General features: G+C 43.0%; 4 protein-coding genes across 4 annotated transcripts in view; 3 read left to right on the top strand and 1 right to left on the bottom strand.

Moving 5' to 3' along the window:
* LOC144713494 (alpha/beta-Hydrolases superfamily protein) overlaps positions 1-1,024 on the top strand; it is a 3,706-nt gene extending 2,682 nt beyond the window's left edge. Inside the window, exon 4 of the mRNA XM_078588090.1 lies at positions 425-1,024. Within this exon, the coding sequence (XP_078444216.1) occupies positions 425-881 (457 nt within the window). The 3' untranslated portion in view covers positions 882-1,024. The remainder of the gene's footprint in view (positions 1-424) is intronic.
* A 22,136-nt stretch (positions 1,025-23,160) lies between these two features.
* On the top strand, positions 23,161-24,242 carry LOC144713434 (zinc-finger homeodomain protein 10-like). Its single transcript, XM_078587983.1, has one exon. The coding sequence runs from the start codon at positions 23,298-23,300 to the stop codon at positions 24,099-24,101; it is 804 nt and encodes a 267-aa protein (XP_078444109.1). The 5' UTR covers positions 23,161-23,297; the 3' UTR covers positions 24,102-24,242.
* Positions 24,243-29,230: 4,988 nt separating this feature from the next.
* LOC144713433 (transcription factor MYB96-like) lies at positions 29,231-31,532 on the bottom strand. Its single transcript, XM_078587982.1, has 3 exons — positions 31,206-31,532; positions 30,167-30,296; positions 29,231-30,072 (listed from the first exon to the last, which is right to left on the bottom strand). The coding sequence occupies exons 1-3, from the start codon at positions 31,336-31,338 to the stop codon at positions 29,439-29,441; spliced, it is 897 nt and encodes a 298-aa protein (XP_078444108.1). The 5' UTR covers positions 31,339-31,532; the 3' UTR covers positions 29,231-29,438.
* A 16,624-nt stretch (positions 31,533-48,156) lies between these two features.
* LOC144713673 (putative arabinosyltransferase ARAD1) lies at positions 48,157-50,266 on the top strand. Its single transcript, XM_078588329.1, has 2 exons — positions 48,157-48,948; positions 49,193-50,266. The coding sequence occupies exons 1-2, from the start codon at positions 48,163-48,165 to the stop codon at positions 49,832-49,834; spliced, it is 1,428 nt and encodes a 475-aa protein (XP_078444455.1). The 5' UTR covers positions 48,157-48,162; the 3' UTR covers positions 49,835-50,266.
* The last annotated feature ends 297 nt before the right edge of the window (positions 50,267-50,563 follow it).

The following is a 50,563-nucleotide window of genomic DNA, read 5'->3' as shown; positions in this document are numbered from 1 at the left end:
ACTCTCCTAGATCCATCTCTCTCTCTCATTCATCCAACTAAGGCCATGTTTTTTAAGATCCAAATGTATCTCTTATCCGACTAAACCCATCCCTCTGCAAGATCTCAATTTTTTCTTTGAATAATCGACCCATCTTGCCCCCAAGATCCCATCTCGCTTCTCCCACTGAAGCCATAATTCTCTTCAGACTCAACCCATCCTTCCCCAAAATGTGATCTTTTCTCTCTTCTAGATCCCATCTCCCATCCTTTTTTCCTCCAGACTCGATCCATCCTTCTCCCATATGATCCCATAACTTCTCCTCTGATGCAGCCCATTTTTCTCTGGCTGGACCCATCTCTCTTCGAGATCCCATCTCTGTCTCCAACTTGTCTTATGTCGCAGACTAAGCTCGAAACAATCAGGGAAGCTGCTGAACTTGCAGGTACGGGTTTCTGCGGGGGACGCTGCGAGCACCGGCGGTTGGGTGGATGATGTACAGCATGTTGGTGAGCAACGAGAAGGCAATCCAGTCGCAGTACACGTCTCATGTCTACGCCAATGCCAGGAACGTAACACCGGAGGTGGTGCAAAGCCGGTTTGAGCTCACCAAGCGCGAGGGGGCGCGCTTCGTGCCAGCCGCATTCCTCACTGGTGAGCTCGACCCGGTGGGCTCGCGCGATGAGTTTGTCGCCTTGTTCAAGGATTTGCAGGTGCCTGTGCTGGTGGTGGGCGCGGCGGGGGCGCCGAAGAGATCGAAGGCGGAGATGGATGCACTGAGAGGGGCCAGTGGGGTCACCAAGTTTGTTGAAGTACCAGGAGCTCTTCTACCCCATGAGGAGTACCCACAAGCTGTTGCTGAGGAGCTCTTCCAGTTCTTGGAGGAGGCCTTCTCTACCTGAGGTGCCAGCCTTTCAAACGTCCTCTCTCTCTCTCAAGACATATCTCTAACACTTGCACACACATACCCATTGTCTATGATGAGCTGGATATTTCCACTAGATGATGAATAATTGGGGGGGATATATACAAATGCTTTCACTCATGCTCTTCCAGTATTGACATTATTGACACTATTGACATTAGTGATCACTACTGTTACCGAAATTCAAATCCGAAAGCTTACCACATTCTTCTAAAGAATATAAAGACTGGTACCTTGATCAAAGCCTGATAGTATCCCATACTCTTTCCAACAATCAAGAGGAATTTTTCCAGAATTAAAATCTGAAAACTTCCCATATTATTTGCAAAAGAGATCCAGGCATAACATTGAACAAATCTGATAATGTCCCACACACTTTGCAAGAATAACCCACCATACAGTATGGAGAAAAAGAGAAAACGGAAACAAGGATTTGCCTTATATATTCTTCACATCAAGGTTCTTGTATTGCAGCAAAAAAACTGAACTTTAGCAAAGATACAACACAAGAAACACTCGGACGTTTGCATCAAATTACATCTGCCTTTTTTATAGATGCACAACGTTGAAACACTGTCTGATCTGCTTTAGTGCTAACAAACTGTTAAGACTCAAACCTTAACATATAAGAGTCACCGTGAATATTAGGATGGACCTCACATATGTGAAGCATGCATAATTTTTTTACCCTTTCTGATCTAGCTTGAGTTAATCTATCCTTGGCTCTCCCTTTTCCCCTCCATGGTGCAGATCCAGCTTGGGGATCTTATTGTTAGTTAGTGGTTAAGAGATTACCAAAGAAAGAGAAAAGATAGTCTAAAATTTGATTCATTTTATTCTCAAAATGCTAAACTAGTTGAACCTATATTTTGATTCCTAAGTGATAAGGTGGAGGGTAAGGATGTATCACATATTTTTAACCAGGTTCAGGATGAAACTCCATTTAATCCTGTCCCTTTAAGACACGTTCCCTGATCCTTGCCAACCACCTAAATTTCAGGCTAGGCTCCTATGTTCTCAGCACTATAAACATGGACTTTTCTCAAACACCCTTGGTAACCTGTCAATGTTGATCAAAATGGTCTCTACACCATCTCGCAGTCTCCTTAGCTCCAACAATGCCCATGGGTTTGAGATCTGGTTCAAGTCTATATGCATGTGGCTCGGTTTTGATACCTCCTGATGTCGGATGTCGTCGACGGCGTCGTCCGACGGGTAAAATCACTAAGTGAATGTAACTACGTGATGCGAATGAACCTAGGTGGATGTACGTGCAGGACCTGCCTCGTGGAATTCGCCAAACTCTGAGCTCTGAAATGGGTGACCGGTGACGGTGACGGTGACCTTCTAACCCTCGTCGGAGAGACGATGGTGACTACTGCGCCAAATGGAATATTTCCGTAGGGGCTCGCACGTAACGGATGGGCTTGGCCTGTACCTTGGAAGATGCTTGCAAGTAGTTTTCCTCGAAAATAATTCTCTCTCACCTAAACTAGCCCGAGCACGGTGGAGTGCAGTCGAAAATATACTGGAAGACGTAATGTAACAGATGAGTAAGGGAACGACGTACCTCGTCGGTGGCGTCACTCGTTGTCTGGGCCTTTGTCGGTGCGAGTGCTAGTGCGGGTAGATGCGGTGAGAGTGTTTCGGAGATACAAGCAAGTAAGAGGAATGATGTCAGAGTAGGATTCAACTTTGCTCAGCCAGAGACAACGAATACGTCGTCTCAGTGGTAGCCGATTATGGAAGCGAGGATGAGGAGAGAACGGGAGCCGCGATGGGCAAGCCTAGCCCCCATTGTTCTTGGCGGAATGATCTTGGGATATGGTGGTGATGGAGGGCTCAAATGCTCTTGGACGTGGCCTCAGTCATCCCTCTCCCTCCTTGATGTGATCGGGATGACGTAACGACGCCGACAGAGAAAGAACTTGGCTCGTCAACAAGAAGGAGGAGATCCGACGTGCCGAGGACTGCATGGATACATCTAGAGGCTGCACACATGAGCAGCTCAACTCGGCTCACTCCGGGATCCAAGAAATCACGGATCTGATCCGTGGAAAGGTACTTGTTTCAATGATTTTGTTGATGGCGTTCGATTCGTTCAAGTCTTCCGTTGCGAATCATTTTCATTTATTCATCCATCTCAAGGCCTCTAGAACCCAACAGTGGTATCAAAGCCAGGTTCTGCCTTGATTTGGATGAAGAACGACATCAAAATCGTCCAAAACGAAGTACAAAAAGATGTTTTTTGCATTATTTTGGTTCATTCCCGTTGGGACGCCCCTCTCGTTCCGTTCTGTGCTCTCTAGAGCTTGAACGGGACTCGTGACCTCCCCATGGCGGAACGGGGCCTCGTTCTGCTTGAACGGGGCCTTTACAGTTAGAACGGGCCCCATTCAGCGGAAGGGGGCCACCGCAGAGCGGAACGGGCCACCACCGCAGGGCGGAACGGGGTCCCGTTTGACTTGAACGGGGCCTCCTCCTCAAGGCAGAACGGGACCCCGTTCGGCCTGAACGGGGACCGTCTTATAGCAGCAGGCCACATCGGCTCACCAGCAGGCCAGACCGGGTCTGACCTGCCCAATACCAGCCACCGGATGGTGGGGCCGCCTGTGGATGAACGGGTGCCACCTAGCTCGAGCCAAGTCAAGGATTAGATCCACTATTGGCGGGCCCCACATTTTAAAATAGGGCACAGGTGGCGGGCGACAGCTAGGCTGTCCGCTCGCGGGGCTCGCGCCACATAGGGCTCCGGCCTACGTGGCAGACGCCAGCTAGGCTGGCTGCCCGCGAGGCTCGTGCTACCTAGGCGCACGTCTAGGGTGGCGGATGGCAACTAAGCTGGCGGTGGGGCTCGTGCCACCTAGGCGCCCATCATGCGTGGCGGGCACCAGATAGGCTGGGCGCCCGTGGGGCCAATGCCACCTAGGCGCCTGTCCCGCGTGGCGGGCGTCAAATAGGCTAGGCGCCCATGGGGCCCGTGCCACCTAGGTAGCCGTCCTGTGTGGCGAGCGCCCAAGTAGCCTAGGTGCTAGCGTGACCCATGCCACCTAGGCGCCCGTCCCGCGTGGCGCACCAACTAGGATGGCTGGCCAACGGGGCTCGCGCTTGGTGGGAAACAAAAAAATGTTTTAGGGATGGTCCAAACCGTGCGAGCGAATCCCGCTCGTGCGGTTGTGCGATGAACCGCACGCGATATTCGCACAGTGCACCGCACATCGCGCAGGGGTCGGTGCGGTGCGGATTTTCACAGTTGTGCTAATTTTTTTAGTCCGTCCTCCCTCCTCCCAAATAGCCTGGGCGCTAGCATGACCCGTGCCACCTAGGCGCCGGTCCTGCGTGGTGCGCCAGCTAGGATGGCCGGCCAACGAGACCCACGCTTGGTGGGAAACAAAAACTTGTTTTAGGGATGATCCAAACCGTGCGAGTGAATCCCGCTCATGCGGTTGTGCAGTGTGTTGTGCAATGAACCGCTCACGATATTAGCACACTGCACCGCACACTGCACCGCACACCGCGCAGGGGTCGGTGCGGTGCGAATTTTCACAGTTGTGCTAATTTTTTTAGTCCGTCCCCCCCCCCCCCCTCCCCGCTGCGGTCCTCTGCTGAGTCCGCCGCTGCTCCCCTTACTGAGTCGTCTGCCCGCCCGTCTCCACTACCCGCTGGTCGGCCGCTCCTGTGAGTCCTCTCCTCTCCAGTCTCCACTACTGCACCGCTCCCTTGAGCCCGCACCCCCTCCGGCCGTCCCCGCTGCCCCGCCCCCCCTTCTAGCCCGCGTTTCCTCTGGCTGTCCGCGCCGCCCCCCCCCCCCTCTCGCCTGCGCCCTCCCCGCCCCCCCCCCCGCCCGCCCCCCCCCCTCCCTGCACTCTCGCCGCCCGCCCCCCCCTCTAGCCCCCCCCCTTCCCCCCCTGCCCCCCGCCGCCCCCTCTCTCTAGCCCTCCTCCGACCACCCCGCCCCTCTAGCCCGCGCCTCCGCCGCCCCCGCCTCCTCCCCAACCCTCGCCTCCGCCGCGCCCTCTCCAGCCCTCCTCCGCCCACCCCCCACGCCCCCCCCTCTTCGCCCTCCACCCCCCCAGCCGCGTCATAGTAATTTTAATTATTAATTATTAATTATATTAATAATTAAACATAGTAATTTACCAATTATACTAAGAATTAAACAAAATTTTTTTATTTTCCAAATCACATTAAAAAAACCCTTAATAATTCCTTCAAAATGTGCGAATTTAGTGTGCTGTGGGGTGCGCTTTTCTGCACAAAAGCGCACCGCACACCGCACAAGCCATTTTGTGCGTGCCAAAATTTGCACACTCGATGCGAATTTTCGCACCGCACCGCACGGCCAACTCTAATTTGTTTTTGTTTTAAAATAGGGCTGCACCCTCTGGGATTCGAACCCATGTCTCTGGTTTGAGAAAGAGAGATCAATAACCATTGGGCTGTGGTTATTTTGATGAAATAGAGTATAGTTTCACTATATGTATTCCGTAAAATGGGGAACATTTAATTCACCTCAAATAATTTAGAAATAAATTATTTTAGCCATGAAATAAATTCCAAAATATTTTGGAAAATTCAGGAAATTATATTATTGATTCCTTGACAAGAAAACAAATTTAAATGTTAAATTGTAATGTCAAATAAATCAAAATACAAATTGGATAGGTTGATTTCCCTTTATTTGAGTGGAATAATTTAAAAGTTAACTTATTTAATGTCAAATAAATTCCAGAAAATTCAGGAATAATATGTATTTGATTTTATTCATCAAAATAAATGAAAAGTTAATTTATTTGATGTGAATAAAATGATGTGGCATAATGAAGCCACTGGCACATCTTAGACATGACTCACACACTTTTGTTACCAATCATTTTAGGAGCAATATCACTTTGAGATAATGGTAAGAATCATCCACTAGAATTATTCCCTTTCTATCTATGCCAAAGCAATCAAATTGTTTCTTAAAATAAATGGAACAACTATTGTTCTCAATAGTTAGGGAATATCCAGATCTGTTCATAACAGATGTGATGTTCCTCTTCATGACAGGAACATGACTATCTTCCAAAGATACCATATCTACAATGTGAAAATTGAGGTTCACTATCCAAATAGTGATCATCGTAACCTTTACGATACTTCATAGATTCAACTTCATGTTTCATTTTCCTCAACTTTCTTCCACATTTTAAGCAGTTAAAACATCCATATGTTTTAACTTGCTTTGAGCAATCTTAACGAGTTACTAGGTATAGTTCCTCTTCTAGTGACCTTTTAGACCATGGTATAAATATTTGTTGCTGCTTATATCCTTGTGTGATAGGGACACCTTAACGTGCTTTGTTCCTTTGTCCTTCTCAAGAACATGGAGCACCTTCCAATTGGTCATACCAAATGAGGTGTCTTGAGATGTTAAATCTAAAGGTTCACCTTTGACATTTTAAGCAAGTTAAGTTCGAGTCATGAAGGAATTGAATGACAAGATCGATAACAAATTGAACGGAGAACCATTCTCCAAATAGATATCAGTCTCTTGTCATTTCAATCATCTTCAGCATATCCTCATATGTAGAAGATCCCTCGTCCATGTGAGCCTTGAATTGACTCTTGGATAGCATATCCAAATAACTATCATATAGTGTCATATGGCCTTAGGTTCTTTGTCTTCATGCTACCTCAATAGCTAACGCTCATTGACGGTGCTTTAACATTGAACCATGTCAAAGTGAACTCTTCACTTCAACCTTTTACTCGTATCCCATCACCGTCATCGACATTGTTTGTAAGGACATAAACTAGCCTTTTAGACTTGAAGACTCTCACCAACTCCATGAGCACATCATAATTATCGACTTGTCAATGAGTTGCATCAAACATGCAATCTAATGGGCTACTTGACGATGAGTGTTTATCGGAGATTAGGTCAATGAAAGACCTATAAAGTTTTAGCAGATGTTCTATTCATCAATAAGGGCTCCCACTAAAATTTATCAATCCATACAACCCTCACGCGTATGGAAGTGGAGAAACCAACATTCTCATAGTGGGGATCAGAATCTCAAGACACATACTACGACGTGGAGTATACCTCCACCAATCATAATACATATCATTGAGCACCCATCTCATGGGACTTTCAACCAATTGCAATATCCAATCATAGTTTGGTCCCCAACGCTCATGCGGCCTGGAGTATACCCCCACAACCACTGAGTTTGGTCTAAGCAATATCTTCATTACTTGACAGAAATAGATTTGCGTGTAATCCTGGATTATACCCACCAAACTACATGGTTCCTCTACACTGGCCTTGTGTCATACACTAGTACTTAGTCCCACCTCCCGAATAAGTGAGCCTGGAGTTGACTCCACCAACCCAACTTAAAGGGATTTGGATCCTAAGACTATAATGAAGGAGGGCCATGCTTGAGTTCGTCACTCTCGCGCTACAGCTCAAAGTTTACTTTTTGAGGGATTTTAGGTTTGGTCTCAACTATCACTAGAAGCACTATGTGACATATCATATCACATGTGTCCTCATTTAGGGCATATGAATTATACATATATGTGGTGTATGGTATAAGGATGTGAATGTATCTTGACAAGAACTATGTGAAGAAAGCTCATCTTTATGAGCATATGTAATATTGTCAAAAGGTAGAGAATTTAAGATGCATGTGATGCATAGTTAGCGCATTTGATTTTGAATCATATGCTAGATGCTAACCATACCTTTTGGTTAAAGTACCCATGCCTCCAAAATAGGGAATGCCCAACCGATATCCGTCCGTCATCCAGTATCGGACAAGTGATATCCGATATTCGGGAAAAAATGGGACGGTGCCAGATATCAGATATCGCATATCGTCTGATATCTGTCTCTGAGGCTTAGACGGATGTCGATACCAGATACCGTAGCTAAAGGGACGAGACAGATACCGGATATCGGATATCGGAAACCGATATCCGGCTATTTTTTTTCTCAGTCCACCACGATCCCATATGGGAAAATTCTAATGTCTTTGGTAGTTTATATTTGCTGCAGAAGTTTAATTTGTGAAACTCATTGTCGCTGCGACAGATGCTACGTACTGAAAAATTAGATACGTCCTTTTCCAGTGTTGTTGTCATATGTCGAAATTTGTACGTCTAAAATGCAACATTTATGTGGACCTTTATAAATGTTAGACCGAAATTGGTATTTGGTATATTCTTAATAGATAGTAGAAATAGTAACTATGAGGAATAATAAATCTGAATTTATTGATAATAAGGGGGGAGAGTAAGATATTAGTGGGATGGGTTTTGAATAATAATTCTGACGGTTAAATAATAAGGGGACAGCTTAAGATATTAATGGAATGTGTTTTTTTATACTTAAAATTAAGGTTAGAACGAAATTAATACAATTTAATTTTAAGAAAATAAAACTGCATAATGTAATTAATATTTTTAATAGATAATAGAAATGGTTAGTAAGATGAGTAATAAATCTGACGGTTTAATAATAAGGGGATAGTGAAAGATATTAGATTATTAGTAAAGTGGGTTATTTTAGACTGAAAACTAATGTTTTAACGAAATTAATACACTGTAATATTGTGAAAATAAAATTACATAATATAATTAATAATATTAGTAGATAATAGAAGTACTCAGTAAGAGGAATAATAAATATGAGGGTTTAATAATAATGGTAGAGTGTAAGATATTAGTGGAATGGTTATTTTAGACTTACAGCTAATTTTTGAACGAATTTAAAATAATGTAATTTTAAGGAAATAAAATTACATACTATAATAATAAATGGGAGGGTTTAATAATAATTACAATAGATGGTAAGACAAGTGATAAATCTGACGGTTTAATAATAATGGGAGACTGTATAATATTTGTAGACATAGAATTAGTTTTTAACAATTTTAATATAATGTATTTATAAGAAAATAAAATTACATAATATAATTAATACCTTTAATAGATACCTAAAATAGTTAGTAAGACGAGTAATAAAACTGATGGTGTAATAATAAAAACTGAATATTTATTAAACTGAATGTGTAAGAACCAATATATATAGTAATAAAAAAGTGCACATTTGAACTAAGTACGACATGTGTTTGACTAGGTGGGAATTTTTAATTTGGTGAAAGTCAACATATTTTCATGAGAGTGTTGCAGAACTCAATAGGAAAATATAAACTTTTATATACGTGAACAATTCTTAATGTTTAACAAAAATCACTACATATTAAGGCCATCATTGCAAAGTCCTAAACAAAGGAGGCCATGTCAAAAACACGCTCTTCCCCTAGTCATCATAGCACTGCTCTGTCAGAGGTTTGTAGTGACTTGGTCATCACCTGCGTAGCAAAGTTAAGATTTAAAAAACAATGGTTATGTAAAAAATGGGAAATATGTAGTTCATGAACTTGATGTGTACCTCTAGCACATGCGACCACACCATCTTGCTCATCATCGCCATTCAAATCCAGCTCAATGTCAGTGTACCATCATTTGTTGTCCGCGCGGAGCCAACACTTCACAGTGATAAGTGTTTCGATGCTTATTGGTGACAGACGTGATCTCTTGTATGTTACAATAGCAGTTCCCATCGAGAACATGCGCTCGGCAGGAACACTTGTCGCGCATACGGACAACAACTCCCTTGTAATTGCTGCAAGTAAGGGGAAGTGCTTCGCCCCTGTGTTGGCCCACCAAGACAGTGGAGTGAACACTCCCTCATTAGGCACGACCTCCACAAGGTACTGGTTGAACTCGTCCCATGCCGTCCTCACTGACCCAGGTGTGGGTTGGACTTTCTGCATAATGTGCTATAGCCAAGAGTCCAACTCATTACCTCTTGAGTGCCCATCATTTGCGTGCCCTATCGGTCCATGCCTCGGCGGGTCACAAGGTAACAAGGAGCGTACATATGCGATGGTTGCGTCCCAGATGCCTGGACGGAGCATTGATCCTTTGTGGAATGGATCCATCAATGCCGCGGCAGTGATTGCCTCATTCGCCCACAATATCTCCGCATACTGTGCAAGCTTGTAATGCATCGCTTTTTACATGCTTGCGCCATGTTTGAACGATCCCCTTCGTGGAAGCGGCATAAGCATGTGAAAAAAGTGCCATCTTTGATTTGCTGAACCACTTCCTCCATGTGTTCTTTCAGGCCGTCTATGAGATATAGTACATCACATATCGCCGGCATCACTATCTTACAAACATGATATGTGGAAACATCGAACCGTCCAAGGATGCGACAGAATTCTTTCACCAACTCCCGCTCGTCCTTCGATATCTTTGTTGCCTTTCCCTTTTGGACAAAGCCTTTGACACTTCATCAATAACATCACGCTTCTTCACTGCAGCGGCCAACATATTGTAAGTGCTACTCCATCGCGTCGGACAGTCTAAGATGACCATGTTAGAGTCCTCACTTCAGGGTCATCTTCACATGCCTGTTTGAAATGTTCCCTCCACGGCATAGAGCTTCGAATACTGCGAACTAGCACAAGTGGCACCTTTACAACTGCATCACCCAAACATAACGGCCGGCGTGCTCCGTCATTCTCGTCAGACAGAGAAAATATATCTCCAAGTTCATTCTCCTGGTCGCTGTCATACTGGTATGATGTTCTCGTCACATCGCCTTCTTTGGGTTCCACAACTTGGGCCAAAGGAATGCTGAAGCTTTTTATTGCCGCTTGCACGACAATGTTCAAGATGTGGGCCACACATGGGACATGCCTTTGGGCGCTAAATGTTGAGTTCACGCTTTTCATCTTCCTCGCCATCAAAGCCAAAATCCTTTTATTTGCCGCTGCGTTGTCAGTAGTCACGGCATACACCTGCATAAAAATCAGTTACGTGTAAAGTCACATGGTAAACTAATATAATAAGCTGGACCCTGAATGCTGACCTTTGGCCACAGACAGAATTCTTCTAGGGCCTAGATAACGATGGACGCCATGTTATCCCCATCGTGCTTGCCGACGATTTCTCGAATGGCGAGTACCCGCTCTTGGTACACCCATTTATCATCCACCCAATGGACGGTGATGCCTAACAGTCTAGCACTGTTCTCGGCAGTCCAGGCGTCTACGGTGAGGGACACTCGGTCCACGTTCTCCCATAGCTTCTTCACTTCTTGTTTCATGAGTCCATGCATTTGGATGGTCCATTGCTTAATGACCTTCGCACTGGGAGGATCTAAGTCGAGAAGTGTTGCGTAACGCCACATCTCCTTGAAGGCGACATTCTGGACTATGCTCCATGGTGAATCTGTCATGCATATAAACTATGCAATGACATTCTTTGTCTCGTCTGGCGTATGCCCTCTCACCGGCCCTCGTCGGCTTGGCTCTCTTTGTTGCTTACTTTTTAAATTATCGATGATACGAGGCTGCTCTACGTGAAGCGAAGGATGGCAAGATTTGAAGTGTCTCCAGAAGACATTGGTCCTTTCGTCCGCCAGCCGCTTTATCACTTTTCTCTTATTGTGCATGTTAATCTCCCGGGACAATAAGCATGCATAATATCCATCACCAATATGTTCGAAGTAGTCAATTATGACTGATCGGTTCTGATGCAAGCTAAGAGGGGGGGGGGTGTATTAGCTTATCTACTTTTAATTTGCCTAAATTACTTTTAAAATTCCTTGGATTGTCGCTCACCTTCTTTCTCTCGAACACAAGATTTACTTGGTTCCTCGATCCGCTAGTGATCGAGTCAATCCAAGGCCCCCCCCTTCGAGTCCTAATTAGGACTCAGGATAACCTTACTAAGGATCCTCCCTTGTAAGGCACCCCAACCCAACTCACCGAGTTGCCTCTGCAGAGGAGTCTTCCGATGGTACGTCACGTCCTTGGGTGCACGAGCTTCACCCCTGAATCGCCTTCGGGTAGACCGTCACAAGCTCTTCCTCGTACGTCCACTTCCCTCGTCACCGTCACATCCTTGGCGCCACCAACGTCACCTCCCTGCCTTCTCGATCTTCAACACCTGTTCAGATTAGTGGAAGAAACGATATACCGCTCCCCGTGATTGATTAAAGGTCAATCACCGCTCTCAATGATGTATGAATGATCAAATGCACTAAGATTCAAAATGTGATATCAAGATTAATTCTGAAAATCTGTCTCAAAAGTACTTTCAAGATCAATAAATCAATTCCTCTTAATCACTTTCAAAAATAATATCAATCCCTTCACTATCCTTCACAAAATCTCATAAAAATCACCACTAACTCAATGATTGTGGAGGAAACTATTACCCTATTCAGTAAATGAATGAGTGATGAAAATGAAAAACTTCCCTTGAGAGTAGAGAAGCACAAGCACACTGATTGCAGGGGAAGAACTTCTCAAGAGGGAGCACTTTCTTCTTCAAAGAGGAGCTCAAGAGAGATGGTTTTCCCAATCGGATGCCTCAACCCTTGCTCTGAAGGGGTATTTATTTTGCTAGAGGGGTAGATTGTAATTTTCTGAGAATTTCAAAAAAAATTCGAGCTCAAAAAGAGCTGTAATTAATTTTTTATGATTTTTCAAAGTTTTATAGAAAGTTTCCTTAATTAAAAAATTAATTATAGTAATTAGTGCTAATTAAAGTAGTTAGGTTTAATATCGGAAAAAATATGATTTTTAGAAATAACAAATGAATTTTGGAAAGTCAACCGTCGGACCCGACCTTTGGAATAAATCGAATTTCCTAATTCGATTTATCGGGTCCAAAGTAAGTTAAATATAGAAATTTTATTTCTATATTAAAGTGCACACGTGGCGCACTGGTAAAGCGCCACGTTGCCGGGGCGGAGGTCGCGGGTTCAACTCCCGCCCGCCCCATTTTTTTTCCTTTTTATTTAAACTTTCTACTACGGTCCCGACCGCGGACTTAACTGGTTAAGTCCGCCTGTCGGGTCCGCAACTAAGGCTAATGGGCTCCGCCCATTTAGGCCTTATTGGGCCCTTTGTAACCCAAAATAAATAAAAAAATGATTAAAAACCATTTCTCATTCAATAAAAATTCTTTTAATTTATTTATTTTTTGACTTTTTAAAATATTTTTTAAAATATAAATCAATGTTTTAAAGACACTTTAAAACCTAAAACGCCCTTTATATTATTTAAAACATTTTTAAAACATTTAAAAACATTTTGAGAATATTTAAAGAGCATTTTTAATTATACAGAAGATTTTAACAACTTTTATTAAAAATTATATTAATAGCTCTTAATATTTTAAAACACTTTTTTTGTTTTTTTTTAAAGCATTCAAAAACCTTTAAAAACCTTTAAATTCAAAGAACTTATTAATTTATAAAGTCATGATTACTATTGTAATTTAATGTACATTAAAACACAAAAACCTCAACAGGTTCGAATGAGGGTTACTTTCTACGGCACGGGAAGTTCCCGTCTCCTTCAGTTATGGACCGATACATCTTGATCCAGATCTGTCTTGGGATGGGTACTGCCTTCGGGAGGGTTCATGGTTCTAAAGTCATAATTTGTTAAGTAATGGACACAATGAAGTCTACATAAAGTAATGATAATGATAAAGTAACTGACACAATGAAGATAACGTCAACACATGATTGGGAGATGAGAGAGTGGGAGTTGGAGATGGAGATTTTGAGAGAATGGGAGAAGAGAGAGCGAGAGATGGAGAATTTAAGAGAATAGAAGAAGAGAGAGTGAGAGATGGAGATTTTGAGAAAATGGGAGAAGAGAGAGCGCGAGTTGGAGAATTCATGGGATTGGGAGAGGAGAGATTGAAATATGGAAAATTTAAAAGAGTAGGGAGAAGAGAGAGTGAGAATTACAGATTTTGGTAGAATGGGAGAAGAGAGAGCGACAGTTGGAGAATTTAAGAGAATAGGAGAGGAGAGAGTGAGAGATGGAGATTTTGAGAGAATGGGAGAAGAGAGAGCGCGAGTTGGAGAATTTAAGGGATTGGGAGAGGAGAGATTGAAATATGGAAAATTTAAAAGAGTAGGGAGAAGAGAGAGTGAGAATTACAGATTTTGGGAGAATGGGAGAAGAGAGAGTGACAGATGGAGATTATGAGAGAATGGGAGAAGAGAGAGTGGGAGTTTGAGATTTTGAGAGAATGGGAGAAGAGAGAGTGGGAGTTGGAGAATTTAAGAGATTGGGAGAGGAGAGAGTGAAATCTGTAGAATTTAAAAGAATAGGGAGAAGAAAGAGTGAGAATTACAGATTTTGGGAGAATGGGAGAAGAGAGAGTGACAGATGGAGATTATGAGAGAATGGGAGAAGAGAGAGTGGGAGTTGGAGATTTTGAGAGATTGGGAGAAGAGAGAGTGAGAGTTGGAGAATTTAAGACAATAGGAGGAGAGAGAGTGAGAGATGGAGATTTTGAGAGAATGGAAGAAGAGAGAGTGAGAGATGGAGAATTTGAGAGATTGGGAGAAGAGAGAGAGAGAGAATTGGAGAAGAGAGTTAGAGGGAAAAAGTGATTGAATTAAGAGATGAGAAGAGAGACTGCGATGTAGAGAATTTGAGACTTGAGAGGGAGATTAAAGAATAATAGAGATATGGAGAATTATAGAGTAAGAGAGGTAGAGAGAAGAGAGGTGATGGCGCAGCACCGCCGGACGTCATCGAGCCAGCATGCGAAGAGCCACCGTCCTCATCGAGCCCGCCACCGACACGTGACCAGCCGAAACGACGAGCCGCCGTAGCGACGGGCAACGCCAAGTTCAAATACTCGGCATGATGCACGCGCCACTTCATCTTCGGAGCAGCCCACTTTTCCCTTTGTTTTCTTTTCTTACCTTTACTTTCTTTATCTTCGTCATCGTCGTCTCCTTAGTTGTCGTGTAGTGAGGGGAAGAGCCCATATGAAGACATCTTCCCCTCCCATGGGCCTGACAAGCCATTTTCCTTTTAGTTTTCCCTTTTTCATTTCTCTCTTGTTTGTTGTTCTAAGGAGGCCCATCTTCACCCATTATATTAGGGGGGGTTGGGCGTCCAAAGACACACTCTTTGAATTGGAAGTTATTTTAACATGGAAGTTGAAGAGTCAAATTGGGGGAGGAAGGAAGAAGAAGAAAGGAAGAAGAAGAAGGAAGAAGAAGAAGAAGAAGAAGAAGAAGAAGAGGAAGAAGGAGAAGGAGAAGGAGGAGAAGGAAGAAGAAGAAAGAGGAGAAAGAAGGAGAGAAAGAAGATCGGCCGCCCGCCGCCGGTCACGCCGCCGCCCACATTCCCTTCGCCGCCGCTGCCGGTCACGCCGCCTCCCCAGGAGCCGCCTCTGCCGCCCGCTCGATCGCCGGTTCGCCCTCCAGCCGGAGCACGCGCTCCGACCACCGCAGGAAAGCAGAACCCGGCGCCGTCGCGCCGCGACACTGCCTGCAGCGTGACCCGCGCCTGGCCGCCGGCGCCGCCGCTGCCGCTGCGCCCGCCACGCGCGCGCTGCCAGTGATGCCTGCGCACGCGCGACCGAGCGCGGTCTTGTCGATGACCGCGCCCGCCGAGCGGCGCCCACCGCACGCCGAGCTCTTGCATGCGTCGGCCCTGCGCACCGCGCCATCTGCTGCGCCTGCAGTCGCCGCCCGCCGCACCCTCTGCCGCTACTGCCCGCCAGGGACGCCCACCCCTTCACCGATCCGCCCCGCTCCCACCGACTCCTACTATCTTTGGATTCCCTGCTGACTGGAGAATTCCGTCACCAGCGCGACAAAGGTACTCCTTACCCTGCTCTTGTACGTCTCTTACTTTCTTCAGTGCCTTTCGTATTGCCTCCTCCGCACTTGGGTTAGATTGGTGAGAGTGAGACAGGTTGAGAAAACGACGAACATTGCACGAGAGTCTTACCTGTCCGGTACGAGTCGGGGCCTCCCGACGCGTGTGAGCATTTCAGCGGGGTATCCCCATTTGGCGACGTACTCGCCCTTGACATTCTCGGGCAAGGTTCAGGAGGCCCATACGACCTCACTCAAGGCGACCCGTCAATTCTCTGGAACGGCACCTACCGCTCGTCGGCGCATGCACGTACAATAGTAGGACTTTCATACATACATCATCGTCATTATATCTGTTCACTCACATCCATCGGACGACGTCGGTCGATGCCGTCCGATTAGTCCTCGATACGACACCAAGCCTGTACCCTCGGTGACGACCAGACGACGTCTTGACGACGTCCGGCATCAAGAGGATACATTTTGAGATGGAGAATTAGAGACTTGGGAGAAGAAAAGTTGAGACTTGAGAAGAACAGGTTAATCTCATGTATTGCAAGTAACAATTAACCTAATCCTAAGGAAAAAATGACAGCTATGAAGTATGAACTATGAAGATCACGATTAATTCAAATTCATTTCAAGTGAAAGATAAGAAGACATACTGTTGTAGTCGCCGCTGTTCACCGTGTGCCCTCCGCCGCTGCTATCTGTCACCGTCGTCCGCCTCTGCCGTCGCTATCCGTCATCGCCGTCTGCCTATGCCGTCCATCGTCCGCCGTCACCTGCTTCATCTCAGGTCCGTACTGTATATTTTTGATTCAAAAGTTTGAATCGAAAATATACTATGGACCTAATAAAATAGGTTAAATCTGATGTGGATATTGGCTTTCGATACCCACATCCGATATCCGGTACCATCATCTATCCCCTTGAGACGGAGATGGATGCCGACCTCAGGACGGATATCGGTATCGGATATCGTTACTACAGCAACCGATATCCGGATATCGAAAAAAAGAGATGCCGGAAATCGCCTTTCTGGCATCCGATTCAGCATCCGTCCCGATACCGACATCCGGTACCGGTATCGGGACGGGCGAACCCTACTCCAAACTTATGAAGTGGTGAACATCGATGATTTGTTGTAGTTAATACATAGGATGTATGTTTCTACATACCTGAAAGAGTATAAAACTTTTCAATGTGATCGAAGAGAATAATACTTGACTATGGAGTTCACATAGTTCATGAATGAAGATGTTAACTATCTCAACTTAGTCATCCACTTATGAGATGAATGATTCATCAAAAGCATAGATTTACACTGTGTTGGACATAGCGGAGTCCATGACGAGAAACTTAATACTTCTAGTGAACCTACGTGTACATGCACTCATTGCAGTTGCATGAATGTTGAACTTGTTACCCATTTAATCTGTGAATTCTATTCCATACGAGTTGTGGAAAGTGAATGAAGCCCAACATTATGAACATGAAGTGTATCCCACAAGATGAGGCTTGACTCAGATAATATGAAGTTGAGGACTATGAAATATGGATTTTATGGATATCCAAATTGGAAATTTTGGATACTACTTTTACCATCCTAAGGAACAAACGTGTTTTGTTGGCTAAGGATTGTCTTTTTGGAAGACACATATCTTCTACGAGAAGATAGTGGGAGCAAACGTAGTCTCGAAAGGAATTCTTGATCCATAAATATCATAACCTCATTGGATGAGGAGTTAGACCTAAACTTGTTCAGAATTATACCGAAGAGGTTCATATGTTTGGTAGAAGTGACTAAATAACTCGATTATAATGTTGGACAATGTGATTTTGAGTTAATGACAAAACACTCTATCTAAGAGATGGTGATCTCTAACATATGAAGAGGCTATTCTAACTCTTGGAATGAGAGAGAACATATGGATTCTGGAATTTTTTCCACACATCTCAACCAAGTTTTGAACTTGGCTGACACTCTAAAGGGTATTGTACCCATTATGAGTAAGTAATCTTTTGATAATGATTAGGTGCTAATGGAAACTTGAAAATTTTCAAAGGAAAAACTCATGGAGTAAGGGTTCATACTAGCTACCATGATACAGTCCACCAGAATCATTCTCGCCATAGATGCACACTATGATTACGGAATCAAGAAAGGGATGAAGGTGCATATGATACAACCTAAAATTATACATCCAAGTGTGCAAGCTACCAAAATCCAATTATGGATTGAAACATGCATTCTGAAGTAAGAATATGAGTTTTGATAGAGTCATCAAATCTCATGTCTTCATTGAGAATGAAGAACAAGCCATGCAAGTATACCTGACGACCAGTGGGAGCACAAATACAATCATAATTATCACATCTTTAAGTAGAGTACATTCTACTGATTGAGAATGATCTAGGAATGTTATACTCGATGAAAGAATGACTGTCAAATATCTTCTCCATGAAGGGATTTTGGAGAAGTAACCCATGTATTGAGAATACAGATCTATAGAGATAGGTAAAAATGGTTATCGGTATTCTCCAAATACATAAACATAGATATCATCACCAAAGGATTTTTGGGATGGGGAACTCTGAGAGAGGTTCATTGTGTCACGATAATGAGATTAATCATGCACATCATTCTGTGTGGAATGCCTAAAGTGGCTTAAGCTCTAATAGTTATGCACCCTAAAACAATATGATATGTGTTCTGGATGTCTTGAGAAGACAAAAGGAAATGTTGAGTTCATGGAGAAGATGCGTTGAAACTCGAGGGCTGCATAAAATTGAGTTTTCAATGAGATTCAAATGATAGAAAGTCTACATTTGAAGGTATACTTCATTGTATGAAAGTATAGCCTATTGGAAAGTTTCCAAGTAGGTCAACTTAAAACTTGACAACAAGAGTGGAATACGCCCCAATAGTGGAAGTCTCCAAAGAGGAAAGAGTGATTGAAATGTACATCACTAACCAAGGATTAAAATTTGATCATGAAGCCCTATTCCGTTGTTGTGTGACACCAGCAATGCTATTGCACAAGTGAAATAGTCTAGGCCTCATCTGAAGTTAGAAAACTTCTTAGGACTCATAACTTGATTAGAAAGATCAACTTTGGTAGGAGATTACAAAATGGAAGTGTTCCATTGACCAACACTATAGCAGATCCATAGACAGAGCCATTAGCTCAATGTATTTTGAGTATCACTCGTATACAAAGGGTTTGTGCACTAAGAGTAATTGGCTTTTGTCCAAGTGGGAGGTTGATGAAAATATATGTGGCCGGCAAGCCAATCACACATTCCACATCTCGTTCCATATTCATTAATAGAACATATTCATTATAGTGCACATGTGATGCGTATAATGAAGTCCATGAATACATGATCAGACTTAGTGAATTATGATGAGATCGTAATACGGAGATCACTAGTGTTTTAAGCATGTGTTCTAAACATTCCTATTCAAAGGATACGCGAGAAGGACATCGAAGTATCCGGATAGAATAGCACTATCTAGCCTCACTCATATGATGAATATGGCCGGTCCCGTAGCCATTAGTGTGGCGACACTAAGGATAGATAGTGGGTGCTCTTTAGTGGAAAGAGTTCACTGAATTGATCTGTACGAATCCCTGAATGGTATTATACCGAACTGTCAAACAGGTTGATTCACGTCACGGTTGTGTAAGTGGTCCTTAGACGTCAGACACCAAAGACGTCTTGTGGACGGACGGTTGTACTTTGGCTATGGCCAACGAGTCTCTAATCATGAGATTCTAAACGGTCTTAGTTCGGGTGCATCAAGAAGTACACGAAGGCGATTGAGTGTTCAAGATGGGATCATCCACCCTCGGTATAAGAGGTGACAGCTCAAGGAAGATGATACGATGAAGTCCTTGGCCAAGGCAGTGAAATATCGAAGAAGAGTTCTCCGATGATTTTCGAATGCATTAGTACTAACTCGGATGATCGATTAGGGTTTGACATTTGACCATACCCTAAGTCATCCAAGGAGCGTCAAGTGGATGAGGGATTATACATACACGGTAACCGATGACGAACAGGTTCCACGAGTGAGCCGATACACACTCCTTTGTATCTTCTAGGACACAAGATGTAGCTTGGCACCCCACGTGTCGGAGTCTCGACCTATCGATTGGGTTAAATCGATCCGACATTAATTAATCTATATGATGATATAGTTAATTAATTTGGAAGGCCAATAAAGGTTATTGGGCCGATGGAGTCGTTAACTAGACTGATACATGGGCCTAGAAGGTCACACGCAAATGGTCTTTTGGACGTCGGAAGATATACTTAAGTTTTGGGGGTTTTATGAAAAATACCCACTTAGTATAAATAGGGGAAGGCTCTGAACGAAATTCAGCCGGGCCAGAATTGTTCAGGGGCCTTTCCCCTTCTTCTCCCTTCTCCCCACACCCCCTCTCCCCACACCCCCTCTCCATCCCGGATGTGATCGGGACGACGTAACGACGCCGACGAAGAAAGAACGGGGCTCGTCAACGAGAAGGAGGAGATCCGACGTGTAAAGGGCTGCGTGGATATGTCTAGAGGCTGCACAGTTGAGCAGCTCGACTCGTCTCGCTCCGGGATCGAAGAAATCACAAACGAGATTTGTGCAAAGGTACATTGTTTCAATGTTTTCGTTGATGCCGTTCGATTCACAAAAAACTTCCGCTGCACATCGTTTTGTTCTATTCATCCAGATCTAGGCCTATAGAACCGAACAGTATGTTCATTCATCTACATGAGACTCATGATTAACTTGGCATATGTTTAACTGCCATTTAATCCCCACGATTCAAATGGATGAAAAGATTGAGACATCACACAAGTACATTCGCCTTTTCATGTATATGATGAGGCTAATCCTGGACATTTTATTACCCCAATTCAATCTAAAGTATAGGATTCTCTAGAGAAACCAACTGCCACTTTACCCAAGGGGAATCTCCAGTTAACTTTAGGGATTTCTTTGTGGAGATAGAATCATAGGTATAAGTGTCCTCATCCTCTTTGTTTTACTCGTTATGGATGAATTCCAAGTTACTTCCTAGGCTGAGTGAAAACTTTCTATTGAGTTATCCTTGTATGTCTTTTGATTTTTGTGAGAGAAGAAGGGATATTTATTGATGTTAGTTTGATCACGCTTGACCTTAATGTAATCAATCCTTTCATAAATCTTAAGGAGGAAGATAGTCGAGAAGATTCCATAATACTCAAATTGGTATATTTGACCAAAGTTCATCATATAAGTAGAGGGAATATATATTAGAAGGTTGTAGTGAGAATTAAGGACATGAACTCATTTACCTTTTATTAATTCCATGTTTTCCTTTAATTCGATTTTTCTATCAAGTCTTAATTTCCATCAGAAGATCCAAAACATAAGTATATTTCATCTCCATTCATCCCTATCAGTCATATCATACATATAACTCATGAACTCAAGCCAGCTTGACTTCCGTAGATATCCTAACTACCCATGTTAATATATAGTTAGGAGACCTATAAGTTGATTTAGGTAATCCTCTTACCTAAATGATACCAATGTTTAACAATATATATATATATATATATATATATATATATATATTTATATATATATATTTGACTTGTTTTAATTTACTCCATGGATTTCCTCTTTAGAAAAAATTAAAACTCCAGAGAATTATATATATTTTAGTCCAGATTATGATGGAAAAGATCAACTATAATGATAAAATCTGATGGAACATGTGGTGTATAAAAAATTAAACAATCTATAGAAACAGGCTGGAGAACTGGCGGAGGAAGAACAAATAATAAGGTAAAGCAAGGGGAGGAGCCCCCCGCCCTGGAGGAGAGGCCCTCATATGGGGAATTTTTTTAGAAGCCACCAAGGATCTAAAGACACAAGAACTGAATATTAGAAGCCACATGCTCCTCGAGTTTTGTGAATCTTTATTAATTAGGGATGAAACGAATGCTTTGGATTTTGCATTTACACTAACGATCACTGACCACGAGCAATTACAATGTCGATCTTATGTGTTCTTAATGAGATAGCTTAGAACACCAATTACCAATTATGGAAACAGTCGTACAAAAAGGACATTTTCACGGGTATCTCCCTTGGGACAGAGAGAAAGAGCGCGACAGAGGGAGGGAGAGCGAAAGGGAGGAGAGAGAGAGAGAACGAGAGGGAGGAGAGAGAGAGAGAGAAGAGAGAGAGAGACCGATAGGGCGACGGTAAAGAGAGAGAACGACAGGGAGAAGAGAGAGAGAGACCGATAGGGCGACGGTAAAGAGAGAGAACGACAGGGAGAAGAGAGAGAGAGGGAGAACGAGAGAGAAGGGGAGAACGAGAGGGAAAATAGAGAGAGAGTGAACGAGAGGGAGAAGAGAGAGAGGGGGAGAACGAGAGGGAGTAGAGAGAGAAAGAACTTGAGGGAGAAGAGGGAGAGGGGGAGAACGAGAGGGGAAAGAGAGAGAGAGAGAGAGAGAGAGAGAGAGAGAGAGAGAGAGAGAGAGAGAACGAGACGGAGAAGAGAGAGATATGGCGAGAGGGAGAGATTGCGAGAGAGAGAGAGCGAGAAAGAGATTGAGAGACAAGAAGAAGAAGAAGAAGAAGAAGAAGAAGAAGAAGAAGAAGAAGAAGAAGAATGGGCTCTCGAGGTTGGTTCGACGCATAGAGAGACAGATAGTTAGAGAGAGAGAGAGAGATAGAAAGAGAGAGATAGATAGAGAGAGGAGAGAGAGAGATAGAGATAGATAGATAGATAGAGTGAGAGAGATAGAGAGAGAGGAGAGAGAGAGAGATAGAGAGAGAGAGAGATAGATAGATAGAGAGAGAGAGGAGAGAGAGAGGAGAGAGATAGAGAGAGAGATAGATAGATAGATAGATAGATAGAGAGGAGAGAGAGGAGAGAGAGATAGATAGAGAGAGAGATAGATAGATAGATAGAGAGAGAGAGAGTAGAGAGAGATAGATAGAGGGAGAGAGAGGGGAGAGAGAGAGAGGGGAGAGAGAGAGAGAGAGAGGGGAGAGAGACAGAGAGAGAGAGAGAGAGAGAGAGAGAGAGAGAGAGAGAGAGAGAGAGAGAGAGAGAGAGAGAGAGAGAGAGAGAGAGAGAACGAGAACTATGAAGAAGATGAGAGAGAGAGAGAGAACGAGAACTATGAAAGAGCGGAGAGAGAGAGAGAGATCGAGAGAGCGTGAAACCGAGCGACAGAGACAGAGAAAGAGAGAGAAGAACAAGAAGAAGAAGAAAGAAAGAAGAGGAAGAAGAGGCCCTGGACGCTTGTTTTGACGCAGAAACAAGTGTGCGCTCTGCCTGGTGGCCGGCCGTTCGAGGGCCGAAAGCAGGCAGGCCCAATACCTCCTCCTCGCTGAACTAACACGTTAATAACTCGCTGACACCGCCCACTTGCACGGCAGCATTGGGCCCCAAACGACCCCCACTCCCAAACCCTCTAACGCCGTCAGGCACCGCCCGTCCCCCACCTCTCTCCTTTAACACCCCCCCCCTCTCCTCTCTCCTCCCATTTATCATCAATTCATCATCAAAATAAGTCGCTCTTCCACCCTCGGTTATCTCCTCCAAACAACCTCACCCGGACTTCATGAGATCCCCACCAGCAGAGCAGCAGCACAGTAGATAGATAGCTCGAATGGAGCTCCCCCAGCCGCGCCCGCCCTCCCCGGCGGAGCCCAAGCGCCGGGCGCTCCTCTCCAACGGCGGCGCGAAGAAGCCCCGCCCCGCCGCGCCCACTGCCCCCGGCGTCTACCGCGAATGCATGAAGAACCACGCCGCGGCCATGGGCGGCCACGCCCTCGACGGCTGCGGCGAGTTCATGCCCTCCCCCGCCGCCCTCCCCTCCGACCCCTCCTCCCTCACCTGCGCCGCCTGCGGCTGCCACCGCAACTTCCACCGCCGCGTCGTCCCCGCCGACCCCGTCCTCCACTTCCCACGCCTGCACCACCAGCACCACCACCCACACCAGGACCGCCTCGACGACGACGAGGAGGGCGGCGAGGCCGTCGACGACGACGAGGAGGGCCTCAGCACGCCGCCCCCCCCGCCACCGCCCCCGCAGTTCTACTCCGCGCCTCACATGCTCATGGCGCTCAGCGCCGGCGTCCCCGGCCCGAGGAAGCGCTTCCGAACCAAGTTCAGCGCCGAGCAGAAGGAGAAGATGCAGGAGCTCTCCGAGAAGCTCGGCTGGCGGATGCAGAAGCGCGACGACGCCATGGTCGAGCAGTGCTGCCGAGAGATCGGCGTCAGCCGCGGGGTTTTCAAGGTCTGGATGCACAACAACAAGCATAACTTCGTCGGCGGCCCCTCCTCCCGCCGGCCCGCCGCCGTCGCCGCCGCCGCTGCCGCCGCCGGCGAGGATAACTCCGCCGGCGATAATGGTGTTAACGGCTCCGCCGAGCTCCGCCCCTGCGCCTCCCCTTCATCGGAGGAGCCATGATTTTTCCCCATGTTGGGGTGATGACTGCGGCGGTGGGAATTCACTCGAGGAGTTACTTCGCCCACCCACTTTCTTCCTCTCTCTCTCTCTCTCTCTACTCGCAGAGGATTGTGTTAACACTGGGGTCCTTCTTGTTCTCGAGATCCGTGCCTCCTTACTCTCTCCTCTTTGTTCTTCTGCTGCTACCTCGCCGGCGACCGGCGGCTCCGCCGATGAATAACCCTGGTATTAACTCCGTCTGAAGCTTAACCCGACTTGGGAGTTGGGAAGCAACCCAAGATTCAATCTTGATCACTGGGTTTCACAGAGGATGAGCGCTTCTCTCTCCCTGACGGCGTATCTCGTTCTTTATCTTTCTAGAGGTCTCTGGTCTTTACTATGGATTCATCTCAGGAAGAGTGTTTCTCTCTCCCTAACGGCGGCATGGGCTTCTTGAAAATCTGAGCACGGCTCGAACGCGGTGCCAGGTCGCTGCAATACCCAGATATTAAATGTCATCTTATCCCGAATCATGTTAGGAGACATTTAAAGCTAAGATCCTGCCCGCTGGGGTCGACTCAGTTCATGTATTTCTCTCTCTATCTCTCTCTGTAACGGCGCAGGGGGATCTGAGTGATATCGTACCCTCATATTCGAGGGTATTTCTCTCTCTTCACTCTGTTCTTTCTCCCTAACAATTGGTGATTATCCAAAGTTCTGCATGGGCTCCTTTGATTAGGGGACATTAAAGCAGGAATCTTGATTACGGAGTTCCCCTAATGACATGTTTCTCTCTCCCTAACGCACTGTGATCCTCTGACGACACTGCAAGGTCACCTCTGAAATACCCGGTATTAATCATCATTTTGCATTTTCGTGAGCCTGATTTGAAAAGATTAAAGCTGCAATCTTAACCACTGAGTTCAGCTGAAAACGAGCTCTCTCTCTCTCTCTCTCTTCTTTTCTCTCTTATCTCCAACGGCGTGATCGTCTGACAGAGCGGCGGGGACACCCACTAACACGGTTTCTTTATTTATCATTAATACTTTAACGGGATTTTTGTCCTCATTTTAAAGAAAAACAGTGTTCAAAACTGTCGTATTTTGGAAATATGTGGTGGGGAAGATTTGCTTATGCCGTGGGGACCCACAAAAATCTTATCCTATTCCAACCCAGCCGTATCACACTTCCTCCACCCATTATTTGTATAAATTGTAAGATCAATAATTCCGTATCTTCATAAATCATCTCCCAAACGATAATCAATTTAATAGTAAAGAAAAGTCAAGCCTCAGCACTCCTCTTGTTCGAGGTTGGGGGAATGGATGGTGGGCCGGTTTACTCCATGGAATTTTCTGAGGCCCGACAAGGGCTGGTCGCTGTTAGGGATCAGAGATAGGATCGGATCAGATTAGATTCCACAAAAAATCGTGTCAATTGAACGGCCCTCAGTGCAAATACGAGAAAAATAGATATGTGGAAAGTTTTTTTTGTTTTTGTTTTGGTTTCATGCATTTTATCCATCAGACTTAACCAATCGATGGAGATGATCCAACGGTTCAATCAGTTTTAATAGGGAGTGGGCTGATGAGGGCTCGTTACGGACAGGTAGTGTTCACCCATCCTGGATAACCGTATCTAATATCAGTTGCTACAGTGCCAATATCCGTCCTTATATCGGCATCGGGGTACATATTGAGGTCTGGATGCCGTCCGATGTGCTGATATCTGATTTCAATAACCAGAAAGAAGCTAAATTGTCCATTTCCATAGATATTAAAGGCGTGCTAAAGCCTCCTACCATGTGGGTGCCATGGGCTGTGCATATGGGTCAACAGAGAGTAAATCCAACAATACACTACAATTGCTAAATAACAATGGACTTATATACATGATGTTTTTTAAGTTTTTTGATATGGGACATAATGATGTGTTGTCTCCTATATCTCAATAACTAGACATCAGATTTGGCATTCAATGTTGGAGATCCAATATTTGCCACTGATACCCGCCATCAATATCTGTCACCATCCATGGGATGGTGATATACATCCCTATATTTAGACACTTGCTTCAGTACCGAGATCTGTCCTGATATCTGATATCCGATATTTAAGATGGTGGTATCCAACCCGATATCCGATACTTGCTATAAATATTTGATATAATACCCAGATCTGTCCCAATATCTGATGTCGTTGGAATTCTTTTTATTTTTCCCCGATTTGATTTATTCATCGACTAATCAATCGTGAGAGACAATTTGTGATCCAACTGTCCAATCGGTTGGAAGGGATCTTTTTAATTTTGTTTTGGACTGATGAATTGTGAGAGACATAATTCAAATAGATATGTGATTAATCACGAACGTGCATACTGGGCCGGGTCCAGGAAGGCAGACTAAAAAGATAGGTTGAGCCCAATAACCACTTAATTTCTGCAAAAGGACTCAGAACAGGAGCAACATCTATAGTTGAACAGGAGATCTTGGACGATGATTGGACGGCCGAGATTATTTGGTGCAAATATTAAAGGTCAACGAATTGAAGACAAGTCAACGGGTGGGGCCCTAATAGTGTGCTTTCGGTCAAAGGTTGCAGTAGCTCAACGTGGCCCGGCACATGGGCTTGTCATACGCGGGTGAAATAATGAAGACACTTATTTCTCTATCTATCTATCTTCTTCTTCTTCTTCAACTGACTGACTTTCAAGAAAAAAGAATGCCATGAATTTAGAGGGAGAGAGAGAGGGGGAGAGAGGGAGAGAGAGGGAGAGAAAGAGAGGGGAGGGAGGGGAGAGAGTTAGAGAGAGGGAGGAGGAGAGAGAGGAGAGAGAGGTAGAGAGAGGAGGGGGGAGAGAGAGTTAGAGAGAGGGAGGGAGGGAGAGAGAGGTAGAGAGAGGGAGGAAGGGAGAGAGAGGTAGAGAGAGGGAGGGAGGGAGGGAGAGAGAGGGAGAGAGAGAGAGAGAGAGGGAGGGAGGGGGAGAGAGAGAGGGGGAGGGAGGGAGGGAGGGAGGGAGAGGGAGAGAGGGGGAGGGGGAGGGAGAGAGAGAGAGAGAGAGGGAGGGAGGGGGAGAGAGAAAGAGAGAGGAGAGTGAGAGAGGGGGAGCGAGGGGGAGAGAGAAAGAGAGGGAGAGTGAGAGAGGGGGAGAGAGGAGGAGCGTGGGGGAGAGAGAGAAAGAGAGGGAGAGTGGGAGAGGGGGAGAGAGGGAGGGAGTGAGAGAGAAAGAGAGGGAGAGTGGGAGAGGTGGAGAGAGGGAGGGTGGGAGGGAGAGAGAGGAGAGAGGAGAGAGGAGGAGAGAGAGGGGGAGAGAGAGGGAGAGAGAGAGGGAGAGTGAGAGCCTGTGTAGGAACATTTATCTCACTTGGGTTTTCTCTCTCACGTGAGTTACACCCAAAGGGAAGCTGTTTTTCTTTCCCTTTCCCTCTCTAGGCATCTGTTATCTCCAAGGCCTGGTGTGAGAAATAGAGAGTGAGAAAGAGGAGAAAAGCTTCCTCAGTTGATTGCTCACATGAGAGAAGTGGCTCTTAGCTGTATCTTTCTGCTTCCCCACCGCGTGAACACTTTCTTTCTTTTTCTCTCTCTCTAAACTTCTTGTTTCTCTACCGTGGGAAATAAATAAAGCAAAAGTCAGCAGTGAGCTTGCTCCAGAGAAGGGCTGGTTGCATGTGGCTCTGCAGAAGAATACATTCAATGACAACATGCATTAACTCTTCTGCCTCGGGTCCTGTACGTCGATTTCTCTCTCTAGACGAGGACAAAAGATGAATATGGTCGGCACCTGGCCGTTCGATCGCCATCGGACAGATACAAGCAGCCCAAAGATTTTTCCAGGTGGATAGAGGGTGCGACGGCGAACTTGTCAAGGGTGAACGTCTTCTCTTGCGGCCCCGGTTATCTTATCAAATGAGTTGTAAAATCCCGAATTTGATCCGGCAAGATCTTCTCTTGGCTTAATGGAATTGCACTGGAAGACACAACCGTAAGACATGTGCACATGCCTCTGGAGACTCCACTTCCCATCCCGTTAGGACTCGGGAATTCAGGAGTGTAGGACTCTATCTCTCTCCCTCTATCTCTCTCATTCCATATCTCTCTCTCTCTCACTATATCCATATCCTTCTGTCGCTCTCTCTCTCCCTCTATCTATCTCACTCCTTGGCTCTCTCCCCCTCTCCCCGTCTCTCTCACCCCACATTATCTCTCCCGCTGTCTCCCTCATTCCGTGGCTCTCTCTCATTCCATCTCTCTCTCTCCTTCTATCACTCTCACTTCATCGCTCTCTCTCTCCATCTATCTCTCTCACCACATCGCTCTCGCTCTCTCTCCCTCTATCTCTCTCACCCCATCGCTCTCTCTCTCTCTCTCTCTCTCTCCCTCTCTCTCTCTCTCACCCCATCGCTTTCTCCCTCTATCTCTCTCACCCCATCGCTCTCTCTCTCTCTCACTCCATCGCTCTCTCTCCCTCCCTCTCTCTCCCTTGCTCTTTCCCTCTTCTCTCTCCCTCCCATCTCCCTCTCTCTATCCCGCTCTGTCACTCCATTTCCCCTCTCTGTCACTCCGTTATCCCCCGCCCCCTCTCTCCCTCAGTCTCTCTCGCTCCTCTCTCTCTCAATCTCGATGACTCCATTGTTCTCTTTCTCTCTCTCCCTCCATCTCCCTTCATCTCCCTCTCCCTCTCTCAATCTATCCATATATCTACCGTTCTGTATCCATCTATCTATCAATAATAAGAAGCATATCAATCTATCTGTCTGCTTAGCATCTATATAGACCCAAGAACCATTATGTCTGCGTAGACATCTATCAAAATATCGATCAATCAACTTATTTATATATCGGTACGTATCTGATAATCTATTCATATACCAAATGACCCTTTACGTGTCCAAATATCCAAGACTCAAGACCCCTGATGCATAGTCGTCTATCAAAGTATCGATCAATCAATTTATTTATCTGTCTACCAAATTAATAACCTATTCATATACTTATGAATCTATACGTGTCCAAAAATCCTTCTATCTATCCATCTTGCATCCATCTATCCACCTGTCCTAAGCCTCATCTAATCTTCAATGAAAGCGCAACGACTGTCAGGGAAACAGTGCGCTTCTCCCCTTCCGAGGTCCATGCATGTCGCGTTAAATATGTCAAAGTAATATTCAATTAGCATAAGCAGGTTAATATACAATTGTACCCGATTCTCTCTCATACACACTCTCTGGCTTCTGATCCAGCGGCAGAACACGAAACTATCGGACTGAATCAGAGCCGCAAACCCTAACTTGACAGTCCAAGGAAGGGAGATGACGATGCCGATGGAAGAGGACGTAAGAAGGAAAACTTTGAGAACAGATCAGAACAGTTCTCCTGCCTCCATCATGGACATGTCAACGTAAGGCTCGTTCCCCTGAGCAATTCCATCGTCGAAAAGCCAACTCTCAAGGAAAGAGAGAGGCGTGGCCTTGTACTCAGGGTAAAATATGCTACCGTCCTCTTCCTCTTCCTCCTCAGGCGTGATCACCGAGTCAGATCCGAGTTCACCGCCGGCGTTGCTCGACGAGTGCTGAGTCGATTCCGAGTTTGCCGGCTTCTGTTTAGGCTTGGACCATTCTTTAAGCAGCCTGGAGATGTTCTCGGCGCTGTACGCGTAGGTGCCGTGCGAGCTCTGTAACTTGGTCTCCGTCGCACAAGCCCGATAAGAAGAGCAGGAAGAAGACGATGGGCTGGAGAGAGGGTGGAGGAATTCAGACATGAAGCTTGGGGTCTCGGCTGAGAGGGCCTCGGAAAGAGCTTGCTTGGCTAATTCTATGTCTGTCTGAAGCCTCCTCTCCCACTGTCCCTTGACGATTGCCTGCGGCGGCTGGGACTTGGAAGCAATCAGCCCGTCGGATTTAAGACTTTTTAGCTTCTTCTTCAGATGGGTGTTCCAGTGGTTCTTGATGTCGTTGTCTGTTCTCTCGGGGAGGTAGGAAGCTATCGCCGCCCATCTGCAGGCAGCGGAAAATTAAGGGTTTGTTCTCCAAAGTTTTCGGCCGAGGAAATCTAGACGGGTTCTGCAATTATCTTGGGAATTCTCGTTACCTGTTGCCGAGGAGGGCTTGGAGGTGGATGATGATCTTCTCCTCCTGGTCGCTGAAGTTTCCGCGCTTGATTCCCGGCCGGAGGTAGTTGGTCCACCGGAGTCTACAACTCTTGCTACACCTCAGCAAGCCTGATCACGGAACGGCCAATCAATTAGATAGATGATAGCTAGCGAGCTAGATATATAGATGAATGGATTAATGGGTAGATATAGAGATAGATAGATAGAGAGAGAGCTAGTGATAAGGATAGAGTTAGAGATATAGGGTGAGAAGGAAAGAGTTCGAGAGATAGATAGGGAGTGGGGGAGAGAGAGAGGAGAGAATTACAGAGATAAGGTGAGAAGGAAAGAGTTCGAGAAATAGATGGGGAGGGTAAGAGAGAGAGAGAGAGAGAGATAGAGGGAGAGAGAGAAAGAGTTCGAGAGATAGATAGGGAGTGGGGGAGAGAGAGAGGAGAGAATTACAGAGTTAAGGTGAGAAGGGAAGAGTTCGAGAAATAGATGGGGAGGTTGAGAGAGAGAGAGAGAGATAGAGGGAGAGAGGAGAGGTAGAGGGAGAGAGAGAAAGAGAGAGAGAGAGAGAGAGAGATAGACTCAGAGAGCGAGAGAGAGAGAGAGGGAGAGATAGACTCAGAGAGCGAGAGAGAGAGAGAGAGGGAGAGATAGAGGGGAAGAGAGAGAGAGAGAGGGAGAGAGAGAGGGGGAGAGAGAGAGAGAGAGAGAGAGAGAGAGAGAGGGAGAGAGAGAGGGAGAGAGAGAGAGAGAGAGAGAGAGAGAGAGAGGGAGAGATAGAGGGGAAGAGAGAGAGAGAGAGGGAGAGATAGAGGGAGAGAGAGAGAGAGAGAGAGAGAGAGAGAGAGAGAGAGAGAGAGAGAGAGAGAGAGAGAGAGAGAGAGAGAGAGAGAGAGAGAGAGAGAGAGAGAGAGAGCGAGAGAGAGAGAGAGAGAGAGAGAGAGAGAGAGAGAGAGAGAGAGAGAGAGAGAGAGAGAGAGAGAGAGAGAGAGAGAGAGAGAGAGAGAGAGAGAGAGATCAGCTCACCGGCGTTGCCAGGAACGGATCTCCAGTTCCCGGCGCCATGCTCCTGAACATAAGTAACAAGGATGATGTCCTCCTCCGGCGTCCAAGGACCTTTTTTTACTCCAACTTTGTCACAGCAAGGGGGGCGGCCCATCGCACCACACCTTCTTTGGGAAAATTTTGAGAGAAGAGACGAAGAGCGAGGGGGAAGGTCGGAGAGGGAAAGATAAAAGAGAAGGGGAAGTAAACAAGGAAGGGTGGGAGATAGGAAGATCTGCAGCGATGCCTGTGAAGAGAAAAAAAAGCGAACTCCTCGTCTTTCTCTTCCTTTGCTTCTTCTTGGTTGGACATGTGTCTGCAGAAGGGGGACTTCCTCTCGTATATATACTGAAACTTTGTAAGCTTTCTCTCTGTGAAAGACTCTGACTCGTGACATTGGGCTCCAGAGTGTGAGTTATACAGCGAGAGAGAGAGAGAGAGAGAGAGAGAGAGAGAGAGAGAGAGAGAGAGAGAGAGAGAGAGAGAGAGAGAGAGAGAGAGAGAGAGAGAGAGAGAGAGAGAGAGAGAGAGAGAGAGAGAGAGAGAGAGAGAGACAAGAAAATAGTCAAAGGCCAGCGGGGGCATTTATTCATAGCACTCCAAAGTCAGCTTGAGTTTGAGGTCAATACTCCTCTCTCTCTCTCTCACCATCTTTACTTTTACCCATAGCTTTTGCAGAACTAACCGCGTGCATTAAAGGAGATGCCTCGGTAAGTCTAAACATGATACTCATCCATATCAGGATTACTAGGGACTTTTCTAATCATTACAAAATTCTATCTTTCGCTGGTTTCCAGGATGATGATTTTTCTTTGTCACAGAAACGTCGTCCCATAAAACAGACGGCGGCAGCAGGAGGAAGACGACGAAGGAGACTACAACAGACCGCCGTTTTCCAATAAACCTGGCAAACCCCAACTTGGGCGCCTTCCGCTGGCAGACACGACGACGGTAACGTGTCTGTGATGAGGCAAAACCTTAATCACTCTCAGCTCCCCTCTCCTCGTTACCAATTATTCGAAACCTTATCTTATGCGAGTACCCTTAATTACCCTTTCTTTCACGGGCCAAACCCGTCTTCCATTAAAGTGAATCTAAATAACTTTCTTTAATTAAAGTGAAAATTTGGGATGAATACCAAATTTTCTGCACCAACCTGATCGCTGTCAAAAGCTAGCGCATATAACAAGCTTGGCAAACTATGGGGGAAAGGGACGGCGCTCTCTGCTTTGTCAGTACTTGTAGAGAGCGAGAGAGAGAGAGAGAGAGAGAGAGAGAGAGAGAGAGAGAGAAAAGAAAAAATGGGGGGACTTTGTTCATGTACACGAGAATGCATGTGTTCATTGGGATTGGGAGAAAGACGTACGAGAAAGCCTCTACACTGCGTCAATCTTGTGTACATTGAACGGCAGAGAGAGCTGCTTCCTCACCGCCATCAATAGTACCCAGCTTTAACACCCTCCGGCACCTACCTCTGTTTGCGCAAGACAGACATGTAGAGAGAGAACGAAAGCAGTGTAGAGAGAGATCGAGTGAGGGTAGAGAGAGAGTCGACGTCAGCTATGTTCAAGCCAAATGTATTAGATCTCGCTTGTTGACTTTCTGACAACACGGTTCTCCCTCTTCCATGTTCTTTAATCTGTATAATGTTTTCCCTCTGATTAATTTGGGTTATTTTGCTTAGAAATTCACCAACCGTCGTTGATTGACTAGTTCACGCTTATCTCCCTCCATACGCTGTAAAGTTGTTTTTCATCTCTGAATCGCTTTCAAATCTGATTAATGTGGATGATTTTGTTATAAAACAGTTAGACCAACCACATTCAAATGATTAATGCATGTCTATCGTTCCCAATTCACATCCAAATTTGCTTATAATTGATTTTTTAATGAAAATCCTTTTGACTTTAATGCATGGTTATCGTCTTCTAAACACTTTCGACTGCGGAACTGAGCATCGAGGAATGATCGTCGGTTTGGTTACCCAGTAAACCACGGAACATTTGGTCATCTACGCCTCATCCAATTTATAGCAGACACGTCCTGAATATAAATCCATTTATTCTGCAGACGCGTCGAGAATAGTCATATTCCAACAGAGCAGAGTCGCAAAAAACATTACGGAACTCGTACGGGAATAAATGGTCTATCGCCGCCCGAAAGACTCGGGTTCTGACCGATGTGATCAAGGGCGAAATTTCCTATCTGACCTACGTACTATTTTATTTTTCAAGCTTCAGTCTGAGGATCATCTTCAAGGGCGAAAATTTCTATTCTGACCTACGTACTATTCTATTTTTGTCGCTTCAGTCTGAAGATCATCGTCCAAGCCGCCAAGAATGCGTACGGCGTACGCTCTAACAAGTGGTCATCCGCTCCTTGAAGTCGTTTCTTCCTACAATTAACACTAAACTGTTTTCGAAAAGCTTGCGAACCATTCACTTAGAATAAGACTGATACTGACACGAAAAGCCGAAAAAGACTGAGGAGAAAAATATTACCGCAACATGTGTTAAAATAAAATCACACCATTTCTTAATTTCTCTGCTATATTCCACAGCAGTGTTTCTGGAATTTGAGGTGACCTGGTGATGAAGACGTTTCCTTGCGTCGTGAGAACATTTTTTTTAATAAAGATAACAAAAACAAACTAGCGCTAAAGTCAATCCTCAAATCCAGGCTATTTTTCTCCCGATCACATGACTAGCGAACCACGAATACGAGTCGTGGAAGGAACTGCGAGAAGTTTTCTTCAAATAATTCGTACGGAAATTTTAACTTGATTATCTTGGTGTAATAAAAAGCTTCTAGTGAATATAATTGTGGAGCCGGGTTGAAGCTGGCGCAAGAAGATGAAAGATGAACAGATTTTAGAAATTCTAGGGGAGTATGAGTTGACTCGACGTACTAGAGACGGGAAGTGCGAGAAGTTCCCTAATATAGTCTTTTCGAAATGGGTAATATCATTATCAATGAGATGATTTTATTGATCTAAGTCGAAGATAGCCTATTCTCACATCAAAGATAGCAGTGCCATGTCTGTCTCTTTACCTATCCAAAGGGGAGCAACGGCTCGGCATAGGTTTCCAAAACGGGAGGGCAGGGCCCAGCTTGGCCAAATCTTCTGTCGCTACGTTGGCCCTTCCTCTCTTCATTGGCTCCAACTCAACCATCCACTCTAGCTAAGCTCGAGAGGCCAATGTACCACAAAATCTTACACAACAAATACCGGCTCGGCCCTCATAAAGCGCCCATCAACACAAGTACGACGAGATTTTGTAATAGCTGCCCCCCCACCCATTTCACGGGGAGGGAGAGAGAGAGAGAAAGAGTGAGAGGGAGGAAGAGAGAGGGAGGAGGGAGAGAGACAGAGAGAGAGAAACAGACAGAGAGGCAGAAATAGAAAGAGAGCGAGACAGAAAGAGAAAGTGAGAAAGAGAGAGAGAAAGAAACAGAAAGAGAGAGAGAGAGAGGAAGAGAGAAACAGAAACAGAAAGAGAAAGAGAGGGAGGGGGAAAGAGAAAGACAGAAAGAGAGAGGGGAAGAGACAGAGGGAGAAGAAGAGAGAAAGATAAAGAGAGAGAAAGAAAGAGGGAGAAAGAGAGAGGAGACCGAAGGAGAGAGAGGGGGGAAGAGACAGAATGAGAAGAGAGAGAGAGAAACAGAAAGAGAGATTGGGAGAGAGTGAGAGAAAGACTGAGAGAGAAAGAGAGAGGATACCGAAGGAGAGAGAGGGGGGAAGAGACAGAAAGAGAAGAGAGAGAGAGAGAGAAACAGAAAGAGAGATTGGGAGAGAGTGAGAGAAAGACTGAGAGAGAAAGAGAGAGGATACCGAAGGAGAGAGAGGGGGGAAGAGACAGAAAGAGAAGAGAGAGAGAGAGAGAGAGAGAGAGAAACAGAAAGAGAGATTGGGAGAGAGTGAGAGAAAGACTGAGAGAGAAAGAGAGAGGATACCGAAGGAGAGAGAGGGGGGAAGAGACAGAAAGAGAAGAGAAAGAGAGAGAGAGAGAAACAGAAAGAGAGATTGGGAGAGAGCGAGAGAAAGACTGAGAGAGAGAGAGGTAAGGAGTTAGTGAAAGACAGAGAGAGAGAGAGAGAGAGAGTAAGAGAAAGATACAGAGAGAGAAAGATGGACATAGAGAGAGAGCGAGAGGGAGAGAATGTGGTCTCGGTGTGATACGCGAGACCCTCCATGGGGAGCGAGGCCACGTGAAGGGCCCCGCAATCTTTTTGCAGTAACTTCAAAAGAAAGCGCCTATCTATTTAGTAGTCGCTTCCCCATACGACAAGGATGGCTACACTTCCAGGCTGTGACCCCCCCCCTCAACCTTCCGCTTGTGCCATTTCTGTCGTCACATCCCAGTTGACTCATCAGTCTTCCTCGGTGTGCATAACTCCGCAACGCGTCGGACGGTTTTCATAAGATGTAGCGCAAGTTTCTTCTGGGAAGGTTACGTTGAGAGTTATCATTGATCCATGTACTGTATTACTAAAAAATATAACATTGGCACCATGAATATATGCAACTGTTCCTGACTGGGCTCCGGGTTTGTTTTCGAAGTCCTTGGGCCAGAGTTTTCGAAGTTAAACCACTCAACGATCCCGGAAGAGAAGGAAATAAAGGGGACCAACCCCGTTTCAGGTCGTTCTCTCGGCTACTCGTGAGATCAAAACACCAGATGTCCTCTTTGGCGGATAAAGATCAAAACCGTTTGAATTTAAGGTCAACGTAGGATACTCTCCTCGTACTTAAGTTGAATCCTGCACTCGCTCCTCTTTGTTCTGTTCTCCAACTGAACGTGCGAAGGCGAACCGTACTGTTGACATTTACTGGCACCTTGAATCACTGAGATTCAGAGGATATCTATACCCTTTTTTTAATCGTTTTTGCATTGAATCAAATTCATCGCAATCCTTATCCTCATACGCAACGGATGGATATAATTTAATGTGAAACTAGCCTTAGTGCCAATAGTCTTAGTGCTCCAAAAGTCCCCCATTTCGATCGTTAACCCTTGGAGAACTAGTGAGCCACTCAAGAGGTATTTGCCATTTCCATTTTATTTCATCCTTGGTCAACGAGATTTCATGCTCTCATTCTCACCAAGATCAATATTGGATAAAATAATATTTAATTTGCTTAAATGAAATAATTTATGGTGATCTCAAAGTTGCCATCTGATAATGTGCTGAAATACTCTGTATTTCCTTTCATTAACCATAGTGCAGATTTCAAACGCAATGTCTTTGGCATGGTGTGGAGCATAAATTGATAATAAATCCGTATTTTTGAAATTTCAAAAAAAATATAAAACTTTACTCTTCTTCATTAGGAACCCAATTTTTAATAGTCATAACTACATTTTTAGCTATGTTAAAATTACTATGATTCAGATAATTGAATAGTGTTTGCACCAAAATTTTCACACCAAATATTATATGGAATACAAGATAATCACACTTTCAGGTCTTATTTTGTTCATTGAAATAAAGTTTTATTCATTATTATTCTTGAGTGTTGTTTATAAAAAAGTTATTGAATACATGCAATGACTAAGTGAAGTATGATGAGATCATAATACATTTATCAATAGTCTTTAATTATGAAATAAATAATTCTATTTGAAGGATAATCAATATAAACACAAATATATATCAAGAGATGATTATTTAATATTCTTAGTCAAATGATCAGTATGGCTAATCTTGTGGCCTTAGTAATGGAGATAATGATAATAGATATTGGATGCTCCTCATCGAAATGGTGCATGGAATTAATCTGCAAAATACCTCAATGGTATAAAACACAGGTGTTAATTCATGTCATGTCTGTGTGAGTACTCTGTATACCCAAGACACCAAAAACACCTTTTTGATGAATGGTTGTTTTTTTAACTATGAGTTTTGATTGTCTAACTGTGGGAGTCCAATTAATGTTCGCACAAATTCAGCAAGAAGTCTACGAAGGTAACTCTGCCATTAAGATGGGAATATTTCACCCTTTGCATAAGAAGAGAATGACTCAAGAAATAATATGTTGTAAAATCTGTTGCCAAGAAAGTCAAAATGTTAGAGAAGGTGCTCTCCAATGATTTCAACTGTTAACTACAACCTACGTCATACGAGACTTTCACTCGTGTCAATAATTCAAGAATAGTTGACATACTCAGTATCTTTTATAGCATGGCATTTAGATTAGCAACCCATAACTGGAAATTCAGCCAATCTATCAGGTTAAATTGATCTTTGATTAATTAATCTATAAGTTGATAATGTTGATTAAAAAGTTTCTCATTATATATTATTAGAGCATTGCGGTTGTTAACTAAACTGATATATAAGCCTAGAGTTTCACGCCCATAGGATTTTGGGGTGTTGGAGAATATACTCTAATTTTATGGATTTTTTTGAAACGTATCAAGAGAGTATAAACATGGCAGGGCACCTCTTATTTTGGAGCATGCACAAGCTAGACTTTGGCACCCTGCCCTGTTCTCTTGCTCACTCAAAAATACTTCCTTCTGTTGAGATTACATGGCGAAGAATTATCTTTGATTTCGAACAGTCTCGTTCAAGGGAATAACCATCAAATCCAACATTCTAAAGTCACGTGGGTGCATCTAGAGGTCAAACACCTGACCATCTCAAAGAAACTCATCCAAGGAAACCAATGATAGTAGAATCTTATCTCTTTAAGGCGATATAATTAAAGGGTGATTTGATTTGGATCAATAATGATCCATTTTCAATTTAAGTTACTATGCTATGTTGAATCAAAGTTAGACCATTAATCTAGTGTATAAAATGGAACATGATAAATCATTAACCTTAAATTAATCTCATCATTATCAATGTGTTGATAAAACTAATAACCTTAGAATCATTTATGATGTAATCCAAACATTTACTGAGTCTTATTTAGTCATTTATTAGTCACATGTGCAAGTATAAATATCATTTGAGTGGATGGCCTTATATTTTGATGCTGATCAATTTTTATCATTGTTTATATTTATTTATGTTTTGGTTCTTAGATAAATTTCAATTTACACTTTTTCTGTATTTTTAATATTTATTCATCACAAATAAACTAATATATATTAATCATGTTAGTTATTATTTCACTGATAAGCCAACCTTATAATATGTCTCATCTCAAATACTTTTTCCCTTCAAAATCAATATAAAAAATCTAAATATTAAATTCACATACTTACAAATTAGTGAATATATAATGTGACAACCTTTACTGATTTTTAGATTAATGATCCATTTAATAGGTCATCCAAAAATGGAAATGTTAGGGAGATGATCTAATGTTGCAGGTGATTTTAAGGTCCTTTCAATATTTGAGTAAATAAAATATAAACTATTAAAATACTTGAGAATTTATACATATATATATATATATATTATTCCATGCTTGTTATGAATATATAGAAAAAATGTATTTGATAATCCAATTTAGAGCTAGTAATGGGAAATTCACCATAACTTTAATAACTGAAGCTCTGTTAGATAACATTGGGAAGTATATGCGGATTCTGATTTTAAAGTAATATATCTTTAAAAAAAATTAAGCATGATAGAGCCAAAATTTGATGGCACATTTGCAATAATCAGGTAAAGTCCTAAAATTATCATGTATGTAAATGGGTGGACATTTAATAAATACTTGTTATTTATTCTAGCTAGAGTAATTTTATTTCAGATCCATAACTTTGATATCCATTAATAGATATGAATTACACCCAATACTTCAAAAAGATTACCTACTTTTTATTGTTTTGAAAAATGAATACCTTGTTATTAACTATTTAATTTACCTCAGAGTTAATATGAACTTCATTCAAACCCACATTAGAGGAAATATTTTGACAAAAATCATTACTTATAAATTTTATAGTTATTAACTACTAAATATGGCTCCCATTTCAATTATTAATCTCCCTTCAAAGTGTAGTTAGTGTCTTAAATTTTAAGAATAAGAATGAAATGTGTTTATTAAAATTTAAAAACATACCCCTTTGGTCCAGATTAGATATTATCAAAGAGGAACATATAATTTTGATGAAGTTTTACCTTAATATCATTTGGAATTAATTAGTATTTTAAGAACGGTTCAGAAATAATTAAAGCCCTCTATAAAGGCCTCATGAACTGAGATTAACATAACATTTATGAAAAAAATTACAGAATTTTTTATGAACCTAAAATATTTAATCGGTTTCTAAAAATAATAATGCATCACAATATAAATCAATCTCAACTCTATGTAAAATTCCATTAGCTTTTCCAAAAAGAATGCCGAGTTTCATTTTATATCCTTTCAATTTAAATGTTACATTATACCCAATAAGAGACAACATTTAAAATATTATAACCTTCATCTACAAATTATGAATGGATCCTCAGAATTTAGGTGGAACTATTTTATGTGGGATGTTTTATATAATTTTTATAATCTTGAATTAAATCAATGTCTATGAATTGTCCAACTTAAAGTTTTGATATACGATGATCCATAAAGCTGATCATGCTGAAATTTTCACGGGAGTTTTTTACTTCTCTCCTCTATTCATATGTTTAGTTGGATCTATAAATTAAGCCTCAGATATTTGTAAAAAATCTTTGAATTCAATTCCTACTAGAGATGCAGATTCAAAGAGAGAGAGAGAGAGATGGTTTTGAAGGTCCATCAATTTTTGTTGGTGTCTTGAGTGCTTAGAGAAGGTCAGTAGAGAAGAGGAAAAAATTATGTGGATCAGGAATTGCCATGATCCCAACAGAACATAGGGCTTTAAGGTTAGTCTCTTGCATTATATTGTCTTACTGCATCACATATAATACTTAGATCAATACCACTCATCGTACATCACCATCCATCATCTATATCCTACATCCACCTACCTCCTCAGAATCTCGTTATGTGTTCTCTCCTTCATTTAAATTTCAAATCCTAGACCACTATCTTCCTCCATCTCCCTTCTCACTCATATCCGACATTGACCATTTTCTCCTTATGTCTTCACCTATCTTACTCCCTCATTTCCATTCAATCTATTCATGTTCCCCTGTCTACGTGTTCACATGTTCACTGTCACATCTTCATTAAATAATTAATACCCACCCTCTCATCTCATCATTTCATCACTACCTCGCACTCTATATGTATCCCTTCTCATCCTACTTGGATCATTATCTAGAGATAGTTAAATCTGTAATATACATTCCTTATTGAGATGACACATACTCATCCATTAGCTAGAATTATTATGTGAGTACTGATTTAAAAATTTTATAGATTGAAATCAAATAAAAAATGACATAAATTTAACCATAAACCTATACTAAGTAAATAAATATTAAGAGTTAGGTAGATATTTAATAGATAATTTATTTTAATAATATGTAAGACAAAGGATAAATCAGATTTCTGGGAATAAGAATTATAATGATATCCGGAAGGTGATCATTAAATAAACTATATCTTATTGGCGTGAAGTGGGTTTTTGATATTGGTTAGGAATTCAGAATTAAGATTGATAGAGAAAATATACATTAATTTGAAGATAGTTTCATTAACTGGATAGAGAGAGAAAGCATGTGAGAAGATAAAATGATTAGTAATAGAAATTAATATGCGTCTATTTATAATATTTTATGTTTATGGGTAGATTATAATGATAGAAATATGGTTCCTTTAAGGAGATATATTTAATAGTTATTTTTTAAAAATTTAAAAGGTAAAAATAGGAAACATACATGTAAAATACCTGATTCCCCATAACTGTTTGTGAAAATGTCTCAATGAGGCCAAAATACTAAAATCTGATGAAATCAGGTCTAAAATGAAATTGAATATGAATACTAAAGCCCAATACTTATTTTTAGAAGTTTTGTGTAAAATCAAAATGGAAAATCTATATCGTGGAAATATGTTTAGGGGAATCCCTATAAATTATAATTTAATGTAATGACTTATAACTCTACTCTATATTCCATTTTTCCTAGTCATTCGTATCCAAAAAGGATAGGTACCAAATTTGTGATGGAAATATATGTGGGCGACAAGCCAATCACACATTCCACATCTCATTCGATGTTCATTGGTAGAACATATTCATTATAGTGCACATGTGATGCCTACAATGAAGCCCATGAATACATGATCGGACATAGTGATTATGATGAGATCGTAATATGGAGATCACTAGTCTTTAAGTATGTGTTATAAACATTACTATTCAAAGGATATGCGATAAGGACATCGAAGTATCCGGATAGAATAGCACTATTTAGCCTCACTCATATGATGAGTATGGCCGGTCCCGTAGTCATTAGAGTGGAGACACTAAGGATACATAGTGGGTGCTCTTTAGTGGAAAGAGTTCACTGAATTGATCCGTACAAATCCCTGAATGGTATTGTACCAAACTGTCAATCAGGTCGATTCACGTCACAATTGTGTAAGTGGTCCTTAGACCTGAGACACCAAAGATGTCTTGTGGATGGACGGTTGTACTTAAGCTATGGCCAATGAGTTTCTAATCATGGGATTCTAAATGGTCTTAGTTCAGGTGCATCAAGAAGTACACGAAGGCGATTGAGTGGTCAAGATGGGATCGTCCACCCTCGGTATAAGAGGTGACAACTCAAGGAAGATGATGTGATGAAGTCCTTGGCCAAGGCAGTGAAATATCGAAGAAGAGTTCTTCGATGATTTTTGAATGCATCAGTACTAACTCGGATGATCGATTAGGGTTTGACAGTTGACCATACCCTAAGTCATCCAAGGAGCGTCAAGTGGATGAGGGATTATACATACACGGTAATTGATGACAAAAAGGTTCCATGAGTGAGTCGATACACACTTCTTTGTATCTTCTAGAACACGAGGTGTAGCTTGGCACCCCACGTGTTAGAGACTCGATATATCGATTGGGTTAAATCAGTCCGACTTTAATTAATCTATATGATGATATAGTTAATTAATGTGGAAGGCCAATAAAGGTTGTTGGGCTACTAGAGCTGTTAACTAGAGTGATACATGGGCCTAGAGGGTCACATGCAAATGGTTTTTTAGACGTTGGAAGAAATACTTAAGTTTTAGGGATTTTAATAAAAAATACCGACCTAGTATAAATAGGGGAAGGCTTTGAACAAACTTCACTCAGGCTAGAATTGTTTAGGGGCCTTCCCCTTCTTCTCCACTCTCCCCACACCCCCTCTCCATGCCCGATATGATCGGAATGGCGTAACGATGACAGCGGAGGTAGAACGGGGCTCGTCAAGGAGAAGGAGGAGGTTCGACATGCTGAGGATTGTGTGGCAACGTCTAGAGGCTGCACACATGAGCAGCTCGAATCGTCTCTCTCCGGGATCCAAGAAATCATGGATGCGATCCGTGGAAAGATACTTCGTTTAATGTTTTTGTTGATGGCGTTCGATTCGCAAAAGTCTTCCGCTGCGAATTATTTTATTTATTCATCCATGTCAAGGCCTCTAGAACCCAAGAGTTCCATTGACAAATTCATTATTAATAGACTTTATTTGGTTTTCGAAAATGTTAATATTCTTTTACAGAAGGTATATGATTAATGAATTTGAAGATAATTTTCCAACTCAATGTATATTCATATAAATTTATGCACTGAATTCACATCAATTTTTAAAAATGGCATTAAATGATATTGGCACTTTATCAAGTTATTATGTAGTAAGTTAAATGTTTTGGTATTATGATCTGATATTTTCTTTTAAATAAAAATATCAGTGGCATATTGAATAATTTTAATACAATTATTTAAACACAAGAATAAACTCATTGATCATCATATATAGTTTTTTATGAGACAAAAAGGATAAGTAATAATATGAATAGTCGGATGACTAAACCCTTATATAAGCATAACCAACATAAATATGACTAAAAGCTTCAAATTTATGCAAATGTCTTCAATTTTAGATAAATAAAAATATAAATTCATACTGGTGAAGTGAATTGAGATTTTAATATACAATATCCCAAAGTATGAGTTTACCGTCTAATATTATTAAAATATCAAATATTTATCTTCAAAGTATAGAGGAATAAATGAATATAAATTATGACATATTATGATTTCTTGAGCACAAAGAAGGCAAATGAATTATAATATGTATAGTTAAAACTAAATATGTTCGAAATAGATAAACACACTACCAATTTTTTTGATAAAGCAGAAGTTATATAACAATGATATTATCTATTTAATAAAAAACCAATATTTTTAACATCAAGAGATAATAGATGAACTAGAATTTAGGCTTACAAATATCGTTGAAGGCTTGTGATTTCTGCAAAAACATTAAAATGTTTCTAACAAGCATAGGGGGATCAGGGGTAGAATCCACATGGAGCAAGCACTAAATAAATTGATTTTAAATTTAAATTTATTTTTTGGCATTCTAGTATTTATTTGAAAAATTAAATCTCCTTTTATAAAATAAAATGAATGAAAAATAATTAAAAATAAAATGGATAGAAAATAACTGTCCCGAATAATCTCATTTATTCCTAATATATAAAATAGTTTTAAGAATTATAACCTAATTTTATATTAAAAATAATAATTCTAAATAAATAAATCCTCTTGTTCCACAAACTGAACCATCTTCTAACGTTCTAGCTGTGAAAGATGTCCTTTGTCACAAGACCATGTGTGAAGAATATACAGTACTCCATAAATCACACATGGTATCTTGTTCCACCACCTCCCCACTCTAAGTTAGTTGGAGCAGAAGTGGATGTATAGTAAGATATTTTGTTGTGGTCAAACTTGGGGTGTTGTTTTTTACTTGGGGTGATGTTTTAGACTTGAGTGATATTTTAAACTAGGGTGACGTCAGACTAGGGAAGTGTGAAGTAGTGGGTGGTGGACATATGGCTAAGGGTTGAGGTGGTAGTATATTAAGAGGGGAAGTCGATTATACCGTAAGTGAAGAGATGTTTGAATCTTTATGTGGTGTTAAAAATAGAGGTGGTATTGGGTTTGTCAGATAATAAATCTAAAAAACCATTCATGGAGAAAAAGGGATACACACTTTCATCCAATACTACATCTCGAGAAATAAATATTCGATGAGTGAGAAAGTTATGACATCTGTACACATGATGATGGGCGTAGAACAAACATAAACAATGATGGATATATATGTGGCCATGAAACCAATCACACAATTCATTATAGTGCATATGTGATGCTCATAATATAGTCCATGAATACATGATAAAACATAGGGAATTATGATGAGATTGTAATACCGAGATCACTAGTCTTTAAGCACATGTTCTAAATATTCCTATTTGAAGGATAATCGAGAAGGGCATCGAAGTATCTAGATAGAATACCACTATATGGCCTCACTCATATGATGAGTATGGTTGTTTTGTAGCTATTAGGGTGGAGACACCAGGGATAGATAGTGGGTGCTCCTTAGTGGAAAGAGTTCACTAAATTAATCCGTATGAATCCCTAAATGGTATTTTATCAATTTGTCAATCAGACTGATTCATGTAAAGGTTGTGTAAGTGGTCTTGGGACTTGAGACACCAAAGACGTCTTGTGGACGCACATTTTCACTTTGACTATGACTTATGAGTTTCTAATCATGGGATTCTAAATAGTCTTCGTTTGGGTGCATCAAGATGTTCATGAACAAAATTGAGTTGTCAAGATAGAGTCGTCCACCCTTAATGTAAGAGGCGATTGCTCAATAAAGACGATGAGATGAAGTCCTTGGCCAAAGCGGTGAAATATTATAGAAGAGTTCTCCAATAATTTATGAACATATTATTACTAATTCGAATGACCAATTAGGGTTTGATAGCTGACCATACCCTAAGTCATACTAGGAGCGTCAAGGGGATGAGGGACTATACATACACGATAACCAATGAAGAACATGTTCCATGATTGAGTTGATAGAGACTCCTTTGTATCTTCTAGAGCACGAGGTGTAGCTTGGCACCCCACATGTTGGAGTCTTAACTTATCAATTGGGTTAAATTGATCAAGTATTAATTAATCTATATGATGATATAATAAATTGATGTGGAAGGCTGGTAAAGGTTATTGTGCCATTGGAGTCATTAACTAGACAGATACATGGGCCTAGAGGGTCACACATCAAATTATGTTTTGGATGTCGAAGGATATACTTAAGTTTTGGGGGTTTTATGAAAAATACCCCACTTAGTAAAAATAGGAAATGGCTCTAAACAAAATTCACCCATGCTAGAATTATTTAGGGGCCTTCCCCTTCTTCCTCCCCACACGTCCTCTCCATTCTTGATGCCATCAGGATGGGGTAAAGATGATGATGGAGGGTGAATGGAGATCAGAAGGGTGACGGAGGATATTCGATGATCTGAGGATCGTGTGGATACATCTAGAGGCTGCACACTTGAGCAGCTCAACTTGTCTCAGTCTGGGATCTAAGAAATCAAGGATGTGATCTGTGTACAGGTGCTTTGTTTCAATGATTTTGTTGATGCTGCTTTGATTTGTTAAAGTCTTATGTTGCATATGATTTTGAATTCTTCATCCAGATCTACGCCTTTAGAACACAACACACAAGTTATTTTGATCAAGAGATTAACTTTTTGAGTGCCTAGGGCTTAAGATTTGGAAATACATTCGTCCAAAGGTCTTAAGAAAGGAATAGTCTGGAAGTTTTGAATTTAGTACCTCGTAAGGAGATTTGAACTATAGCTTGGCCATGGGAAGATGATTGATGAGATAAGCCACCGTTTAAGTGGCATCACACCAAAATATTTGTTGAGTGTTGAGTGACGCATCATGGAGAGTGTTGTCCCCATGAAGTGAGGATGTTTCCGTTATGCAACTCCATTCTATTGATGAACCTGGGGAAAGGATATATTATGTTGGAGGCCTTGCTTTCACAAAAGTTAATAGAGAGACCTGTATTCGCCTCCCCAGTCAGATTCAAAGGACTGAACCTTATAGTTAAATTACCTTCAAAAAAGATTTTGGAAAAGAGTAAAGGTGTCGAGGACCATGTTCTTCGTCGCTGTGGTCTCTAGAAAACTGCCTCATTGGATGAGGCTCCTTCAGACCCCGATAGAATCGGTTCTAATACCATGTTAGAAAACAAGAGTTGTCTGAATGATCAGACAACATGAAGAGAATCATGAAAGACAATGGAAATAGTTTATTGTATATCTCTAGAGTGTTATGTACACATATTTGAAAGGTTGGACGTGCCCCAATTCGTCTAAATGAGTTGGATGAATTCAAAGGTCATCCTTAGTGTCCCCCCGTCATGGAGAGACTCAATGATGATGAGGTGTGGGTGGTCTGTGCTTCCACCTTACTATGTTATGAATGTTTTTCCAGGGAATTCGTGGTCGGTGCCGTCACTGTATCAGTGTGCACCTGTGCTGTATTGGCCAGATGGTCTTTATCACAAAACAACATATGGCTGGCTTTGCTTCAACATCATCCCCACAATGAGCTTGCAGGGGCGTGTTGAAGCAACTGAGATGATTATAGCCTAGGTGATCGTTGAAGGCTCAACTGCCGCTTTTCCCCCTTTATATACTGTCGTTCGGCAGTCACAAACCCATCAATTAAGTTCGATTAAATTCCTCTTCTTACTGCATCACTCCTATCTCTATCTCTCTCATTTTCTACCTTCTGGATCTTCCTTCCTCGGTTTTTTCACCATTTTGTGGAGTGGGATAAAAGTCATATGGCCGCTGTACTTTTGTTAGAAAACAAATAGTTAACTGAACTACTTCAAAGGATGAAATTCCCTCGTCTAATGGGAAATTTTATTGATAGTCATTATCGACGCATTTTCTATCCCCCACCATCATTTCTTTCATACCACCATTTACTCAATTTGACCGGCCTCTCTTACCTTCATTGTCATTTTTAGCATCGATCATCCATGTTGTTCTTTTCACACTCCTGGAAACTCGACTCCTCAATCATGCTCCTTGCGTTTATTGCTCTCTCTCTCTCTCTCGCGTTCTCTCTCCCTCTCGTTCTCTCTTTCTCTCTCTCTCTCTCTCTCGTTCTCTCTTTCTCTCTCTCTCTCGCGTTCTCTCTTTCTCTCTCTCTCTCGCGTTCTCTCTTTCTCTCTCTCTCTCGCGTTCTCTCTTTCTCTCTCTCTCGCGTTCTCTCTTTCTCTCTCTCTCTCGCCTTCTCTCTTTCTCTCTCTCTCTCTCGCGTTCTCTTTCTCTCTCTCTCTCTCGCGTTCTCTTTCTCTCTCTCTCTCTCGCGCTCTCTCTTTCTCTCTCTCTCTCGCCTTCTCTTTCTCTCTCTCTCATTCTCTCTCTCGTGTTCTCTCTTTCTCTCTCTCTCTCTCTCTCTCTCTCTCTCTCTCTCTCTCTCTTTCTCAAGTTCTCTCTCTTTCTCAAGCTCTCTCTCTCTCTCTCTCTCTTTCTCAAGTTCTCTCTCTCTCTCTCTTTCTCAAGCTCTCTCTCTCACTCTCTCTCTTTCTCAAGTTCTCTCTCTCTCTCTCTGTCTTTCTCAAGTTTTCTCTCTCTCTCTCTCTCTTTCTCAAGTTCTCTCTTTCTCTCTCTCTCTTTCTCAAGTTCTCTCTCTCTCTCTCAAGTTCTCTCTCTCTCTCTTTCTCAAGTTCTCTCTCTCTCTCTCTCTCTCTCTCTCTCTCTCTCTCTCTTTCTCAAGTTCTCTCTCTCTCTCTCTCCCCCAAGCTCACGTCGAGGGAGGGGACAACCTGCTCAGGAAACGGCAGATGTCCCTGAATCAAGCCAACTTAGTGTATGGGGGCAGCATCTCGAAGATTATTGTAAAGAACCTATTCAAAGGTTTTCTTCTCTTCAAGGAATGCCCTCCCTCCACACACCAACAAATCTTTCGTTTTCCCATCTTTTTACCACACAAAGCCGTCCTACCTAACCCTAACTATGCCTCCTATCCTGGAAAAGAAGAGGTCCATCCTCTACCTCTGTATCCTCTCTATTTCCCTCCTCTTGTTCTCATGCTTCTCCCTACTCCTCTCGGGTAAAGCAGCCTCAGAAAACGAAACCCATCAATCCTTTCTCCCAAATTTCTCCAATAATTCAACTCCCTGCCGAGGAGAGAATTCAGGACTTCTTAGGGTCTTCATGTACGATCTCCCTCCTAAGTTCCACTTTGGGCTACTGGGCTGGAAGGGACGAGAAGGACAGACATGGCCGGACGTCGCTGCCGGCGTCTTCCCAAGCTACCCCGGCGGCCTAACTCTACAGCACAGCGCCGAGTACTGGCTCACGTTAGACCTCCTTTCGTCCCACCGGCATCCTAAAGGCGTCATCCGGGAGACAAACTCCAGCCTCGCTGACATCGTCTTCGTCCCCTTCTTCTCGTCCCTTAGCTACAACAAGCGGTCCAAGTTCTCGCAGGACCGGTCGTTGCAGGACGAGCTCGCCGAATTCGTCCTCCGCCGCGAAGAGTGGCGGCGCTCCGGCGGGCGCAACCATCTTTTCGTTGTCCAGCACCCAAACAGCATGGCCGAAGTTCGGAAGAAACTAAGTCCTGCCATGTTCGTCGTCGCCGACTTCGCCCGATACCCGCCCGACGTCACCAACCTCGCCAAAGACGTCGTCGCGCCTTATAAGCACGTCGTGCAATGCCCCCCGCTCGACGCTTCTCATCCCTTCGAAGCTCGCCCGACCTTGCTCTACTTCCATGGCGCCATCCGCAGGAAGGACGTGAGCCATCTCCCCCCCTTACATGCCCTCTCGACAGAGCTTGCCCACAGTGAAGAAACTCTTCATCGTCATCGTCAGAGTGGCGAGGATGATGATGACCTGTTCATCCCATCTCGCCATCTTGTAGTCGAAATTGACGATGAAAATTCCGTTTCGTCCCTTCAAAGAACGGGAACTAGTAATGGGTTTCCTTCCGCTTTCGGCTCATCTTTCTCAGGGCAAGAAACGTTCATTTTTTCCTCAGGGGGGAGCCGTGAGAGAGCAGCTGAGCCGCGTTCTAAAGGGAGAAGACGGAGTGCAGTTTGCGTACGGGACGTCGAAAGGAGCGGGGAGAAGGCTCGCTGGAAAGGGGATGATGTCGTCCAAGTTCTGCCTTCACGTCGCCGGGGATACGCCGTCGTCGGGACGGTTGTTCGACGCGATAGCCTGCCGCTGCGTCCCCGTCGTCGTCAGCGACGGGATCGAGTTACCGTTCGAGGACGAAGTAGACTACAGCGAGTTCTGCATCTTCGTCCCGGCCAAGGACGCAGTGAAGAGGGGACTGCTTTTAGGAATTCTGAGAGGACTGGGGAAGGAGGAGTGGACGAGGATGTGGGAGGGGGCGAAACGGGTGGCGGGGATGTTCGAGTACCAGTTTCCTTCCCGGACGGATGACGCCGTGCAGATGATCTGGAAGGGGGTGGGCAGGAAGATGCCCTCCGTGAAGTTGGGCATGCACCGCGCGCGCAGGTTAAGTTGGAGCTCGGAGGAGACGTGGGCTCGTTCTCTGGAGAGGAGCGGAGTTGAAGGCGTTGGGCAAGAGCTTCTCAGGGCCACCGTAGAGGAAGAAGAAGGGAGTCTGGTTGTTCTGAGTGCAAATGCTGCGTCAAGTTCTAGCCGTGCCTGAAATTATCTGTCGAAGAACGGCAAATGGATCTTGCCGGAGAGTGCCAACTTTTATATCCTCCCGAGTCCAATTAGAGAGAGAGAGAGAGAGAGAGAGAGAGAGAGAGAGAGAGAGAGATCAAGGATTGGTGGTACCAAAGGGAAAGAATGGTATGTAGCATTATACTGAAAACGTTGCAGTATTGAAACTTGGTAGCAATTCTAATGTCCTGTTGTTGGCTGGATCCCATGTTATTTTGCTTGACCTTACAGGAAGGAGCTATATGGATGCCCCGGAAATAGGATCAATAACAAAATGACAATCCATGTAATGATTCAAAGTCATGAAATTCCGGCTGTCATTCTCGCTAAGGCTCTGTATTTAGCTTCATATGATGAATTAGAGATTGTGGTTTTCTTGTTGGACTTTCAACAAATTATTGAATTACCCAAATGATCGAATAACCAAAGATTATGAATCTTCTGTGTCGCTAAATACTGCCAAAGAAGCATCATAAAAGGCTAGATATTTATCCCTGATGTGCTTGGAATGAAAATAGCGTTTTCTGGACATATTCAACAAAACAAACTCTATCATTATTGAAAATAACTTGATGGAAGAAATCCCAACCCAAGATAATATGGTCGAAATGTGGAATACAACAACTCGGACAAGATCAATATGACGATGTATTAAGATAGATAATAAGAACCTCCTTACGTCACCAGTGTGTCGTCAACGTCGAAGGCT

The sequence above is a fragment of the Wolffia australiana genome, chromosome 16 (assembly GCF_029677425.1).
Source record: "Wolffia australiana isolate 7733 chromosome 16, ASM2967742v1".
In the NCBI taxonomy this organism is placed as follows: Eukaryota; Viridiplantae; Streptophyta; class Magnoliopsida; order Alismatales; family Araceae; genus Wolffia; species Wolffia australiana.
This window is presented reverse-complemented; position numbering and strand designations above follow the sequence as displayed.

Coding starts and splice junctions, on each gene's coding strand:
- LOC144713434 (XM_078587983.1), top strand. CDS start 23,298: ATGGAGCTCCCCCAGCCGCGCCCGCCCTCCCCGGCGGAGCCCAAGCGC.
- LOC144713673 (XM_078588329.1), top strand. CDS start 48,163: ATGCCTCCTATCCTGGAAAAGAAGAGGTCCATCCTCTACCTCTGTATC. Junction 48,949..49,192: donor GCGCCATCCGCAGGAAGGAC/GTGAGCCATCTC, acceptor TTTTTTCCTCAG/GGGGGAGCCGTGAGAGAGCA.
- LOC144713433 (XM_078587982.1), bottom strand. CDS start 31,338: ATGGGCCGCCCCCCTTGCTGTGACAAAGTTGGAGTAAAAAAAGGTCCT. Junction 30,297..31,205: donor ATCCGTTCCTGGCAACGCCG/GTGAGCTGATCT, acceptor TTCCGTGATCAG/GCTTGCTGAGGTGTAGCAAG. Junction 30,073..30,166: donor CAAGCCCTCCTCGGCAACAG/GTAACGAGAATT, acceptor CGCTGCCTGCAG/ATGGGCGGCGATAGCTTCCT.